Below are 71,707 nucleotides of genomic sequence, written 5' to 3'. Positions count from 1 at the left end.
CATGGACGCTACAGGGGATGAAAAGTCCAGCTTGGTGCTTGCCTTCTCTCTGTCCTACTCTTCTCTCATGGCCCTGCTGATCTTTGCAGTGTTTGTGTGCAACGGCTCAGTGATTGTCAGCCTGTGCCAGATGCACCGGAGCCAGATGATGCGGCGTGGCTCGGTCGGGTCGGCGGGGAGGAGGAGGAGGATGAGCCTGGCCTGGTTTGTACAGGGGGAAGAAGAGGTGGACCATCTGGTGCTGCTGGCAGTCATCACCGTCATCTTCGTGGTCTGCTCCCTGCCACTCACTGTGAGTTCATTTTTGGCATTCCCTTGTGTTTGTGTGTCTCACAGAATGAAATCCATTTTTTGTTTTTACAGTCCCTCTCACTCTTTCTGTGACTTTTACAACACATTTTGTGGATCCTAGTCGGCAATTATTTTGCAGATTTCACCTCTGAATCATGATATGTCAGCATGCTATGAATGTTATGTACAGTGGAAAAAAGTAAAGACCGGACAACCTATTGTGACATTTATTGAAATCAAGAGGAGTCAAAGAAGGTTTATTCTGAAACGGGAACAGAAAGAAGGAGTGAAGGTATTGTTCCCCTTTAACACGAGTCCTTGGCTGGACGTATGTCTCAAAGCTGACAGTGACGGGTAGTTTCAAGCATGGAGATTAGTTTTTTTTAGAATTTATGATGTATACTACTTCCCCTCACTCTCTAATCATTATGTACATAGAAAGCTCAGCTGCCATGGCGACTGTTGCTCAGGTATGTGTTTGCATGTACTGTTGGAGTTTCCACGAATAAAAGGTGTGCCTTAAAGTGCAGCCCTCCTCACATAAAGCATGTTGGCTGTGTGTGCATGCACTAAGCTCCGCACTAAGCTCCATATCCTGTTGGAGAGGAGTGCGCCAACCCTGCCAACCCTGCCAACCCTGCCAACCCTGGAGGACTGGTCCGACACTGCCTTTCCCAGAGGGCAACGCTCCATTTAGAGGAGGTTGCGCTTTCCCGTCTGTGCCCATAAACATCAGCCAGAGGTTCTGATGTCACTGACGTTTGGGAAATAAATATCTGCGTTGCATTACAAAGGCATCCCTACTTTCACATGTTGTAAACCTTGTTAACAGCGGTGATCTGAAGATCAGGTAGTTTACAGGAATCAGTAAAAAGGTTTTCACGTTCCGTTCTTTGCCATTTACTCATCGTCTGCATCCGAATGGGTTGTGGTAAGACTTGGTTTGACTAACCTACAGTGCATGCAGCTGCATTTGCCAGGAGTTGTCAAAGAGAGGGCCCTGGGGAATGAAAATGATGACGTTACGCACACTCAACACTATGAGTCAGACTTCAGGGAACAAAAATCCCAACTTCAACACTTGCAATTTATGTAATGTAATTTAGCTGTAATTGTGGGTCGTTTCATATTAGAAAACTTGCAGCTTCGCCATGTTACCTCAATTCTTTCACTTTTCCTTCTAAAATAAATTGTTGTTCTCTGAATAGATTGGAGGACTTTCACAACCCTAATTTTAGATGTACTCCTCAATATTCATATGTTAATCATCCCTACCAAACAATCTAGAGTTACAAGCATTCACTAGTATGTTACTCTGAATAATTCAAGACCCCGTTATTTAGCTGTTAGTGATTCATGTATCATTCTCAGCAGACATTTCTGTTTTGTGTTAGCTTGCCTGCCAATGAGCATGTTCATCATTGTGGTTGTAACTGATACATGTGATACATTGGTGATAAAGCGAGTGCACCACAGCAGACTTAACAAGTTTCTAAAAAGTTGCAGCTTCATGATTCACATCAGTTTCTGTGGCCTGAAGCTCGCCGGGCAGTGGTGAAAAAGTCTTATTGTTTACTATGAGGAGAATATAGTCAAGCACATATTTAGTTGATGCTTACAGCACTGACACAGTTCTGACGTTTGTTCCTTCACTTGCACAAGTATTCAAGCTGCATGCAATCATTATTCCTCCACGTGTTACATGTGTTTCCATGAAGTCTTAATTTGCTCAAAGCGCTTTCATGTATCTGATAACACCTTGAAGAATGATGTTTTTGAAGCTTTGATGGCATCAGCAGCGACTGCACGCTGTGGGTGAGATTGAAAACTGATGCTGGAAACCCAATGCTTCCTTTTCTCATTGTAAGTTTGGCATGTGAATAGACTAAATAAAAACTTGTCAAATCAGAAACATTCATTATTTTCTGTGTTCTTAGCCACACGGGAGTGTGCTTTAGCACAAAAACAAATGAGGCAGTATTTGCTCTGTGCGTTACAGAGGTGTGACCCTGAATCTTATCTATTATTCAGGAGGCAAAACACATTTACTGATCAAGGAAGTGGTAAAAGATGACCAGATGTGTGGGAATTTCTCAGAAAATGCTCAATCTTTATTTGATGATGGTGGGTGACGTATTGTATACGTTATCTGTTGGCTCTGTATATTTGATCTGTTTGCTGTTACCTTAAAATAGCTTCCCACGCTGGTCACACTACAACACTGCCATATGTTATATATCACCTAACTGATTTTAACACACAGTTCACACATTGAGCAATTAAAGTAGACAGCTGAAGGATAAAAGGTGCCATTAATCTATACAACTTAATGAACATTATCATTGCAGCTGTTCTGTGAAAGAACAGTTTATTGGTACTGATGCAAAAAACATGAGGAACATCTTGGTCTGTTCTAGGAAGCAGAATTGATATGTTAATGTCATGTTTTGCCATTTGCAGTATATGGCCACTGCTTGTTAAACATTTTAAAAATACAAATAAAAAAACCTTCACTAGCTGTAGAACGGTTGTTTTGGGGGGATTTTAGGGTCAGTATTTCATACACCTTGACAGGTTTCCCTCTAAAATGGAAATCCACAGGTCTTGTTGTCCTCCTCTTTGGTTTGTCTTCCTCAGTTAATTGTTCAGAGCTGTCTCCTTCAGGGGAGATGTACAGACTGATATAACCTGCACAGTTCCTATGGGAACCACAGAAGCAGCCCAGGGTTAATATGTTGATATAGTCAATACCAGGATCAATAACGTGCTGCACTCATATCACAAGCTTTGTGCAAGATTGTACATATTTTTAACTGTACATTAGAGAATGACATAGTTCACAATGCAAAATAAATCTAGCCTCAATAACCCCATGGCATGTTTTGTTTTTAGGTGACTGTAACTTTAATCCAGAGCTGCACTCTGGGATGGATTTGAATCACTGACGCTTTGTGTAATGAAAGGGTTTCCATTCCAATCCAAAGATCCATAAACTGAATTATATTTAATTGCGCTGTTGAAAGTGTTATAGTTTTAAAAATAGTAGCTGTAATGGATTATTTACACTAAGTGTTCATAGATCCTATGATCATGAAATTGAAGTCAAGAAAAATACTGGACTAGAGGTCAGGAAGTTGTAAACCCTGTGGAGTTGTTTATAAACAAGTTTATTCATTTCATTTCATTTCAAACCTTTATTTAGACCAGGGGTGGGGAACCTCCGGCCCCCGGGCCGTATACGGCCCGCGAGACCATTTGGTGTGGCCCTCGAGGTAATTTATAAACACACGCAAAAAAAAATTAAAGAAATCTAGACCGCAAAATAATTAGACAAGTGAGTGCCTGTTTTTCCTGGCCAAGGTCAGGGTCCTTGAACACAACACAAGCCAACGTGTCATCACCATGTTCACCTGGTATTCTTTCACACACACATACGGGTTTTGGGCCGAGGGCGACACCGTACTTCCGGTATCAACCATTTCACACGAGGTGCATACAGAATATCATAGTCGATTGCCTTAATCAATATAGTCAACTCTAAAATACCACATATATGCATTGGCATGATAATATTATTGTGACAAGTGGGGTATTCACCTGGTGTTTCCAGAAGATAGACGTAGATGCAGCCAAAATCGACCGAAGGCCACTTTTGAGGGTCGTAATTCCATACATTGTACATCCAACAACCCACACAGCTCTAGTTTACGCTGGTAACGACCTAGAGCACACCCCTCAAGTCCAGATATGTAATCCGAAGACATGCAGCGATTTCTTCGGTCGTTAATTCAGAAAAAAAACCTAGTGCGCTCTGCCTGGCTACATCAGCTAGCTGTTTATACTAGCATTGCCAGGATATTAGCACCTCCAGAAAAATGGCGTCTTTATAAAAAAATATATGGCGCGCGTTGCATTGTGGGTAGCTGTGACGTCACTGTGTGTGAAAGAATATGTCTCGTCTGACGGGTGTAGTTCGGGGAGCACCAGAACGCAGCTCCGCTCCGGCACTTCCAAAAATTGCAGTACCCATAAGGAGCCGTACACATGCTGCAGTTTTTGCGTGGCTGTGTCTTAGTTGTAAGCCCAGTGGCGATCTGTCATACTGATCATACAGTCAATAACTTTGTTGTTATTAGCATCTGGTTAGCTAGCTATGCTAACGAATATAAGAAGCTTTTTCTACAACCAGTGAGGTAAAGGGACATCTTTATATGATCATTATAGTTATAAAAAAATAAGAGAATAAAGTAAACAGGTATAAAATACTATATGACAGTAAAAAAAGTTGTTATTAATAAACAAGAATACAGTTTAAAAGGAGAGTGATTTGTAAAATATCCATAAAGAAAAAGAAAATCTGCTTACAGTTATGTTTCATCTGGATGTTGAGAGATGTATCCATAGATCTAATGTTGCTCTCAAAGTGCACCAGATTGATGCTTTTAACTTCAACATTTAAAAACAAATCTTCCCGGGGGAGCATGCCCCCGGACCCTAGAGGAGGTTAGGTCCCCCCCACTTAAATCATGTTCACATGGATAGGAAACTAAATACATTTGCACACATCTTGCGAGTCATGGTAAGATATCTGGATTAAGAGGTTGCTTTTTCTTTGCACAGCATGAAAGAAAGGTGAAATGAGTGGGCTGTGATTTTAGTATTTTTAAGCAGAGGTCAATCATTTGTACGGCCCTCGGAGGATGTTGAAAACATTGAAATGGCCCTTGAGAGGAAAAAGGTTCCTCACCCCTGATTTAGACAGATAAATCCCATTGAGATCATTGATCTCTTTTTCAAGGGAGACCTGCTCAAGTAGTTCCACATGAAACATAAAAACTAGGGCCGGGACTTTAACGCGTTAATTAAGATTAATTAATTACACAAAAATTAACGCGTTAAAAAAATTAACGCATTTTAATCGCACTTATTTTTGCACCGCGGAACATTTCTCACTGGATGAGTTTCAGGCGTACCGATTATACTGGAGCACCAACTAACGTTCATGACTTCAGACAACAACAAACCACAGTGAACAACAGTGGGAAATGTTGTTTTAAAAAACGGACGGATGGAAGCGTCGATAAGAGCAGGGTTGTGTGCAAATTATGCAAAAAGGAATTCGCATATCACCGCAGCACATCAAGCCTCAAGTATCACCTCAATGCAAAACATATAGCAGCTAGCGTGGACGTTAGCCTCTTTTATCGCGTTCACACCAAAAAGAGCCGGTACTAAAATTAGTTCATGAGAACCTTTTTACCCCCACGAAAGTCCCTGCTAGAGAGCAGAGAGCTGCGAGAGAGCAGGGACTTTCGTACGGCTCTCTTGTGAGAAAAGAGCTATATTTCTGATTGGCTGGGCGGATTGCAAACCACGCCCCGTAAAACTCCCAAAAGTTTTGTGAAGCCGCCATTTTATTATCCTCGCATTAGCATTATTAGCATTAGCATTAGCCCAGCGCAGAAACGCAGAGAGACTAACTTATGGCAACACAAAATAAAACATGGGAGCGGTGGAGATGAGGAGGTGTCGGCGTTCTGGCGATTTACTCGGAAGGCTTCAGTAGAAGCTGCTGGGACTCCCAGCAGCTTCTACTGAAGCCTTCCCCAACTCCGGGGACTTCCGGCCGGGGACTTTGGGCGGCAGTATACGCCGTGAAGTGGTTTGCGGCCTGCCAGTAAACCCAAAGCAGAAGAAGAAGAAGTGACGTCAGCGGCTTCATTTGCCTAATCCTCCCCCAGGTTCAAAGAGTTCTCATGAACTAAGTTCTCATGAACCTTTGTGGGAAAAGTACTGCGGTGTGAATGCGCCTAATGGTGTACTAAAATCCATGTGAAAAAAATTGCTTCTCACTGTTCTTAGGTCAAATATTTATATGTGATTAAAAATGCGATTAATTTCGATTAATTAATTACAAAGCCTCTAATTAATTAGATTACTTTTTTTAATCGGGTCCCGGCCCTAATAAAAACATAAATAGAACAACAAAAGGACATCATACAGCATCATTTACATAATTATCCACATAAACAGGTACCCATAGCTTCCGATTGAGTAGCATCCAACCGAGCTTTAAAAACATTTAGTGGCACCAGATTGTTCAGTTTCCATTTAATTTGCAGACTATTCCAAGACAGAGGAGCTGCGCATCTAAAAGCTGTCTTCCCTAAGACAGTCCTAGCAGTTGGCACATTTAATAAAACCACAGCATTCGATCTCAGGCAGTAGCCACTTACAATTTTCCGTGAGATCAGGGAGCAGATATAAGATGGAAGTTTGCCTAACATGGCTTTGTATATAAAAATGTACCAGTGACTGAGCCTCCGTACAGTTAGTGAAAGCAAACCAGCCCTTGCATACAGGGTACAGTGATGGGTTAATGCTTTACAATTTGTCACAAATCTCAGTGCACTATGATACGCAGTATCTAACTTGACCAGGCAATTGGCAGGTGCATTCATATACATCAAATCACCATAGTCCAGCACAGGTAAAAAGGTCACAGTGACTAGCCTTTTCCTGGCCTCAAGCGAGAAACAGGACTTGTTCCTGTAGAAGAAACCTAGCCTAACCCTCAGCTTTTTAAGCAGGTTATTGACATGAAGTTTAAAAGTGAGACAATCATCAAGCCAGATACCAAGGTATTTGTAACAGGTAACCACTTCAAGTTTTATTCCTTGCGTAGTTACAATATCTAAAACAGGCTCTGGTGTCTTTTTAGCTTTAGAAAAGAGCATTACCTTGGTTTTCTCAACATTTAAAAGAAGCTTTAGTTCAGAGAGCTGAGTCTGAATAATGTTAAAAACATCCTGTAATTTAACACCAGCCTCCTTAATGGAGGGACCTGCACAGTACAACACGGTATCATCCGCATAAAAATGTAAAGTAGCTTCATCCACATTTTCACCTAAACTGTTGATATATATGGAGAATAAAAGTGGACCTAAAACAGAACCTTGGGGAACACCATTAGCAATGTTTAACCACTCAGAAGACAGCCCATCAAAGTGAACACATTGGGACCTTTCAGAGAGGTAGTTCACAAACCACCCTACTGCATGGCTGGACATGCCTATACTGGCTAGCCTCTGCTTTAAAATGCGATGATCGACGGTGTCAAACGCTTTTGAAAGGTCAATAAATAGAGCTGCACAACTCTGCTTATTATCTAAAATACTCGCCACATGATTCACCACTTTCATTGTGGCAGTGATGGTGCTATGTTGTTTTCTGAAGCCTGACTGATGTTTAGACAGGATGTAATTTGTACATAAAAACACCTTTACCTGTTCACTCACTAAGCGTTCAAGAACCTTAGCCAGAACTGACAACTTAGAGATTGGCCTATAGTTATTTAATAAGGTGGCCTCCCCTCCTTTTAGCAAAGGCAGGACATACGCTGACTTCCACAATTTTGGAATTGTGTTAGTGCTGAGGGAGAGGTTAAAAAGAGTAGTGAGAGGTGGAGCAATAAAATCTGCAGCTATCTTTAAAAAGAAAGGTTCTACGTTGTCCGGGCCAGCCGGTTTCTTAGGATCTAACTTGGTTAAAGCTTCACGAACAACATCAACAGTAAAAGGGGTAAAACTAAAAGGGTTTTCCAACACAGGTTTTTCAGAGTCACATACTGTAGTGTTCACAGAAGCAGAGTTAGTGACAGAATCAAAAAGAGAACCACAGGACACAAAATGCTCATTAAAGCAATTTAGCATAGTAGCCCTGTCCGATATAGTGCCAGATGCTGTGGTAATGCACGGAGGTAGCTCATTACGGATATCACCGGTGGATAACGATTTAATGGCTTTCCAAAATTTTACAGGATTATTCAGATTCTTTGTGGTTACTGACAGATAGTACTTTGATTTAGCACTTTTGACATGTGAAGTGAAGCTATTTCTTAGCTGCCTAAAACGCAGCCATTCTACCTCTGAGCCTGATTTCCTAGCCTCTGCCCAGGCCTTGTTTCTCTCATGAAGAAGACTGGACAGATTAGCAGAAAACCAAGGATTGTCTCGTCCCTTTACTCTAAATTTACGCAGGGGTGCATGTCTATCAATGATCTCCATAAAACCAAGATAAAAATAAGACCATGCGGTTTCTACATCAGCACACGGATCGATTTTATCCCAATCAAATAGATCATGCACACAACCCTGCTCCACAAAATGTTTTTTGTCTCTCTTAATGATAATGCGAGGTTTAACCTTTTGGACCTTAGTGTCCCTAATTGTGGCTACAACAAAGGTTTTTAAAATTCTCTGACACTGCAGTTAACCAGTCCCAGTTAAAATCTCCAAGTAGCACTATTTCCTTGTAGTCTAGTTGTGATAAAATATTTGCTAGTGAAGACAAGGAGTCTTTGACAGCTGAGGGGGGTCTGTAACAGCCCACCACCATGACCTGTTGACCCTTTGCCACTTCTATATTTATGGCTAAAAATTCAAATTGCTTACTGATCGATTTGGAAACTAATGTGGTTACACTGAACTTATTCTTAACATAAATGGCAACACCACCACCTTTATTAGGCCGGTCGGTACGATACACATTACAACCATTTAAGGCAATGTTAGAGGCCAAAATAGATTTGTTTAGCCATGTTTCTGATAAAACAATGACGTCAGCGTCAGTTGAGCTCGCCCAGATACGGACAAAATCTAGTTTACCTAACAGACTGCGCACATTCAAGTGGATGAAACCCAACCCAGACCTAGCTTTAAAATCAGCAGGAGTAGCGATCTGACTACTACTGGGCGGACCAGGGTTAGGTTGTACATTTCCTGACAGTAATAACAACAACAAAAACAGGCATCTTTTCCTCTTAAACGACACACATACATTGTCATCTAATTTAGAAACACCGGAAAAGTATGCGAGAGTGTGATTTGAGCTTAAGAAGCAGTCCTGAAGAACCATCATCGCAGGAAAACAAAAAAGACAAACATATTTTGTCGAGCAGATTGTCTGTGACAAGGCAACCGGTAATTGTTTGAGTAACACATCCGAACCTTTGCAGGGGATGCCCACTGCGGGTGGCAGAACAGACCTGAATCCAGTAGACTCCTCAGAATGACTAGAGATCTTCTCATAGTCCAAAACAGTTAACAGGCACAGCAGAATCCCGATATGGGCCATTTTCCCAGACCAGCACACAGTATCCGCGATGTTCCTGGAGCAAAATCAGCACAGCAGCAAAGGACAGGCGAAAACAGCAATGTGGAAGTGCTCCGGTCCCTCCGTGGTATCCCCGGGGTGAAAGCAGGCCTCTGCAACAGCAGAACCAGGACAGGTGGAAAGCAGGCCCCAGCGGTGGTAAAATCCTCCTCCGTACAGCAGCACACGCCCGGTGGAAGCAGGCCAAGCCCGAAGCGTGGATCCACTCCGTCTCTCCGCGACGACTCCGGGGTAAAAACCTCTCCAGTACAGCCGTATTCTACAGGTGGGAGCAGGCCTCCGTAGATCGCAGATCGCAGAATCGCAGGCAGCAACAGGTGGAGCCGCTCCGTCTCTTCGCGACGAGCAGGCCTCCGTAAATCGCAGTTCGCATGCAGCAACAGGTGGAGCCGCTCCGTCTCTTCGCGACGTCTCCGGAGGAAAAACACCTCAGTACAGCCGTACTCGACAGGTGGGAGTAGGCCTCGGCAGATCGCAGACAACTAAAACTACTACTTGTATAAGCAGGGATGGCTAAAAGTTTGTAAGCAGGAGAGCTAGATGCTAACAGATGCCAGATGCTAACAGGTAGAAAGCCTATTTTGCATGCACTGTTTCTCACCAAAATTAAACTATTAAGGAGATGATTTTAGGAAAGAGCTCAACTCACATGATTTACATTCAAGTTTGCATTCCAGAAATCTTCATCTTTGCTTGTGTTGGCAGTTTTACATTTATTGGCACATTACCAACATCAAGATCTATCACAAAGCCTAAAACCAAAGTATTTAAATCTGAGGATTTTCTTCCCACTTGGTTAACTACAGTACATGTCCCTCTATCTTTCCCCTGTGGCTTCCAAATAAAGACTAACATGCTAAGAAATAAATTCTCAAGGGCTACACAAGCACAGTTCTTCGATATAAAAAAAATACCTCATCACTTCCAATAGCTCTGAGCAAAATGAGCCAGAGGGCAGATTGTCAGTAAAAAAATGAATAACAGCTCTGACACATTTATAGACACCGGGCATCATGCCTCATACATCTTAAATCAGGTCTGTCTGACAGTCAGTAAGAGGCAACATCTTCTTTTGCTTAAAGCCACAAAAACATACAATGTTTCACCTTTTCAGGGGCTCTGAGACTAAACATTGATTAAGGAACCAGTTAATAGTTATAGATCATGAATAATATTATGTATAAGCTAGGAGAGAGCCTGCTCTTAAATAAACAATAAGACAAACGTGGTTTAGCCGCATGACTCAGACCATAAGCATACAGCTACCTGCTAGGGATGCCAGAAACTGACCATGATCAAAATCGAAAATCGGCGAATAATAATCGATTATTCGACGACGCGCCCCCCCCCCCCCCCTGCGGGAGAGGAAAAAAAGGGCTGCTGTTAACGTCAGTCTGTACAACGGAATTGCGTCAAAACTACGCCAACCGGTTGCGGAGGGAGACTCCCCCCTTTCACTGGAGAACTGCGCTAAAACAGTTGATCACAACGTTCACACTCTGTGGTCACGAAGTACTCCACTTGCGTTTGAAGTAGTTCCACGAGGAACTCTTCTTTCCTTTGTTCATCTTTAGTTGTGTTCTCACTCCAATAAATCAATCGCACGTGTGACGGAGAGGGGGGGGGGGGGGGGGCGGGGTCGGTGTGTAGCAGCGTAGCCAGCAGCCTGCGCTGCTGGCTTCCTCCAAGTTTACAGTAAAACAAACTGGTGGTGTGACCAATGGCCATTTACAATTATTAATAATATTACTATTATTAGCATTAGTCTATATATTTTTTAAACTAAGCCAGGAAAAAAACAAAAACATAAATAATAATTAAAAAATATATAATTAAAATCGAATTTTAAAAATAATTTTCGATTATGGAGACTGTAACGAATATTCGAATAATCGCTGGCATCCCTACTACCTGCCAATAGTTTATAAACAGCCAGGATATCTTAAGTCCTTCGACAGGCCTGCTCAAAGCCGGATTTAAAGGCCACTGAAAATATGCAGAATGAGAGGTATCAACTACCCACATCCAACTGGATCCAGATTTAGTGAATCAGTATGAATGAAAAGGGGAATTCCTCAAATCCAAACACATCCTAGATGCCTGACAGCTGATATCCCTGTAATGCCTCCCAGAGGTGCTGTTACATGAGTCTACTTGTGCATCAACACAAAATGTGGAAAACATTGGTTGAGGTATTTGTGACGACAGCACAGTGTACCCTGACCTTTGAGGTGCCGGAAGTATGCATCAGGCATGGGAGAGGTACCGTCAGATATATAAGACGTACATGCTGTAATATGTGTGAGTCGAAATAAGAACTGGTTTTGTTCTCGAGAAACTCCAGGTGCTGCTGTGAGATAAATACCATTGTGAGCTTCATCCAGGTTTCCGTGAGGAATGATGATTCTCCGCAATAAGCAGCTGGCTTTAAACAAACAATGAGGATTCCCTTCCTTAGTGGATGAACGCTTTATCCTCTATTCAACCTACACACAACACACACACACACACACACACACACACACACACACACACACACACACACACACACTTAATATGTACGCACACAAATACTCCTATTACAGCAGTCTGAAGGCTGCAGGCTCACTAAGCCTTCCCTTCGTTACTATTCTGGTTTGTTGTATGTTGTCACACGCAGGAGGAACTGAACAACAAATGACAGCAATGAAGGTCCTCAAGGTAACGAGGTGTAGATATTGAACCCATTTAGTGTTTCGTTAAAGTGTGTTGCAGCTGAAGAACATGGCCTCAGGCTTTAGTCAGACAATAAGAGGTGCTGAACAACATTATGAAGGCTGTGAATGACGAAAAGTGTGTAAAGACGGATTTAGAGAGCAGATTCAAGATTGCACGTTTGAACTCAATCCCCTGAAGTAAACTTTATTTTTTATAGCAGAGATTTTGACCAAAACCTGTATTCAGTGTATACATATTGTTATTCTGAAGTGGATCAGCAGCTATTTGCTAAATGTTGGCTGTTGTGTGCAGGGAAGGTAAGGTATTTTGTGCTGAAAACAGGTGCCTGCTGTCACTGGAACAATGCTGATGAAAATGAGAGTGAATTAAAAAAGTTGCAGGCTAGAAAAAACTAAACAATGAGCAGAGAGAAACAAAAATTCTTCGTAGAGGTAATAGTTGTCTGTGAATTTGTCATTGGGTTGGACAACTTTCACATAGAATCCATCTTGTGTGAACAATATTTAGTGTAAATCGTATTTCTTTCCTCCGTATCCCCTCTATTTTCTTTCTTTTGTTCTAGTTTGAGTTTCCCTATTTATGTCATCATAATGCGTCACAACTTCACGGTTAACCCTGTGGGGAAATCTTTGCGGATTTGAAATCAATGCAATGTTGCAATGAATATCCTGTTTGGGTCTTTAGGGCTTTGTGCACAATATATTCGTATTCCTTGTCCCTTAAATGATCTTTATCTACGTCCAATCAGACTGCTTGCCACATATTTTCTCTGCAGCTACGAATTGAAAACATTACTTTGGTGGGATGCAAAGCGGGAAAGTATTATCAAATTCATTTGTTTCACGGTACTGCTGATTTGCAATCACTGCATAAATTTGTGAAATGACAGGCTCTTCATTAACATATTGTAGTGACCCTGTATAGGGTGCTGAGTGTGTCACTCAAGCATCCCCCATCTCTCTGCCAATCACAGAGCTGCACAGTGATGCTGGTCTGGGTGCGGGCCTGTGGTTGGGGGAGCAGACGGGGGAGGGCGGGGACGTTGTGACGTTGACCCTATATATGGGTGTGAGTTGGGGTGTAGAGTGTGTGTGAGGATAAACCTGCAACCTAACATGTAACCGGTGTCTGTGCGAACAAAGGAGTGAATAAACCCCAATAACTTGAAGCCTGTTTCCGACTCCCTTTGTAGAACGCTACAATATTGTATAAGGAGTCCTTGATCGATCCTGTGTGTGTTTATGGATAATTTACATCATCACTGTTGGACATACTGCCTGTATTATTTCATATATATTGAATAATAATACCCACTGCAACCAAAATTGGGCAAAAAGTTATTTGATATGCATTCACAGTTTGACATTAATTTAAGTTGTTTTTATTATTTGTGATGGTTTCATTGTGCAGATATTCTTCACAAGTCATGACTGCTCTTTTATTACAACATTACAACCCTAAACGGTGTCTGTATTTTATGGGGGTCAGTGGAGAGATCTCTTTGTAAAAACACTAGTGCAGAATCACACTAAGCTGTGTGCATCTGGCTGTATACATATGACAGATGGTTAAAGGTGGTGGTGGCATAAAACGTGCGTACATTCTATGTTGATTTTACGTGAAACAGTATTGATTTTGGCAAATGTGATTAGTCGTTGGCCTAGCTTGCTTCTTCAGGAGATGAAGAGTGGTCAGCCAAAAATAATTCTTCTTCTCACATCGACTGCTGCCTTCAGACTGATTTGTTTAACAAGAGACATGAAGAGACATGTAGGACGTCTTCCTTAAAAGGCTGCCATTTCATCATCAGCTTCTCTTTTAAGACCTGAGGTTATGTTTGCCCCATGTTACATGAAATTATATGTATTTAGTTTGTTCTTGGAGACGTTAATCAATAGCTCACACGCAATATTTAGTGGTTCTTGCCATGTGTGTCTACAGTTATTTGTCTATCCATCAGCACCTTCATTGTTCCCACAGCATTGTGTGAGATGTGTTCCACACCCAAGTGTAGAGTTTCTCAACCTCAGGGTTGGGACCTCTTGTGGGTTCACTTGATATGCGTAGACTGATACTGACTCTCCATTGCTGCAGAAGTTTCCCTTACACCCAGTATATTTATTAAATACTTTTATAATAAAACAAGTTTCTCTCATGGTTTTAAAAAGATGCTGGATCCAAAAAAAGTAAAAGAGGAAGGCAGGTATAACAAAAAGCAAACTTTTAATTAAATAAAGCTGATATAAAAACAGGACGACCAGACAAGGCGAAACAAAACAACACAAATAAAGAAACACTGACACTCAAGAGCAACAACAAGAGACAACAAGAGCGGGAACACAGGCAGGATATCGGAGAAAACAAACCGGTACAAAGACGATGAACTGACCGGGAACACTAGGGAATACTTATATACAAGAAAAATCACAAAGACAAGACACAGGTGGAGAAACACAAGGGCGGGAAGTAATACAAGACACTAGGAGAAAGGCATTTACAAATAAAACGGGAAACCAAAACTAAGATCATGACAGTTTCAGGCCTACACTGAAAAATACATTTGGAGAATCATGCTTTTGAAAACTTAATATATGAGTATGCCATTCTAAAATTGAACATGGCTATGTTGGAGATAAATGAGCAGACACACTGAAGCGACGCATGCTTGTAAAAGTGTGTTATAGAGTAATGTGTCTTTTCCCTCACCAAACATATTTGGATAACAGGCCAAGAAAACACACCAACAACAGCCCAAATTGTTCGGGGACAGGGGAAGCTGATCTAAGCTGCTATCATCAGCTAGGAATGCCCTTTCGGACACATATGATTTATTATTATTATTATTAATATGAAGACATTTTTTGTTTTTTTGTTGAATATACAAATATTACCATGAATGTGGATAAATACTGTATTATAACAATACGGTATTCTGTTTTTCACATTTGTTATTTGTTATTTTTTAATCTGTTTGAAATAAAGACTGAAAGAAAGAAAGAAAGAAAAGCCTGCTTCCAATGCTTTGACATTGCTCTTTGCTAATAAATAAGCAAGAAGTGAATAAAGAGTTTGATATTTAAGTCAGAACAAATCCTGGTATCTTTCCAACCAGGAACCGGATCAAAAACGGAGTTAGGTAATTGAAACCATCCCTGGTGATGGTTTAGTAACAACATCTTCTTCAAAATGTTGGGAGAACAAAAGGATTCTTGTTTCATACTCCAACTCTCCAACAGTGCCAGGATATGTATGGCCTAATAAAACTTGGCTGAGCAGCAGGAGGGAAATACAATACAACAAACGATACACCCTTGCATCAAACGAAGCAGAATCTGCTCATCTGTTGCTGTGCCCAGGGACTTGGGATGATGGAACACGTCGGTATCCAACAGATATTATAAATGACTGAAACCAACAGTTTAGGGTCACGCACTTCAGATAATCTCAAACATTTATCATGAGAAGAAAAAACAAGAATTCTCCCTTGTGATTTCTTGCATCATATTAAATATGAAATACTTCAGTCCAGTCATATACTTACCCTTTTCTTGTTCCATGGAGTTCATTTCAGAGGTTATGATTCATAAAGTGTTTGCGTTTAAAAACACATTAGATGACCAGTCTTGCCGTGCTGGGTGTTAACTTTTCTATCACAGCTTATAAATAATGATGATTCCCATGTGACAACACAAAATGAATCGTTCATCTTTCAATTATTGATTATTTCTATCAAAACACTCACTTCTTTTCAATTCTGGGAACAGGCGATATAATGTATTATTTGTGGTCTTCCTAAGATGTTATTGTGCTGTGTATGAAACGAGTTATATCTTCAGAGAGCGTCTGAGCTCTTTGACAACTGGGACTAAACAAATCCAACAAGATAATTGCAACCAGGCGGCCAGGAAAGAATCTATGGTTTGGGATTTAAAGGCCCAGTGAACTCTAGCTGTTGTTTACAAGTGCACAGAAACTGAAAATATGTGGTGGGAATAAAATCCCCCCCACTCTCCTCTACTCCCTGAGAGTCCCTCGATGTCCTAAAAATACCTCCAAAAGTCTTGTGTGTAACAAAAGCTTTAGGATTGACTTTGTGTAATGATGCTGATAAATGGTAAGATTTTAATATGCGCAGCCCAGTTATGAAACTAGTTCATGTTTAGAAAGAAAATAAGTTAATGAGAATAAGTGGGTTGATGCATACCAAGCATTTAAAAATAGATTTGACATAATTGCTTATTCATTTTGAAAAAGATCCTGTTACCCTCCCAACACACACATGCTCCCAGCATCCCAGCCAGTAGGAAAAACTCCCGGTTTGATGTTGACAGAGGGGATTGCTGCGTACCAACTGTCCAGACTGACAGATAATTAATATAACAAATAAGTTAGCAAACATTCTCAGGATAATTAAAGATCAAAGTAAACACACAAGCACAGCTGAATGTGTGCTACCTGACAGTACTCACACTCATTCACACCACACCGTTTTCCTAAATTGATATGTGGTTGTCTGTAATTCACCTTAGCAGCATGAAGAGGAAGTGCGTTTGTTGACCAAAGTCTGAATTATGCAAATCTGCACTGCGAAATGTGTTTTAGTTGTATAAGTAAGCAATAGCTCACGACAGGCCGTGGTATATGCTCATTATATCACAGCTAAGGGGCGTGGTTCGCCCCGACGCGAAGCAGGCAGTTTGCTTTTCAGCCCAACTGTATACTGTTTTTCTCAGGCGCGGAGGGATACTGACTTGTTGTGAAAAGTAATTTACAATTCTACCCGTGGTATACGCTCAGTATATCACGGCTAAGAACCAATCAGATTGCTTGATTTGACTTGTCCGTTTTATAAAGTGACATTATACGCCATTATGCAGCAGGTGGTGTTTTAAAGCGCTGGCATTACTGCAGCCTCATTCAGGTCATCATCTGATTAATGCTGTAATCTTCCTGTCTTTAAACCAAAACAGTGTAATAATGATGTTGTTTTTTCAATTCATTTAGGTTTAATGAAGTATATCATGTTATGTTTGTACAAAGTCCAAAAAACACCTACAGAGTTTGTGTGTTTGAGACATGACAGATTAATTTGGCTTTAGTTTGTTGTCAGAGTCAATATTGGGGAAGTCATAAAACTGCAGGCCGGCAGTGCTTGTCAAGACTTGTAACTCTTTTGTGTGTGTGGTTTGTTTGTCCTGTTACAGTCTGTAGTTACCTTGCTTAAATGCCAAATAAAATTATCTAGAATATCACAAACCCTAATATTGTTATAGTTATTGTCAGATAAGCTGAAATCTGTAACTTTCATTTAAGATTTGAAGTAGTTAACAGTATGTTTTTGTTAGATAAGAAATGTGGCATACAATTTAATATTTCAATTGTGGGTGAAAATAGTACCATCGTTTTTAAACAACATCATTATTTCAAGTGAATGTTGTTCAATGACTATCATGCCCTACTTTTGGCAAATGAGATGATGAAGTGTACAAGGGAATGAGAAAGGATGGATGAAAGCGGGTCTTATCGTCAAACAAAACACAAGTCAACAATAATCTCACAAATTGAAGTTTTAATTTCCAGAACACGACAAAAAAGACTCCTCTTGGCATTAACATCTCTCAAAAGACAATCAGCTAATCACAATAGTATGCTGTTATCAACAAGCAAACATCAGCCGTATGAAATACAGTAAAGGCGGCATTGGGCTCTTACACTTGAGTCGCTCTTCTGTTGCAACAGCTTTAAGGTTTTACAACATGTCAAATTCAGTCTTATCATATATTGACACATCAACATGGCACTTTGTATTTCACTCTGCCCAAGTTTGAAATTGGGGTTTCTTCTCTCACAGTTGTTTCACTTCCTCTGTGGTGTTATATCATGCATGTTTTGTCAGCATTTCCTTCAGCAGCACCACAAACTCTGTGTCTCTCACGCCACACAGTTTGAACTCACAGTGACCATTTTAGTTTGCACTTAATTCTTCAGCTAACATCACTGGTGATCATTATAGATTATGTAAACATGAAGGCCGTTTCATCTTTTTTTAATACTTATTCTTCACAAACTGTGGAAGAGAAGAAAGCATTTAACACAAAATATTGATAGCAGAAGGTCGTTGTGTGCTTGCATGTAAAACTTGTATTAACTCGCTCAGTGATCACTTCTTCTTCTTCCCAATAGCTGTCTGAATTGAGTGACAAAGAAGCGCCTGTTCTCTTGAATAGTTTTCGTATGCTTTACCTCTTGCCCAATGCTGGTAAAGGTGTATTGGCTGCAGGTAACTCACTGCAGCCTTGTGCAGAGTAGAGTGACTCACTACTGGAGGTTCAGACAGCACTTGTCTGAAGACAAACACAATCTGACTTTACTACCTCACGTTGCTGCAACTCATTAACATTTGATGTTTTCTTGCTCCAGAAACAGAACACATTTACATTTCATTTTTTCATGTAATCGTTTATTTGAATAGGGACAATGCACATTAATGAACACTTAAGACACATAATGCTTCAAGTGTAAATATGCCGGATTTTAGCTTTGAGCTCATTTTCATCCGTAGTCCCTGACATACAACATATAAGAACATGACATTTATAAACATGGCAACAAATAAATACATGATATGCAAAAAGATCAAGAGCAGCACACACAAGTATTTACCACATGGCAGTACAATGTAGCAGCAACGACATATAAAGTGCAAGAGATGATATAAGAGCTACATAAAGTGCAAGAGGAGTATTAAAGTTCATTTAGCTGTGATTGCACATTGTCTGTTTGTTTCTCAACCATTCTTTGAGTTGACCTTTAAAGGTATTGAGAGTGGGACAATCCCGTATGTGACTCCTTTGAGTTGATGCTTCTTAAGTGAATAACATAATGCTGACAACTTCCACTTCTATGTTCTGGCCACTAGAGATTTGTTTTAAGTGTTGTGTAGATCACTAAACAAAGCCTGTAGAGCAGGGATGGGCAACTTGGATGGTGGTGGGGGCCACATAATGTATGTACTGGCCACCAGGGGGCCGCAGATTCACTTGGAACACACACACAAATTCCATGTATTGTATGTAATTCTAAACAAATTAAGTCTGACATCTTCATTGACATTTTACAATCTTTCAGGGAACATCCTCTAATAAGCTCACTAAACAAATATCAGTTCACAGAAATTGTATTTAATTTTCACAAGTGGCATGTTTGTATTGAACAGGTTATTTAACAGTGGAATAAAACTATTTTAAAACTATTGGAAAGCATGGAACATGTGTGTGCATCAAGATTAAACATTAAGATGACATGAAGTCATGACCACTAACCCAGACATTAGTTGTCTAACTTGAACCTAGCTAAGACACTTGTAGCCTATCTCTGCTGACGCACAATAAGGGGAATGTCAACACAGACACCTGTCAACCCGCACTCTGCTGTTCCTCAGCGCCGCTGAAATTATGATTTTTATTTAAAAAAAAAAAAAAATTGTAAAGCACTTTGAATTGCCTTGTGTTGAAAAGTGCTATTTAAATAAACTTTCCTTGCCTATAGTAATCATAGATAACACGGCAGTTTTCATCTGATTTTAGAATATTAAACTTGTTTCGTCAAATGTATATGATAAATGCAACTTTTAAGCTTGTAAAGGCATAATTACAAGCGGTAACTTAACGTCACAGCAGGCATAACAACAGCCGGTGTTTCTTGTGAGGGTTTCCCGGGATTATTTTTGCGGTATTTGGCTGCCAAACGAAATCATGTAACTAGGAGTCTAGTGGACGGTATCAGTACTACAAGTACATAAATAACAAACATTTGTTTTCTTTTTTATTAATTACGTTGTTTATAAATTAATCTGAGGGCCACAAAAAGAGGAGGTGGGGGCTGCATGGGGCCCCCGGGCCGCCATTTGCCCATCCCTGCTGTAGAGAAATCAACATGAGGGACCTAATGATGACATTCACCACCGGATGCATTTTAACACACTTGTAGGGCTGCTCGATTATGGCAAAAATCAAAATCTCGATTATTTGGGTCAATAATTGATATCACGATTATTAAAAACGATTATCCATTTACTTTGAAAACATCCATTTATTGAAAAGAAAAATGTGAACAGTATGTTTTTAACAGTTGATTACCCTGAACTTTAAGTATAATTCAACTGAAAAACCAATACAAATAATAATAAAAATAAATAAATTAAAAAAAATTATCGTTTTATTTAGATTATGTTGTTTTCAAAATCGTTGCAAGCCAAAATCCTAATTGCGATTCAAATACGATTAATTGAGCAGCCATACACACTTGCATCACACCCAGTGCTTGAATTGGAATAAAAAGGGTGCCAGTAGGCCTACTCTAAATCAGCAACTGTTTCAAGTCAATTTATTTATACATAGTATATCCTATAATGCTGGTGGGTTTGTCTCTTTACTGTATATTTTAGAAAGGCTCACTGTACTTAAACAAAATGACTTGTGGCATCTGAGATTAGAGGGGGTGCAGGGGTAAAGTGCTATTTTTATAAGTGGGGAGTGGATCTAACACAATATTTTTTTTAAATATTGAAGTTTAATGCATCAATCTGGTGCACTTTGAGAGCAAAATTAAGAGATCTATGGATACATCTCTCAACATCCATATGAAACAGAACTGTAAACAGATTTTCTATTTCTTTATGGATATTTTACAAATCACTCCCCTTTTAAACTCTATTCTTGTTTTACTGTCATATAGTATTTCATTTTTAGTGAGTTACTCAGATGAGTACCAGGAGACAGCGTTTGGTACTCTGGTACAATTATGGTGAAGGCATCTGAGTTAGATGTATTTGAACCGAAATGTCTACATGCATAGCAGAATATGGCATCTTTTTTACAGCAAATTCCAGCCAATCTCTGTTTTTAAACCATGAGCTGCAAAATGAGCGCCTTACCTCACTGTACAGGCGAGTTGGGAACTTGTTTAAATATACCTGGGCAGGCTCTGTTTTGTCGAGTTCCTCTGGCACTTGCGGGCCGCCGAGGGGTGGCGGTGTTTGGGGCAACGAAGACTACTGCTCCGGGGGCGAGGCAGACAAAGCGGTGGCGGCACCTCATGACGCATCTACTGAGTACTGAGTACCGCTGTACCGGCACCGTGCCGATACTCGGTAAGAAGTAACGGTACCAGATGGGTAACAATCAGAAGTCCTGGTACTGCATACCGGTGTGTACCGGCCCAATTCAAGCACTGATTACACCCACTCCTTTTTCCTCTCTGTATCTTCATCTGTATCTCAGACCACACTAACCACCGCCTCACTAACTTCCTTCCTGCTCAATTGTGGAGCAGTGTATTTCCCCTTCAGTGTAGAAACATGCATTACATTAAAGCACCTTATGACTCATCACCAGACAGTTTATCATCGTTTCCTTCAGGAGGTAAATCTGGTAAAAGGTCAGTGTGGTCGTTCAGCCCGGGGCAAATGTATTGATTTCATTGGAGGAGCTTGGGGAGGTTTGAGGCTACTCATATGTTCTTGTGAAGCCTGGATCGATTTATTTGACATCACAGCGTCAAGCAGGAACAAATGACAGACAATCATGCAGTCAATGTGTGTGAAAACTCAATGAACAGTATCTTCAGTCTGAGGATGGAAAGTGACCTAGAGGTTAATGATAGGGCAGATGAAGAGTGGACAGACTGAAGTTAAATTAGGAGTAAGAACTCTTTGTGTCACCTCACTGGCTGTAAAACACGTGTGTTTCTCACACCTTCGGTAAACTGTGCTGCTGTGTCATACTGAACATTGATATCAGTCTCCTGTCTTTACATTGAGAACAAGGAGTCATTATTCTGTTAGGCCTCATAAAGACTTTAGGGCAGTTAGCCAGAATCTGTCCAAGTACATGTATGCCTGCCAGCCGCTTTCAAGTTTAACTATTAACACACTCTACTTGTTTAACCGATATATGAAAAGGACATTAACAACAACATTTTGAGCTTTCAGTATAGGTTTACATGATGTAACTATTTCCCTAACCCTATAATCATCAAGGATTACTGTGATATACACTACAAAGGCAAACATGTTGAATGAATGCACTTAAAAATGTATCAGTGAGGTGGACAGGAACTTAACAGATACAATACACATTACAATACAAGCTGTGTTTGAAGCTTGTTCCCCTGCCTCCACAATGAGATGTGTTGTTGCCTGTCCAAGAAACAAGCATGAGATCTTCTTATCCTAGACTGTCTGTAGGAAAGCAATTAAGCATGTTACCCAAAAATGTTGGATTACTCCTTTTAAAGTCTACTGTAGCACTGCACAATTTCTCTCTTTCTTTCTGGCTCATTGCTGTAAACGGTGCTCTCTGAAAGGCCTGTAATCTCTGCGCTGCCTCCTCTCATCCCCGTGTAATGATCCCGCAGTGAAACAGGATCAGGAAGAAGGGATTGGGAAGAGTCCTCCAGGACCATGAGATGGGAAATAATGGCTCATAGAGTGCAGGCATCCATTACGTGGTCTGCTTCCTGAAAGACACAGCGATCATCCGCCCCATTTAGCATCTTATGTGTCTCTGACAGGATGTTCCCATTTACACCAACAAGGTTCAGGTACTCAGTCAGCAGGATATCGTAAAGTTCAGGTACTCAGTCAGCAGGATATTGTAAAGTTCAGGTACTCAGTCAGCAGGATATCGTAAAGTAAAATAAAAAATCTTCACGCCTAAGATATCAATCTAGTTCACTTTGATATACAGTAGTAGTTGTAGAGATACATTCAGATTGCAGATTAGTGAATGGTGATAAATGTGGATGTTTTGTGCATCTGCCTGCAAATGTACTGTATGCATCTGTAAATACAGTACATGTGTGATTGTATCTATGATTTATGACTATGAGCTAGTCATTCTTTAGAAGCTTTAAGCATTGGCATCATTCTCTGTTCACCTAAATAATCCCCATGCACTCGGCTGCTGAGCACCGCTTCTGGGCTCTTCAACCACAGACTGATTCATTAATATGCTCCTGTTTAAGGAGAGCATGACATCTCATCAGTTTTGGCCCCACAGCCTGCAGTCCTTTGAAGAGGACGGCTTGTGATTTGTGGCCCTCTCTGCAGCGCTTGAGGTCTGTGGAGAGGACCATAAGAGGCAGGGTGGCATGCGGGAACAGAAGCAATGCTGAAGGTGAAATGTGGAGGGAGACAACAAGGGCAAGGAATGGCAGAGCAAATGAAGATGCATGTCTGTTTGAAATGTTTCTGTAACATCACATGATGAATAAAGTGTACGATAACTCCTAGTTGAGCGCTACAGGCATTTGTCATCGTGTTTGTTAGTGTGTTTAGTGCCAGTAGGCCTAAGATGCATTTTTACTTCAAGTATTATTTCAAATAACAAGTTGTTGCTAGCGCGAGGTCTGTTTCTGTGATAGTTAGTTAATCTGAGTTTTTAAGGTAAAAAAAAGGACATTATTTCACTTTTTAACGTTTTTAAACATGAGCATCCATGTGTGAGAACTACCTCTTGCATTCTGCTGATGTCATTGCAAACAGATATAACAAATAATATACAAATATTAGGTTTAGACTAGCTAGAAGTTAATAAAAACTAGTGATCGACCAAATAATCTGTCTGCCAATAAATGCGTCACATTTATGCCATTTGAAATAATAGGCATGTCTATTTTAACAAGGCCCATTGGTGTTTTTTTAAAATACAATTTTACTTTGCCAAGAACAGAGAAGGTCACAACACGGACATTGTTTTTTGTTTCTTGTTTTAAAGTTCAGTTTTTTAAATACATTTACATTAATATAGTTGATACACTTTTATTTAAAATACAGTAAGTACAGTGGAGACAGGGTGGCTATGTTAAATTAATGTTCATCTAGGTTTAGCAATTCTATGTCTGATTTGATAATATTATTACTTTTGTATTTATTGTTTTATCCAATGCAGAAGAAAATCCCCTAAAACAACACAATAAAAACAAGAACAATATTTCTGCATTATATATATCAGCTATTTCCCCCCCCCCCCCCCCTCTCTATTCATATTGGCCTCAGCCAATTCAAAGACCAATATGGCTTGAACTCTACTATAAACCTAAGATAACTAAATGTAGTAATGGATTTATTAATAGATGCAACCTAATGTGCTTTACATTATTCATTACGCAACTTGGGCATATTGTGATTATAATCCATAAAACGTTTTTGCTTCATGTCTTAAGCCTCTGCATTCAGTGAGAATTCAACAACAATCCTGACGACATTGGTTGTGCAATTCAAGAAATTTGACATTGCCTCCTGAAACCTTGAATACTTCCTGAAACAGCCAAGAACATCTGTCTGTTGTTAGGTTCAAATGTGGACTCTTACCACTTCTGACACAAATAAGATGACGATGGTGTTCCAGGGTGTGGGTTTTTAGTTATTATACCACTGATCTCAACCCTTGCTTAGAAGAGTCACAACATAATTGCTGTTGTTTTGGGGTTTGCCGGCCTCTTCTTCCTTCTCTGTCTTTCTCATGGATGTAGATCAATATGTGAGCGACCACATCCGTGTGAGGTAATCCACTAAATAAGCATGGAGAGGACAGAGTAAGCCCTGTGCCTGCTTGATCCCTGTTGGCCTGTCTCTGGTCTTGCTCCCTGTGGCCCTTCTCACTTTAGATTATTAGTTATCAGTCCAGGCCCTAGCAACAGGGAAACATTTACACCAATGTATTAAAGCACTCAATCAGCACAGGCCATTCATTAGACCACTGTTTGTTGGATATTTCATGGAGGAAATTGAGAATTGTTGATAGAGAAGAGGAGCGAGGTGACAATGATGCTTCCTGAGCCAGCTGCTGTTTCTCTCTCGGCAGGATGAATAATCAGCCAGCTGCTGCTGTCTGGGCTGCCTCCCTGCTGACTGTCATACCTTAAAGGTCAATACAGGAAGGAGTTGTGGTTTTCTTATTACAGGAGCATTGTCTGCTGCTGGATGCAGGACACTTTGTACGTCTCAAAATTGAAGTGCTCACACCCAACTTGTTGTTTGAAGAGAGAGAGAGAGATAGACATTAATGTTTGGTATAGCCTAGTACAGGGGTGGCCAACCCGCGGCTCTCGAGCCGCATGCGGCTCTTTGCCTAGTTTCATGCGGCTCTTCAGTTCATATCGAATTTTATATGTGTGAGTTTGGGGGAGAGACACTGACTCCTGACTAGTGTTGCACGGTGTACCAATACTTGAAAGGTACCGCAATACCCTGTCGTTAATAACGTTACGATTCCTCCGTTTCATTAGTATCGGTACTTTAAGAATGACGGAGAAAAGTACTCCGGTGAGAAAGCGCTGTTTTAATAAGAGCCGTGTGTATTCAGCGCTCTGCTTCCACTCCCTGCACTGCAGCCGTGCCTGCAGTCCCGCCCCTCTCAAGCACGCTCTAAGTCCCTCCCCTCTCTCGTGCACGCGCTAGCTGCCAGAGCATGTGAGAAAACGAGAAGCATGGCTGCAAGTGGGAGTGCAACTGCCGCTGCGCCTCGGCCTGTCTGTAAGACATGTATTAATTTGATTTAATACGAATTCTTGTCATTTCTTTTATTTATTGTTCTCATTGTTTAAAAGTTTGTGTTATGGTTATGGTTCTGGTGTGAAATAAAGCACAATAATTACATTTAAGACTGTTTCCCTTTTTTTAAGAAAAGTATCGAAAAATAATCGGAATCGCAATTCTTGACTTGGTATCGAAACCAAAATGTTGGTACCGTGACAACACTACTCCTCAGAGTTAAACCTGATATTTAGTAGGTCTGTTAAGTATCGAATGCTGATAATTCTGACGTAATTTGGCCGGTCAAAGTTGTTTGGGCACGGATAAAATCGCTCCGTTACTTTGGTCCCGTGTTACTTTCGTCCCGGCTCTCCCTACGTGTGTGTGGTGTCAGGTGTCAGTATGAGAGGATGACAGCGCGTCTAATTTTGATGTGGCCCAAGAGCCAATCACAATAATACCTGCGATGCAGTGAACCAATCACCTTTATGGGGGGGGGAACCTATCGTTGATTAAACATTATCCAGTGTTTCCCCTACCATTGTCTTGGAGGGGTGTTGCACCCCGCCAACGGAGCCCCGCGACCCCCCCTGAAATTCAAGGTGTTTAAAAAATATATATAATTTTTTTTTAAAAATATATTATATAGCACCAAATTGCAAATAATCTATAACTACTGTCACTTTTCACATTGAACATGAGCTCTTTTATTAAATAAACTAAACGCTTTCATTTGAAGTTGTGAGTTTAGTGTTTTTGACCCTAAGAAACACTGATGCATTAATCAATAACAATAATCCACAGCTCCTCTCTCTGCTCCAGAGGATTTAAAAAATATATATCCCAATGCCACAAAAATGCATTAGTGACGTTGTTGAAATCTTGTCTCCAGAAAACAAAAAACTGAAACAAGCGGTATCAGTGACTGTGTGTTTGATGTGGCTCTTTGCAGTAACATAGACCAAATGTGGCTCTTAACCTCTGACTGGTTGGCCAGCCCTGGCCTAGTATAACAAGAAGAACCACAGCTTTGCCTGTCACTAACAACAAAGTAATGTGCTCTCATCTGGTTTTAATATCAAAGTGCAGAAAACACCATCATGTTGTTACAGAGGCTTGATGTAGGTTTGTTTCTATTGGGACCCAACCAGCAAATCAAGTGTTTAATCAGTTGGGCTGACGGTTACCAAAGCTCTTGTTTAGCACTTAGAGCATTTCTTGTAAATCCCACAACTATTGTTCTGGTTTGCTTGTTATGGGAAGCATACAGTACCCAAAACACTAAAGAAAACCGGCTCCAAGTGTGCCGACACCCAGATATAATGCTCATCTTGTTCTGTAAATTAAATAAACATGGTTCAGAGTTATTTATAATCTAAACAACGAGTCTTAAAAAGAAAAAGAGTCGAAGCTAGTGTCCAGACAAATTACTAATGATCATTTACAGGAGAAATACAACCAAAATATCTAAGCTGATCATAAAGAGATTTTTTTAGAGTAATACAGAAAGTTGGACAGGTGGGTAGGGATAAGAGAAGTAAAAGACATAAAGCCCAGTGTTTGAGGAAGTATTCACATCTTAACTTAACTAAAAGAACATATAATGTCATAGAGTTTCGAAGATAAAGTATTAGGAATAATGTTCTTAAAGTACTAGGTGTAGTACCCAATGCAGAACAATCTAAAATAAAAACATAAAAAGCTTTACAATTATTCAAAATCCAAAGGTAAATTGTGTATAGATGAGATTTAATGATCTCTTACTCAGCTAAATTATTAATTGTCTTTCTTTAAGCTGTTCATGAAAAATATGTCGGTTAGTTTAACCTAACAAAACATCAGGGACAGAAAACCAGCGTTTCTCTTGCTTCCGTGTAGGGGACTCAACTCTCTAATATTTTAAATGTTTTTTATTTTTAAGTAACCTCCACCCTCTTTTTCTTCAGATTGCAGGCTTCATCAACGCCATTCACCCATTTTGTGGCGACACAGAGAACCTGACAGCCTTCCGCTTCTACGCCCTGAACCCCATCGTGGATCCCTGGGTCTTCATCATCTGCCGCAAGTCTGTGTTTCGCCACCTTGGCTCTCTTCTGAGCTGCCGCTTCAGCAAAAGAGCGGTGAAGACGACGGCAAACTGCGCTCTTTCTTTACCACTTGACAATCACATACAGCGCAACCCCCCAGATGTGACAGATCCACAGACACTACTCCGGTTTACCTCTGTGACCCCACAGATGACCTCTCAACTGGAGGCAAGAGGCTTTTACGTCTCGTAAAACATGTTGAAATGAAACATTTGCAAACAGGATTCCTGCCCTCACCATTTAAAGGCACACAATGTTGACAAATCTTTGTCCATGAACTAACTTTGGAAAAACAATTGCACAAGTCTTAAACTTCCATTGACTCATGGAAACTGTTTCAAAGTATCATGGAGAGATGTCCCATTAACAAGCAGCACTGTAACATAGCACTAAGGACCACATTAAACCATGACATATATATCAGGGTTGCCAACTCTCACGCATCTGGCGTGTGACACACGCTTTCACTCTCAATCTCACGCTCTCACGCTGCCCAAACTATTCTCACGCCAAAAAACAAGAATACCGAAGACTAGAAACGGTTTTGAAAACTGTTGTGACGTAGTGATCGTCTTCTCAATAGAACATCTTTGATAATGTCTTCTGGTCAATCAGAATCAAGATAACTGCGTGGTGTTGTTGCAGGAAGTCCCGACGGAGAATACTTTTGCTGTAGTACATCTCTATACGTCGATACAACATTACCTGTTGATAGAAATCAACACGTAATGAAATAAGACCCCACGGTTTGATGATTGATAGGTGTGTGGGCTGTCTTTCATTTTGACACACAGAACAATGGGGGCTATCCACCCTTATCCACAATGTAAAGTAATTCACAGCCTCTTCCCTCTTCTCTCTGTGAGGAGCAGCAGGTTCAGCTTTCAGAACAAAGTAACAAAAAACTAAAATGGCATTAATTTTTTTAAATATGTCGTGTAGTAATAGATGTATTTATTTTTCTTCTCAAGAGAGTACCAGAATGTGTATTTTATGTTAGTATTTCAAAAAATCTCCTGGGGGAAAATCCCCCCAGACCCCCCTGCAGGCGTTGGGCTTTCAGCATCTCAACTCTTTCACCTGTGGAGAAATTGCAGAATTGGCTCCAGGTCGCCCTTTTTATTTACTACAAGACAAATGTGCCTTTTTATTTCATACAGTTCAATTTGGATTGAGACAGGGAAATAATCTAAACCTCACGCGTGGCGTTTCACAAGGGGAGCGTGTATGTAATTACATTGCAAATACTGACTTGAGCCCCACCACTGTATGGGTTAGCCCTACCATAGATCACCCAACAAAAATACTCTCTCGCAACTGCCGACCCATATTGCGCAAGCGCAGATCTAAGAACCAGTAGAAATGATAATGTATAGGCCTCTCACGATAATTAATTTTGTTGGATACATTTTCCCGGAAATTATTGCGATAAACGATAATATTGTCGGCACCGTTGTATGACCATTTTAGACCACTGACATAATGATAATATATAATAATAATTCAAGTACATCCTTTCCAACTGCTAGTCACATCCTCATGTAAATGGCAATTTATCGAGTTCATTTTTATTTATCGTACGATAAGTCAATTAATCGCTTATCAGGCACACAATAAAACAGTGGAAACAAACATGTGTTTGACTTTCATTAGTGAATGAAACTTTGTGCCCTTTATCTGTGTCCAATATTGTGTATTTGTATATATTGTATATCCTATATATATGCTAAGGTCCCGCTGCTGACACGATAGCAGTCATTTCGTGCGCATATGTGTAATTAAACCCATGATATTAAAATCTCACTCCAGCCAGGTACCCAAAGTTGGCAAACCTGATATATATGTATATATAAATATTTACTATAAATTCAGAATATAGGTCATCAGTTAATTGCTATATCGGTAAACAATATGCATGAATGTATACTGTCTTCTTTTTCTCTCAGCCTTTTCTTTATGACGGCCGGGTAACTCTACTAATGGACATCTACAGCATCTATGACATGAGAAGCAAGTCACGCTCAACATGTGAATCCATTTCAGAAAAAGTTGTCATTTGGTTCCCCTGACAAGGTGCAGTGTAAATATTATTATAATTAATGGAGAGTAGTTAATCATGTCACAAGCCTAAAAGTCTACAGCCATGTCAGCAGTCATTTTAAGGCTTCACTTTTGCAGAGCTGTGCTTTGAGCTAAATGCTAACGTCAGCATGCTGATGCTATGGTTACCCTTTCAGTTTGTCATGTTTCCTTGTTAACATTAGCTAATAGCACTGAACACAATGTACAGTACAGCTGAGGTTTAGGAATATCATAACTTCTTTAGTGTTTTGTTATAAAGTGAAAAGTTAAGGAGTTGGCACCAGTGCGTGAACATCAGGGTGTCATTCAGCAAAAGGTCAAGGGATCACCACAAGTCCTCAGGCTTCATCTTTTCAGGAACTTAAATGTGAATGATTTTATGGGAATTATGTTGCAATTCTTCTGTGTGTGAACCCACAGACTTACACTCTTGAGTGATACCGGGAGAAAAAAAAGTTGTTTTCTAGAGACAAATGTTGTATTTACATTGTACTGTTCCATGGGCACAGACTGATGGTACTTTAAAACATCTGAATGTGATATATATAATTGGAATGGATGTGAATCGTGTCTTTTTGATTGTTGTTATTTAAAAAAGTACAGTTATAAAAAAATAGCAAAGCACTCCTGAATTGCAATAAATTAGGAGCAAAACTTTTTTTAATTCAAACTAAGTTCTCTGCCTTTTTGAAAGTTTAGATCTAATGTTTGATAAAGAAATAAAACGACTACATTTTTGATTTCTCGAAACTACACCATAGAGTGCTGATGTAACCTGGTATCAATCAATCAATCAATGTTTATTTATATAGCCCAATATCACAAATGTTACATTTGTCTCAGTGGACTTCACAGTTTGTATAGAATATCAGTATGACAATAGTCCTTAGACCCTCACATCGTACAAGGAAAAACTTCCGGAGAAAACCCACAGTTTAAAGGGAAAAATGGGAGAAACCTCAGGGAGAGCAACAGAGGAGGGATCCCTCTCCCAGGACGGACAGACGTGCAATAGATGCCGAGTGTAAATTGAAAAGATAATACATTTGCAACATAGGTAGTCCAAATGTTTGGAAATGCATGTGTGTATAATAGGAAGATGAATCCACGAGGATATCCATCCAGGACTTATGATCCAGGACCACAGCCACGACTCAAGATCCAGGGCTAAATTCTATCCTGTGTTCTATAGGGAGCCAGTGTAAGGCAGCCAGAACAGGAGTAATGTGGTCCCTTTTCCTAACTCTGGTTGGTACACGAGCCGCAGCATTTTGAATCAGCTGAAGCGACTTGACTGACTTCTTGGTACAACCTGATAATAAGGAGTTACAATAATCCAGCCTTGAAGTAACAAATGCATGGACTAGTTTCTCTGCATCGTTTTGAGGCAAGATATGCCTGATCTTTGCAATGTTACGTAGATGGAAGTAGGCGGTCCTTGAAATTGATTATCAAAGCGTTACTAGTTCATTTTATTAAGACAATAATGATAAAAAGGACACTTTAGTCGCTCTAATAATTCCTATTCCTGCCTTTTCATTGTATTGCTAACACATATACTTCCTCCCCTTCTCTTTTGTGTCTCACTGATTTCTAAGCTACCTATGATGATTGCTTTTGAATGTTAAACTCTGCTGCTGCTTAACGCACTGTGAGAATGTGTTTTGTATTGTGACTTTAATGCTGTACTGTAACTGTATTTAAATGTATTTATGCCTTAATGTTGTGTTTTCTTACAATTGTGCCGGTTGTTATGGAAATAATTGTCATAGACGCCAAGATGTGACATACAGGACAAACCTTGATGTCTGTTTACCTTCTTTAAGGACACAGGCGGCTTAGCCAATAATGTTATTATTCCCATTCTGTGACCGGTCAATACTGGGATACAGATGGTCTGTGTTGTGGGTACACTGGGACACTTCCTTCTCTGTATTTGTGGACTCCAAGGTAAAATCTTCGAGGTCATAAGTGTCCGACGCAAGTAGCTCAGTGTTCCCACACTGTTTAGGCTATCTTCTCAAATATGTTGTTTACTCTCTGCGAAACCAGTTAGATGGGCTGGCAAGAGAGAGGCTCTCCAGAATTGACGTGGCAACTCTACCGTGAAGTCAGAACCTCTGACTCTTGGACTTGTGATGTGAATCCTCCGGCCGTTAACTCCAAATAAACCACCAGTGTTTGACATCAAAGCTACTGCTCCTACCGTGTCTCCTTCCTGAGTCGGTGACTCCCACTGCATAGCTACACAGAAGTTTCCTCTACACCGGTTTGGTGGAGTGCAAAGCTACTGGGATACTAGACATGAGGTATTTTTGTATTTTCTGGCTGTGTTGCACATATCATGTTTGCTTAGTCATTTGAAACGTAGTCATGCATGACCTGAGGAAAGAAAGACACGTTACCACTTGAGTTGTACATTAATTCGTATTTAAATGAAATTATAAATTTAAGAAAAAAATTCAAATGGTGTTTGTTATGCGTATCACACTTTGTTTGCGTGGAATAATATATTGATATAAGGATAAACGGTCTCACAACGTATGTCTGTGTATGTTCCCAAAGAGAAATGTTTATGCTGATGTTGTGATGTCCAACAGTCTCTGCTCTGTATCTCAGCCCATGTGTAGTTCTTGACTGTCATAAGACCTGAGCATGTTTGCTTCCCAAATAAACAGAAGATGTTTGAGTTTGGACCATAATTTGTTTTTGTCTTGTTACAACCCCTTACATCAACCTTGACTCCTGGGGAACATTTACAGTATATAACGCGCAGTGTTCTGCTTGGTTGTCCGTAGTCATGTGGAAATGTCAAAAGCTTATTTTAGTGTTTAAAACAATCAAAAAGGAAGCGTCCGTAAGTAACATTTCAAGTTTCAGAATGAAAGAAAGTTAGTAGTCATGTAATTGATTGTTGACGGGATTGTGACATTTGGATTCCTGTTATACTTTGTTTTTATTTTAATTAAGAATAAATACATGTTTGTATTGACATGTGCACAAAAGGATGAGAAATATGAATCGTTTTTGCAAATTAGACCCCATTGTGACATCATATATTTTATGGGAGTGTTGAAGCTGTAAGTAAAATATGAGTCTGGACAAGGATGGTGGTTCTGACGGGATGAAGAGAACGCTTAAGATCTGGATTTGATAAGGAGTGGACTTCTGATGAGCTTATCATGGGCACACGGTTTGATGCCTGGAGGCCGATGGGGCGGAGGAGGGCAGCACCATGAATAGCTGAGAGCTGACAGCAGGAAGGAAAACAGATTAAAAGTATGACAACATAGAATTAAGTTGCTTAACTTGAAGAAAGAACCCGTATCAGCTGATTAAGGAACAGCAGGAGAGAGAGAAAGCATTTGAATGAATTAAGCTTAAAGATAGTCTTAGAACTTTGTTAGAAAAATATCACTTGTCACCAGCTTGAGCTTCAATATCAGGATACATGTATTTATTATCCTTGCAAGAATGGAAGTAGTCATCACATACAGAGCATATGGTACAACTAGTTCCCCGAATAGTGTCCTTCACTTGCTTATATACAAGAGAGGGTGATACACAGTCACAAGATGGATAATACTGGTTCAAAGCAGTATACACGTCAGAAATGATCATGCTCGTCATATGTCTATCTCCATGGAGTCTGAATCGTCATGTTAATCGTTGTCACATGGCTATCATATGCCTAAAACAGTGAGTCCTGACGCTCTTCTAGGTAATCATACATCCTGTTACGTACACAGCTACGTAGGGCCTTTGTTATCATGTGCTACTCTGATATTGGAAGAGTACATTCAGTATTTTCCCAACAAACTTATACTGAGCTTCATTTTTATGTTCACCACTTTAAGAGAAAATTGAGAGAGCATTGCTTTACAGAAACAGTTTTTGTGGGTGAAATAGTTTTGTGAATTAATAAAATCATGGAGTCCTGATTTGAAGAAAGCAGACTGGCATACTGTATTGAATGCACAAAACTGGAAATTGATGGATACTTTATTAAAAGTGAAAGGCTCTAAAAAAAAATTGAATGTTACATGCTTACAGATAGTCACCGCATGTAATTCAAAGTAATAGAAAGTGTTAATACTGACATAAATATTTACATTTTTAACTGTTGGCTTGTGTGGGAAATAAGGAGGGATCACACAAATAAAAATGACATGCGAAACATTAACAATCAATAAGAGCTGAATGATGACAGTATGATGTAAACAGTAACATTTGTATGTATTAATATTAGTTTTGTCATCTTTAGAAACATGACTGGCAAACAAAGACCTAAAAGTCTAATGTAAAAATGATATTAAAGCAGCAGAGTATTGGCTTGTACTTTAGCGCCACTATCTGGTTAACCAGTGAACACTTCCAAAACTGTCCCCAGGCAACCACTTGTCGGTGACAAAGATGATTAGGTTATATAAATCAAAGCAGAGTGTTTGATAAAATAAGATTCACATACAAGAGTAATCAGGATGTGGCTCCAATGTGGTTACTTTAATTAGCAGCTGAGTATGCGACTTATCACAACACCAATGCAGCCAAATTGGTTAACACAAGCCACATGTTCTGAAAAATGAATTCTTGGAAATTAACAATGACATTTAAGATTTCTTGTGTAACAAAACATATGCTTGCTTTTAAATCATGGGAAAGAATAGTAAACTTAAAACCCATCTCTTTCGACTCCACTTCGAGCGATATAATTACTAACAAAGAATTGCTAACATAGCACTTATATACTAATAAAGGACTGGATTATCTAAAGCCAGTTGAGTAGCACTTGTAATGTTTTGAAATGTAACATTTGTGATATTGGGCTATATAAATAAACATTGATTGATTGATTGATTTTGGCTCTATGAAACCTGATGTACTTATATGATTCTCTTTTCTTCAAGTTTGTATCTTGTTGGTCGAATGCACTTATTGTAAGTCGCTTTGGATAAAAGCGTCAGCTAAATGCAATGTAATGTAAAGTAAAACATCTGGAGTCCAGACTGTTTACATGTGTTTTCTTTGTGTGTAGAAACAGCCATAAATTACCTATCATTTTTTCCTTTCAGGCAAGACTAATTCTGCCTGGAAACCGATATACATAATGATGGAGAATTATTTTACTATTCATACTCAAATGTCGAGTTATTTAATCCAAACTTGCTTTTTTCATTTAAAAGTTATGAATACCTATATACAGTAAGACTGAACATATAATTTAGTTTTTTTAAACCATGCCTTCACACTTTCAACTAGTTTTCTGAACTCGTTTCTACTTGACTTACAGCTAAAAAGGTATGTTACAGTAAATAAAAAGATGCCTCGGGTATTCAACAATCAAAATAAGGGTCTACAGGACTAACGATCACGATCATCCCAACAAATAAAAGCCACATGGAACACAGAACCATTCTTTTATTTTGAGTGACCTCCGAGCACATGCATACAAAAATGACAAATCACAGTATCTAAATCGACACTTAAATGATTAAGAGAAGCTCTACGAGTAGCTTCCTGCCTCGAACAGCTTGATGACGATGGCTTCATGGGGCCGCAGCTCCAGCGCTTCCAGAGATGTCTCCCCCAAACGGTCCATTCGTGTGCTGCTCACAAACACTCCGGCTTTGGGCAGGCTTGGTGCCCAGGCTGGATCCAAGGGGCGAAGCCCAGGCCCGACGTTGAGCAAAATGAGGAAGTGGACACAGCCCCAGGAGCGCAAGAAGGCCAGGATCGGGGGAGATGGAGGAGAGGGCAGGGTGGAGTTGGAGGATGAGGAGCTGGAGGAAGAATTGAAGGGCAGGAAAGTGAAGCTGCCGAACTGAAGAGCTTCTTCTCTGGCTCTGGAGTGACTGAGGGAGGTGAAGAGAGCTACAGCCAAACGCCTGTTCTTCTCCTCCTTCTAAGGTAGGGATTGTAGGGACAGTTAATATAACATGCATACTAATGCTTTGTTTCTTTCACATAGATGACTCCAAAATACAGGTTTATCTAGAGGAACACAGTGCTTTGTTACTCACTGTAATGACGTCTAATGATATATTCGTGTCTCTATGTGACGAGTTGACTTTTAGAGACACACTCTGTGAAACAGAGAAGTACATTTGGTAATGGGAAATTATAAAATGTTAAACATATTGACTTAAAGTTTTTCCTGTGTCTTACCGGTGTTTGGTGGATGTCTTCGTCATATGAGACTGCAGGTGATCCTGGCAGAGTCATCATCAACACCAGCAGTAAATTCTTCAAATCACGGGAAGCTTTACCACCAACCTGCAGAAACACATTGTAGTTTTATAATAAGTCACCAAATCAAATACATTTAAAAATGATATAGTTTAATTTACTGTCCAGCTGGGCCAGAAGTCGTCTTCTTTTGTTTGCAGCTGTGTCTCTATGGCAGCAGCGACTTCCTCTGAAGACAGGAGGTGTTGTGAAGTTGGCAGAATTGACTTCAAGACTACATCCACCACTGTGACATTGCTATGGCTAGAGTTTTTTAGCAGAGGCAGAACGTCGCTCGTCTGTTTCACCACCACAATCCTGAAGAAACACACAGATGTGGTTTAAAGTTCATTTTCAAAACAAACAAACAAACACCTTTCAACATGTATAACAATACCTTTCCTCCTCCTCACTGCCAAACTCTTTGAAGACACCTTTCCACTCCAGCAGAGTCTGAAATGTTAAAAACATAGTTGGAGGAGGGGAGTTTGGGAAACTCTTCTTGTAACAATCAAAACAAGTGCGAGAGCATCACTTTACCTTTTCTGAATACGCTGCATCTGTGTCACAGATTTCAAAGCCTGCCACACCCTGTTCCAGCCAGAACCTCAGTGCATGCTGTGGAAAAAGTATTGCCATGTTTATAAGAAATCCAGCACTGAGAATTTAAAATGTTTACCAGCATGACAAGAGAGGAGGTTTTACATGGACGGTGCCTGAGACACCCGAGGTCTTGCTAGCATTTCCCGCTTCATCTCCAAGTCCCAACAGATCCACTTCACAGACGTTTAACAGCACCTTGAGACCTGTAGGGCCAATAAAAAGCAACATTTTGTCTACTGGTGCAGGCTGTTTGAAAAGAAAAAAGGCCCTTACCCACCTGCTTTGTTGCTCTCTGCTAGCAGATGCTGGATCTGAGGCAAAGTCCCAATCCTTTCACCAGTAGCATTGTTTGTGGGATACGCCTTCTTGTCAAACAGACCCTGCAGAATTAGAGCTCCTATACCCAAGGACTTGAGGTAAGGAAGTTCATCACACAGCGCTAGGGGGTTTAATGAAAGACAAAGATAAAATGTTTTATATGGGGTTTTTGGGATGTACCAGATGCAGATAGATTATGTAGGCTATTTGCGGATGCTTATCTGTACTAGACAACATTTCTTGAACACATTAAAATTGTTAAAATTAATTTAGCACTCTGACCCACTCAACCCTGTTACTGATATATCAGAATAAAGCATCTTCATTTCAAAGTTATCTTTCTTGCATTAGATATCCAAGTGTGTCCTTGCCTTGAAAGTAGCATTACATGCTACATCTAGCAATAATTCCTGAGGTTAAAACTCAAATTAGCATTGATTTTCAACCCTGTTACTATAATTAGAGTAACAGGGGTAATTCTTCATTGGAAAATATACATTTGATGCCTAGCTGGGCAAATCACTTTTTTTGATTGTTTATTATCTGTTTTTCCAAAATACATAAAAAAAATTATAAAATAAAAGGTTCATTTTTCAAAAATGTTGATGTCTAAATTGTCCTCCAATTCTGGAATGACCCTAGACGTCTCTGCGATAAATCAAAACTGTTTATTACATTTTAATACAATTTAATACCAATGCAGCTTTTTTATCTCCATACCAAGATTGTTGCACATTAATTATGATTTGGCTCACAATATTAATGCTGTGATGTCTAAAGAGTCCATGTGGGGAATAAATCAAGTAAATGTCCACACCAATTGAAAACATATCTTCAGCTTTCATGCGAATTATGACTGTTTGGCCTCAAACTTTTTTCTCAGTAATCAAGGAGTTTATTTGTTAAAATGTAAATTGGGGTGTGGTTTGAATGTTCCTATACTGTGTATGACAGCACTATGATTGCTAAAGAATATATGAATGACAAGCGCCCTGAAGTGTCAGAAGGTCCTGAATACAAAATCTACTTTAAGACCACTTACATTTTTAACATGAAACAATAAGTATTACAGCATAGAAAACGATATACATTATCTTGCGCATGTAATATGTTTAGCTTATATTCTTTATCCTCAACAGGTCAATCTGGCCCACAACAAGACACCATAAGTGTTACAATGAAAACGTTCTTACTGCTCTAGCTTTAATATTATGTTCATACTGAGATTGCTCACTGTAATGTTCACAGTAAGACACAAGCAACATCAAGTTTGTTGTTTGGATTTGCAATGAATTCCTCCAAATGGCCACTAGAAGGCAGCAAATCCAACTATTGTATTCCTCCAAATTGGCATTTCCTCACCATTGATGCCCCATGACCCCTCGGCCTGCTTCTCCAGGGTCAGCTCTGGCTCCACCTGGTAGAACAGGGACTTCTGCCACCACTTCAGCGGCGTTACAACCGGTCGGGGGCTCATGGTTATAATGGCGATGGCGATGGCGAGCATGGCTAACCAGGCCAGCCAGAACAGCAGCACCAGGTAACACCGCACCTTCTTCCAGCCCGGACCCCCGGCTGCCAGCTTCAGCTCCTCCTTGGAGAGGGGCTGCCACTGCTGGATGGGCTCTGGTTCGTCCTCCGGGATGAGCAGCGGGGCCGACTCCGAGCCGCCCACGGTGCTCGACAGCCCAGGGCCTGCCACGCTGCCATACCCGGTGTCTCCTGCGTTCAGAGGCATCCTTTCCGGCTACGGGTAGGTAACATATAGTTATATTAAAGGGTTTATTTGTGTGGTAATGCATACAGAGACTTAAGTTACAGCAGGCAGGAGTAGGCCCATGTTGCTGAGTTGAAGTTTTGTTTGGTGGTCTAACCTTACCTTATCAGTTTGCTCCAAGTGAAGAACAATGGCACTCTAGATATAAACTCAGGTGCTGCAGGATTCAAAGTTTCTACATTAAAGTCATTCCACAATCAGCAAGCTGCTCTGCCATGACCTGCACTCAACACCCCGCTGCTGCTGCTACTACCGGGTTTACACAGGTGTTTCCATTGATTCAATTAGCTGATTTGACTTGTTACAGGTCAGGTGACATACAGCGGTGAAGTTAGTTTTAGGTTGGATATTCAACAGACATCACTGTTGATATGGAAGCTATAGAAACAAACTGAATTGAATAAAGAGTGTTGTGTCATATTTGTCCAGTGTAATCCTAAAATCTGGTATGGACATGAAAGCAATTGAAACAAACTGAAATTGTATTTTTTGAGCATAGTTTTGACAAATGTGTTTGCATAGCCATAGAGGATTGACAATAACATTGTTTTTTTGTCATTCAAAGAGTTATTTGTTATTAATTGAAATGTAAGAGTAATAGCCTCACATGTGAGCTAACTGACCCCTGATTTCCAACAGTCTGTGAAACTGAGTAGGCTAGTTGATTATCTAACCTAAAAACTAACTTCACTGCCTTCATTGATATTACTACTGGTCCTTGAGCCAAACCAAAAGCAAATGTGCACATAAACACATCAAGAAAGTAATTTAAACACAACAAAAATGTCTTCTAATGCTGCTATACAAAACAACACAATGAAATGTTATTCTACTTATATTTACTTATATATATTTAGAGATGGTGAACAGAAAACAAGCGGTTTCTCCAATTTCCAAGAGATTTGCATGCTTAAAAATAATAGGTAGACTTAATTGTGTCTCTAGGGAGGTTAACTGCATATCTACTGTCATATTTTATTTGTATATATGCTGCTGTTTTTCATATAATTCTGACATCCCTTTGATCACATGAGAATTTGAATTAGTGAGACTGATTATCCTAACATCACATCATTTGCTAGTTGAGGAGCTGTCTTGTGGCCACTATAAAACAGCTGCTTTTATTCAGCATTGCTTTGGACTGAAATGCACCAGCTGGCCAGTTCATGTTCAACTTTCTGTGAAGCAACACCAACCACTTTGTGTCCATGTTGTTTATCTAAAAAAAACACCCAAACACATATCACAGTCATTACTCACATTGTCTGTTTGAAGTTTCAGGTTCTTTTTCTGCTTCTCCGACTCTTGTTCCTCTTTATCTTGATCCACGAGTGTTCCCAGTTGAGCAGCAGCGTCCTGAATACTTCACTGAACTTCCTTTTGGAGAGTGAGGAGGTGAGAAGCACACACACCAAAAAAGCACTCTGCTCTCTCAATTAATACAGAGGTGCTGAGCCTTACCACACCCTCCCAACACATTCTAAAGAACACATGACTGCCAAGCAGCGCCCCCTGAAGACCCTCATCTGGTAGTTTTGACCCTATTTTTAGTAGTATTACTACTGCAGACAGGCTTTTGGATGAGATTTATGTTTTCTTTACTGTATAGTTTTCGTCTGAATGGATTACACACTTTTATTAAGGTTTTAATGAAGATGATATACAAGCAAAGCCTTTGCCATAGAATGAGGGCTGTAAACTTTAATGATATATTATTATATATTTTATAATAATATATTTGAGACATATTTCTCTGTATGTGTAGAAAAACTGGGAAAAAAAAGTTTAATGGGCAACTGTTTTGATAATCCATCTGAATAATTTACTGGAAACAAATTTGCTGTTTCCAGTTTCCTAATCATGTTAAAAAAAAAATGGATAAATCAAAAAATCGCAACTCATATCATATCAATTTCAAATAATTAAGCAAACTATACTATCAGTGTGTTCTGTACAAATCAGTTTCCTGCAAGACATTCATTTCTAAATCACATGCTGTTGTCACCTATCACACCTCCTCTCTAAAGAGCCATAGGCGTCCACATTCAATGACTAATTTGTGCTAATTCCTGGAAACATCTCGTCTTCTTTACCCAAGTATTTCCCTCAACTCCCCCTCCATTCCCTATAGCTCCCTGCTGCGTTCTTTCTCCTTTTGTTTCTCTCCCTCTGGCTTTCTTCTCTTATAGCACACGTTAAGTTCTTGCTGTAACAAGTCATTGCTATTCATGTCACCCTTGCTCTCTGACAGCATTGTGCAAACTAATTATTTACTGAGAGATACTGCGTTCCATCACGAGAGTCTCTGATACACGTGTAGACCACATTTGAAGCACACGTTGAAAGGTGAAGCACGTGTGTGACCTGTAGCTATGAATAAGGAGTGCCAGATCCTTTGTTTGCATACAGTTTCAGCTGTATTATCAGTGTTTCCCCTAGGATGGAGTCATAGCAGCGGTGCTAAGGCAGTAACTAAAGACGGTATATAAATATTATACAAATAACACAATACAGTGGGTTTGATTACAATTTTACTTTAATTGACTGGATCACAAGTGCTCAAAAATCAGCTTAATTTAGTGCTCATCTAAAATTGACAAAATTGCTCAATTAAGCTGGTCTCCATGGCGATATTGAAGATGGTGATGATACTGTTTTCAGGGAAACGTCTTTAGTTTAAGTCTTCCTCTGATCCTTCGGTGTCCTGAAACGCAACACATAATGTTACTGACATTGAATAACTACATTGTAGAGTTCACTGTATTTTCCTTCGGGAAATACTTTTATTAAAAATCTAATCGCATGACTCAATGTTTAGCTTAGCATCTAAAGTTGTTTGAGTAATTCTAATTTCAAAGCATCAGATCCATATGTCCTACCATAGGCTCCTGGGATCTGACAGTCATGGCGTGTTTCTGATATGAAGAGATGATGCAGTCTCGCCTGGTAAGAGAGGAAGAGTGTTATTATGCCAAAAGGTGTTCTGTTCTATTAGCTTTTCTGTAGGACATAAAGTATTTTTTTTTAAATATGATTTTGGTGGGTGGGATAAGTTGCTCAGACTCACTTGCTGGTGATGCCTCCACCTGGTGGGAGCCCGGGAATCTCTTGGGCAGCCAGAAACTTGATCACATTCAAAAGGTCAGGTTCATCATCTTTGGACTTCATCATCTGGACTATTTCTGTGAAGGTAGGGAACATTATTCTTATTAATCAAGAAGCAACAGTTGTTTGAATTTGTTGTCTTCTTGTTGGAGTAGAGAAGCACCTTCCACTTTCATATCAATATGTTTCTCCAGCTCTGCCTCCTGCTGGAGTGCCTCCTCTGTCACCTTGGGGGCGCCAGGGAAGCAGACGATGATGATGCTCATGTTATCCAAGCTGCCCTGCAGAGGGAGACAGAAATATCAAAGAAGACTGACAGGAGGCAAGGTTTAAGTGTAAACAAAGTAAGCTATTATGTTATTGATGGTTTCTAGTTACTCTGCATTTAAAGAAACATATAAGAAGTATATAAGTTACACTTAGGGACTTGTATGTTAAACTGTGCAGGTCTAAGGGAGATCAATTGTGTTTTGGACAGTATATAATTCTCCAATGTTGTCACGGTTGAGAACTTATAGAGGATGTTTATATTGCTAATTTGCAATTGATTTTTAAGTCTAAAATAATATATTAAGTAGCCAGGCCATTATTAGCTTATTTCAAATGTATGATATTAGTGTAAACACCTACAAACTATTGATGAAGTGAACTAAGCCTGTTGCTTCTCACCTCAAAGGCATGACTAGTGAGGCTCAGTGTGTACTTGAACATGAATACTTTCAACAGTACTGTTCAGTAAGCCTTGCTGGGGGAAATAAATAGCAGGCCATCCCAGCCTGGATAAAGCCTCTGAGCTTGTGTGTACTGAGCGGTAACACTGAGCTCCCTTCTACAGACTCACACTCATTCTTAATCCGAGCCATGTTTAGCATTTCTTCCATCCTATCCCATGTCTTGGGATTCCGTAATACATCTATTTATAGACGGGCTAAGGGCTCGTCAGTGTTCAGATGAGCGGTTTACTAACAAGCATTAAGAGAAGTCTTCTTACATAAATCCATCATGTCACAGAGGCCATGCCCTCAGTGTACACCTGTACCCTGTGCCCACTTCTTAATGTAAATCTTCCCAATCATATTATTATCTGTTGTGTGTTGTGCTGAGTTTGGAGTAATGCTGAGCTAAGACTACAGCAATACTACTACTGTACTATAGCAGATTCAATTAATATATTGTATGGTCTAGTCTGCTTTTAGGAAACATGTATGAGACTGATGAGACCAGTATTAAAAACAATCCAAATTGAGTTAGAATATAGAACGCCTGTTCCGAAAAACACAAAATAAGATTCTTTACAGAAAATAAACAATTAACGAGAGGTTCCTAGAGTTGATTGACAAACGGCAATTAATTCACATGAAAGTTTGAGACAACAATTGTAGAAAGGCTTCATTCAGCCACAACCTGGATTAGGCTGGGCTATATAACCTCAATGAATATATGCAACCCAGTCTCATGGCATTTCGTGTTATAGTCACAAAATTAATCTATTGATTCGTGTTCACCAACACGATTTCCCCATTTTTTTCGGGTCTCACAGAACGATTTTAAAAGCAATGTAAATAATAACAAATTAGAAGGAAAAAAAGATTTAAAAAAATACAGATTTCAGTATTCTGACACAGAACGATTTTAGAAGCAATGTATTTCTATTGGTAGTATGTTTCGTGCCTGCACCAAATAATAACAAATTAGTAGGAAAAAAAGATTTAAAAAATACAGATTTCAGTATTCTGAGGCTCTGAGCCCCATTTCTTTTCCTCGCGGATGGCAAAAAAAGTCAGACCTTATACAATTTAAAATAAAAACAATAATCGTAGTTTGATATTGAGTAAGAACATGTTTTTATGAACCACACAGCTCCACAAAGACGTGGTGCAGGCACGAAACATACTACCAATATAAATACATTGCTTTTAAAATCGTTCTGTGTGACACGAAAAAAAGGAGAAAATCGTGTTGGTGAACACGAATCAATAGATTAAATGTATTTCGTGACTATAACACGAAATGCCGTGAGACTGGGTTGATATATGATGCTTACCAGCCTTTATATATATTTTTTATTAAATAGTTCCGTTTTTTTTTTCTATTTTAAAGCAATTCATATCCATTGGTGGAACTGACACACAAATATCAAATCAGAAGTTGGTGTTTTTGTACTAAGGTCAATCACTATTCTATCCCTCACATTCAATTTAAAACAATTTTTCCAATTTGTTTGACATTCCATTGATCATTCCTTCCTGATTCTGAATCTCTTATTCAATTTAAAATGGTTGAAGAATGAATTGTAAAAAATATTGTTTTGTATCATTAACCACTCACAGAGTTAACATGTTTCTGTCAGCATCACAACAAAGCCTTGTTGTTGCTCTACCTATTGTTCCCTGCACCTTGTCTGTATTCTTGATGAATGACGCCTCACCTTATAGAGACAGAGGTCAATGACTTGGCTGCAAATGTCCTTCAGGTCATTGTTCACCTGCAGACGGCTGTGCACAAAGGCACACAGTTCCTCGTTACCAATGGCGTCCCACACACCATCACATGCTAGAATCAGGAACTCGTCTTCGGGCGTCCTCTCCAGCTCGTACACTTCTGGCTCCGGAGACACTAGCTGCTCTGTCTGCGGCCTCCAGTCCACTTCCTTGAAGTTAAAATCCCCCAGAGCTCTGGAGACGGCCAGCGAGCCGTTGACTCTTTGCAGGGTCACGGAGCCTCCAGCGTTCTGGATGCGCTCCTTTTCTCTGGGGTTGAACGGCTTGTGGTCCTCTGTATAGAAGACCACCTGGCCTTTATGGCAGAGCAAGGTACGGGAGTCCCCACAGTTGATAAAGTAAATGTGGCGTGGTGAAGTCAGGACCACTGCTGCAGTGGAGCCACTGTGGTCCCAGTTGTCCTGGCGAGCCATTTTGTGCATGTGTCGATCAATTTCTAGGAAGCCTTCACGGATGCCCTCCTTCACCTGCTCAGGGTCCTCGTTGGCTTTGATCCCTCCTGTGGGAATTGAGGGGAAAACATTATGTTTAAAGGTTCACGCCATTCTGTATAGTTTGACGTGGCCATGTTGATTGTTGAGAGGCCAACACAGATGGACACATGTACAGTGTACACTAGGGGTCTTACTTGTGTTTGATTTGTGAAATTCCAGGCTCAAACATTTAAAAGTCAGTACTAAGACATCCCTGCCTGCAGAAGACACCATCTGTGTGGTTGTGCAATTATATAGTTGAGACAACTTTGCTGATTAAGTTTAAAATACAAATTGGAGAAGACAAATATTTTTCAACAAGAAGCCTAAAAAGAACATTTGGCGATAAAAGTTAGCAGTAATCATGGTACCTTATCTTCTCTAGTAACTAGTTCATCATTAGTTTGTGGCTCTAAAAGTATCAAACTTGACATCTTAACAAAGGTCAACAGCTCAGATTTGTTTTGATCTCTGAACTCACTACTTTATTTTTATTGTATCTGTGGCCCCCAAAAATATCAGAATATCAAGAATTATTTGAGAAGGTAAGAATGTTATTTCCTTTTGTATGTGATGTTCAAGGAAATGTCACCATTAAACCTAAGTTGTTATCCAACCCTTACCCTTTAAATAGTGCCATTGGAGGCTTAGTTTGTAACTCATTTTGAATAAACAGTAGCCTTCTTTGTAATGCAAGATATATTTTGAGAAGTTAATGCAGTTTTAAATGATAATGTAAGAATAAGTTAAAAAGTTTAAATAGCCAACTGTTTCTTCCTATTAGTTTATTACACAGGTCTTTTGATTCCGTGGTCCAAAGCGACTACAGTAAGTGCTCTGTATCAACAGCCACAGAACATTTGAGAAAGTATCCCCTTACTGAAAGCATTTTCTGTGCTACATCACAACTTGAATATTAAGAATCATTGCTCTCTACCTGTTGCCAGGATGTGTCCCAGCAGGTTCGTGGAGCAGTACTTTGCCACTGTGGTGCCTGCATGTCCATCAAAAACAGCAAAGTAACCCCACTCTGTCAGCTCTCCTTCCAGCTGGGGCTTGCAGGTGTGGGCATCCTCCATCTGGGACCTCCAGCCCTGCATGTTGGCCATAGCGTAGTTCATCCCCAACTTAGATCCCCCCTCTGACACATGCTTCTCCAAGATGGGTCGATCCAAGTATGGGCTAAGCATTGAGCCGTCTTCATCAAACCTGTCCTCATCCTCAGCGCCTGTTTCCTTGGGGCCCCCCTTTGAAGAAGAAGGTGACCATCTTCTCTGTCTCTTTGGCCAGCTGGCGGAGGAAGGAGGGCACCTCCACATTGCTCGCCCGCCGGGCCGTCCTCATCGCTCCACGGAGCCGGTGTTCAAGCTTCCTGCTCGGCTTGGCAGCAGTCCGTCTTTTCCGGGTGCCCCTCTTCCGGCCCTGTGTTTTCCGCAGCAGGTCCAGCTTAAAAAGTTATCCTTAATCACCGACACGCAGGTAAACAAATATTCACTTAAAAAAGAAATAATCCTGTTAAATAAAAAACTATGTTGTTTTTTTGTTTAAAATGATCAGGCCCATTTTTGCATCTCTTTGGATATGTTCTGAGACCATCAGGTGTCTTTTCCTCTCTCAGTTTCTATTCTCTATGTCTTCCCTGCTTCTCTTCTTAACCCGTTCTGTATCAGCTGTTCTATTGGCCTATCTATTTCTGTTGACTTATCCCTCTGCTCTACCCCTCCCCTCCCACTACCTCTCCCCCTCCCTCTGTCTTTATACCACTGCTGGATAATCACTTAGCCCTCAGCACAGGTGACCTGTGTCTGCACACATACATGGATTATGATCATGCTGTTTTACAACATCACAGAGAGGTCCCATTATCAGATTTGCATAGGGATTTTATGCCTGATACAAGATATACTTAATCCAAATAATTTCATTTTGATCATTTGTTTAGTGAGAAATAGTCTGAGTCAACAATACCAAACACTTGTTTCTATTACAAATGGAACTTACTGTGGGGAATGAAGAGTCAATTGTGTTAATACCTTTAAAAAAAAGCAGTGGTCAACAATAACAACCTTGTGTCAAGGTTTACTAGCTGTGCATGATCATATCACATGATCTTTTTGTGTCAGATGTTGACACACTTATACCTGAATCACTTCCTGTCCTGTTTGTGAATTTATCATCTAAATTGTCAGAGCATGACAGCTATGTGTCTTAGGCATATATCTGGAGCTCCTGACCTACATGTAGGCCGCTTGAGGTTTAATTGCGGAAAGCACTATATTGGTGAGACTGTCCTTCTACAGCACATGTGTCAAACTCGAGGCCCGGGGGCCAAATCAGGCCCTTGGTAGATTTAATTTCGGCCCGCAGGATAATTTTTAATTACTATTAGATCTGGCCCGCCGGTATATTGCACGCACACCTTCACTCCATCCTGAGGATTTCCTCAGCTCAGAGCCTGACCCCAAACATTGATGAACTTGCACCCAAGATGAGATGCCAAGTATCTGGCTTGAACTTGCATCACAGAGCAGCAAACTGAGATTAATGGATGTTTCCTTCTGCACTTTATTTCTTCAGACAACAGGGCATGTTTGGGTTTTCTTTGAGGGAAATTGTTTTTTTGAAGCTGTTGTTGGCCTGTGGAAAAATGTAATCATAAGAAATGACTCCGGAAAAGTTGCAGATAGAGCCATAAGAAATTAATGCAACTGATTATTTCATGTTTAATGTTGTTTTTATAGGCAATAATTTAAGCTTTGTTAGTTCCAGGTTTAATATGTGCAATAAGTTCATTTCAATATTTGCAATAAACATTGAACCAGTCCGGCCCTCGACTAGTACCCATTTTTTTATTTTGGCCCACGTATTTGAGTTTGACCCCCCCTGTTCTACAGCTTTAAATAGGACTGTACCTAATGTGATTCTTCAACATCAATCCAGCTAATAGTTTTGTCTGTGTCACATTTTACATGGGTAGCAAAGTAGAATGTGTTTGGCCATGTTTCCCTTGAAACCACTTAGCTACCGGTCAGACTATGTGAGGCTTTAACAACAAAACATTTTTTCTTTTCTTTCGAAAGTTATATTGTCTCACTTAAAATGTCTTACATGTTATTATTGCCTTTATGCATTCAAAACATTTAGTTATATTTAAATAAATGTATCTCATGTAATGTACTCATTTGCTACTCTAACCATTTCCGTTGCCCCCTTTCAAACAATGTGCATCGGTTACATCTACTAACTGCTGCCCCCTGCTTTTCACTATTGCAAAGACCTCACTTCCTCTTTTGCTGCAGTTAAGTGTGTACATTATTTATACTTCGAGTTTAATGATTAATTTAGGTTTGCTCATAAAGTTCATATTTGTATTTGTGTAAAATATTTCTCATATGAAAGTGAGTGTGATATATATTACCTAAATAAAGTAAATCTGATAAACCCTCTTTCTGGTAAGCTATGAACCTGCCTGGGGCTTCAGCCTACCCATCTACAAATGCATCTCTGAGTACATAAATATTGTACGTTATACATTATTAATGACCTGTTACTCCTTCTTTCAGACCCTCGTCCTATGAGATCCTAAGATGAAATCACATGACGAGGGGAGCGAGACACAGAAAAGCAATGAATGGGAGAGGACTGCCGGCTCACAATCCTCTCACTTTTGCTGTAGCGCACATTACTACAGCTGCAGTCATAAGGATGAGAGAGGGGATGGAGAGAGGAGGAGGAGGAGGAGAGAGGGGGGAGGCAGGGCGGGGCTGCTGAGTGATAGCAGAGTGAGGAAGCTGCTCAACGGACCGCCAAGAAACAGAGGGAGGAGGAGGAGGAAGAGAGAGAGTATTTCCACAGGAGGTGAGCGCCGGCTTCAGAGGAGGTGGGGGGGGGGGGGCTTCCAGACTGGATGGGCCCAGCGATGCCTTGATGGAGTATGGGCCAGGTTTTAGGATTCTCCCACTGCCGTGAGTCTGCTTTTGATCTGCTGTTTCCTTCTGTGTTTCCATGTGGGAGGTCTTTTCTATCTCACTCTACCTTTTTTTATATGTAGCCATTGTGTTTCAGCTCAGCATCTTCTCTTGCTAACAGCTGTAAGCATCGTATGTGTTAGCTCAGTCCCCTTCCTGCCTGCTCTCCATTCCTCTCTCCTACGTTTGGTTAACACATGGCTGAATTGATGGATGCAGTGCAGAGGGAGAGGTATTCTGTTGTCCTTGCATCCCTCTGATTTGTAGAGGTTTGTGTGGCTGTGTACGAGGAGGCTTTGCAAGTAGGCATCTGAATAATGCAAGTTATTTCTCCCCTAAAAGCTTCTGTTGTGTGCTTTTATGCCTGTGTTTTATTTCATATTTTTCCTCCAACAGTCACATGATTTTCAAGTGGTTTTATAAATAATTGCATGTGTTTAAGCATGCGCAGAAGAGAGTATGCTGCACACTTAGCTCCGCCTGGGTTGATTTATTAGCTAATGTCATGCTGGCTATCTAATGTAGTGAAGGCCGGTATTGCTGCCAGCTTGGCTCTGTAAGAAAATTAGTCTGTATTTACGGTTGTCTATGACATCTTAAATCACATAAAGCAGTTCACTGTTATTACTTGAAAGGACTCGAAACAATGTACTGAAATGTTTAGTTTATTTTTATTTCACATGAGTACACATACATTGCAGATTTGGAGAGGCCTATTAATCAGAAGAATGTAAGGGTTGTATTTAAAAGGTTAACTGTATGTAAAAGCAGCGACAACACATTTCTAACAATCTTTTTCTATGGCATGTTTATGTAAAATTGTGTCTGTGTTTTCTTCCAGAGGAATATGGCTCTGTGGCTTCCACTCCAGACTCAACACCTCCCTGCACCGATGGTATGAGGAACAAAATAATTCTGTCTCACAATGCTAACAAAAATTGAAAATCCCTGCTTTCTGAAGGCTTTTTTCTGAACGTTTTGATCACTGGTACATTTTTGGGGAGGAGAGATGTTTATGCACTTATCAAAGAGAGTTTCATTCACTTGAGATGTCTCACCTCCTTTTCTCCCATCAAATGACACACCTGGCTGCTTTTATCTGACACATCTATTCATTCAAAGCACTATCCTTGTATGCCTCTGGATTACAATACACACTATTATCAGCAGTCTCTACCTGTATAAGCTGTGGTTGGGGTGACCCTATTTTTTCTTATTCTTTCTCCATTCAGGCGGAAATGACGAGTCTGAGTTGTGCGAACTGCAGACAGCCAGGGACTGGTCTGACGATGAGGAGGGGGAAGATGATGACGAGGGTCTGCTTTCATCCTCGTCCATCTGGGGCACGCCGCGGCAGAACTCCTCCGAGCTGACTTTCTCTTACATCGCCATCGCCGAGGCCGAAGCCGTGGGAGCCTCGCGACACTTCCGACGCCGGTGCGCCTCTCGGGGGAGTCGCACTCCTTTGATCCGCACGGACACCCTGGAAACACTGTTGGACTCCCCAGATGTGGACTGGGACCCTCAAGGTTTCCTCGGGCGAGAGGAAGAAGAGGAGGCCTCAGAGAGGAGAGAGCAGGAGAGGGTGGAGCAGCACAGACTAACTGAGACCATTACAGTCCAGCCCATTCCCCAAAGTCTGGAGCCAGAAACTCAGGGGAGAGACGCAGGAATTCAAAGAGGAGAGTCTCCCAGCAGTCAGATTCAGATGGAACAAAGTCCTTCCCTCCTTCAGGGTAAGAAAGAGCAAATGGGTGTGTAGGCCATGTAGTGTCGAGTTGTGCTTTATTTTGTCTGCTAACCAAAAGTTTAAGTAGTGGTTTACAATGTTCAAATGTTGGTCCAACAGGTATCGGGTTTGTCTCAGTTAATTCAGAAGGACCTTCCCAGATCTAATGATGATGATTTGACTAATGAAACGTTTTCTAATCTATAATAATATATTCAGATGTATCTTGAAATGCCCAACCTAATTATTTTCAGCCTTTTCAGAGTAACATCATTTATGTGGGTAATTATTTTACTCTACAGCGTGTAGCCAGTAATGCAGACTAACATGCTACAAGTCTGCTAATTATTTTTGTTCCCACGATGCTATCCAGAATATTTTGTTAAAGAAAGGTTATAACTGGAAAAAGTGATATATGTTTTACCTCACAGCTAAAATGTTGCAGTCCAAATACTGTGTCTCACAGCTCAAGCTGAGCATGAGCTCATGTGCTGTGATGTCCTCCTGATGGTGACATCATCTTTTGTTTCCCGGCAGCCGCAGCCTCACAGACCCCCGAGTCAGAGTCACCCATCACCAGGGAAACCATTTCAGTCAAGCTGCTCACATCAATGCAACCCAGAGGCCCGGCATCTTCGACGCCAGCTGCCATTGGTCAAAACTCTCAGGAACAGCTGGTCAGCGATCACTGGTTTTCAGCTCTTAACCTATCAGAGGACTTTACCTATCAGAACACTATCATAGCAGGTACAACCCTCACATCTTTAAATAAGCTTACACCTTTATATATCCATGATTAATTCAACTTTAGTTAGACACATTTATGCATCTGTTAACAACCAAATAAATGGTAATGAATGATGTTTACTAAGTTTTAGATATCCTATAATTTATTTTATTTAAGAAGTTCCATCCATCCATCTTCTCCCGCTAATCCGTGGTCAGATATTTAAGAAGTTATGGTGCACATAGTGTAAACACTGTATTTAGTATGTGTTAATGATAAGAAAAAAATGTGTAAAAACAACATTATTTAAATAAATCGAAACACCAGAGATTTGCATATTTCTTCTATAAACATTATTTGGATGGCTTTTATAAAGTTTCAACTGATGATTTAAAATAACTTGATGAATAGTTAATAGATAGTTAGTAAAGCTTAACACATTGAATGTTAGTTCAATAGTACTTTGTAAATACTTACTAATTAGTTGCTGCTCCATCTATCTATGCCTATCTTTTATTTTATATTACACAAAGGATATGATAAAATACCATTGAAGCATCACTACAATATGAAAACATTATTCATTATCATTTCATTGTTTAGAAATAGAAATACCTATTAACTGTGGCTGTATTAACTATCAATTTACTGTTTATTAACGATGGTTATTAGAAATATCATGTTCTCACTGGTCTGACCATCGTCCTCACATCTCTTTGTCTTGGTCTCTGTTGTCAGCAAGGTCCTCTCTCTTTCACCCGTTAATCAATACTTTAAATAAGGGAAATATCAGATTTCGCTTTCAGCATGGACCGTAAAGAACAGGCTGACAAAGATAGCCTCCCCCCCCCCCTCCCCGGAAGTCCTGCCTGCTCATTGAGTCTCCATAGTTACACTCTCTGGGGATTTCAGGAATGATTCGCTAATTGCGGGGAAAGCATTTTTGGCATTGGTAGACTTTTTAGACAAGCACACCACCATCACTGATGCTATCATTTCCATGTTGATCACACACAAACACACACAGAGTAGGAGACAGGTGTGTGTGTGTGTGTGTGTGTGTGTGTGTGTGTGTGTGTGTGTGTGTGTGTGTGTGTGTGTGTGTGTGTGGTGTGGTGTGTGTGTGTGTGTGTGTGTGTGTGTGTGGTGTGTGTGTGGTGTGTGTGTGTGTGTGTGTGTGTGTGTGTGTGTGTGTGTGTGTGTGTGTGTGTGTGTGTGTGTGTGTGTGTGTGTGTGTGTGTGTGTGTGTGTGTGTGTCTTTATTTTGTGGGATATTGTTTGCACTTACGAGTGTTTGAGACAAAAGAAAAAGCAAGAAAGACAGAGTGCGAGATAAAATCCTGTTCTTAGTTTGGCGGCATTTTAAGTGGATAGTCGAGTAGAGCGCAGTCTTATTTTAGTGGATGTGGGGGGGGTTCAGTAAACCCTCAGACCGCTGATGAATGTGTGGCCGGGCTGATGACAGAGTTTAGGGTGTCCTGAATAAATAGCACACATGCATCTATTGGAGCATCATATCTCTTTTGGTTTTATTACTTGTTGTAGAGGTTGCATAACCTCAGTGTGTTTTCTGTCAATTTGAATGTCTCCATCAACATCATATCAAATATCTTTGCATTTTGTAACATTAAACACTTGAAAAGCTTTTAATTTGAAATGATACCCCACCCTACTTATTGGACTTTGCAACGAAATTGTTTATCTGCATACTAATGTCTCAATTTTCTATGCAAACCAATTAAGCGAGTAATTATTTCCTGAATCTGCAGATTAAAAGAACCATTTCATTGTCAGCAATTCTCTCTGATTATCAGGATATTTGTTGCCAAGCATTATACAATGAACAAGCTTTATTTCAGGAACATTCAGAACTCTTAACAAGAAAAAAGGACAGAACATCAAGCTCCTCATCCATTTATTATCAGTAGTGGTGACACAGAAAGGTTTGGCCTGGTGACATAACAGAAAATAACCCGGGTTCTCCTGTTTCAGGTGTTAGATGGCACATGAATACCAAACCCAACTCTATATAACTTTGTGTGAGTTCAAAGGAATACCTTCCATTCATTCTGCTTCAGAATCTACCTTTGCATAAAGGAATATGATCTAAGGATTTTGAGAGTTTTGTGTGATTGTGGTGAATCGTGTCTTAAGTGTGAAGCTCTTGGAGACGCGATGAGAGGTGGGCGGTGCTGCGAACTAGATTATTTTGGGCTGTCAGGCCTTTGGACTGCTGAGCGAGCAGGGGGTGGCCAAAAACAGCTCAGAGGGGAGAGGGGAGCCTAACGGGACATTGAGAGGGACAGAGGGTGTGAGAGGGAACACTGGAGCGGTAACTAAAATGGCCAGTAAAGGTGAGAACATACGATTGATGCAAAAAGAAGATTATTTGAGACACCTATGTAGACCATGTATCTGTTTGCTGCATTGAGCTGCAAATTGATGTGTTTAATTTTTAGAGAGAAGAGGGAAGGCAGTGGAAAGCTACAGAAGTGGAAAGGGGTGGAAACCACTGCTAGGTCTTAGACTGTTAAGCTTTGTGACTTTAGTGTAGAGTTGAGAAGGCGGACTATCAGGGGACTGACGGTGGGAATTGAGTGATTTCTCGCTCCTCTTTGATCATTTTACAAGCAGATTCTCTGGAGACGGCAGCGTCAGTCAGCTAGAGTTGTGTTTGCCTTTTAACTGATGAGCTGTACCTATCATGCATGGTAGTGCATGTATAATGAGTCTTGAATTATTCAAAAGAGCGACAGTCCTATTAATTTATGTAAAATGTCCTGTTGTGGTATGCTAGTTCATTTTGCCAGCTGGGTTACATTTTTGGCACAAGCAGCACTACAGTATGGAATTTATTGGACGGATGTGATTAAGCTGACAGAAACGGGATCGAATGCAATATATTTTAAGGTTCAAATCAAATGATGTCACACTGAGTTTACATAAAGTACATGTATACACAAGACATGTGATTTATGATGTTTTTGTTCAAATGGCTGATTTATTGATTTAATTGGTAATTCCTTAATTCAATCACTTCCTCATTGCTCCTTTTTTACAATATGTAACATGCATTATGTGTTGAAGAGAGTGTCCTTGCTGATTTCAGTCATTCGCTGTATTTTCATTTGCTGATATGATAATACAGCTGCACATAAGTATATTAATGTTTGCATAGTACAGGTTTAGTTTAGATTAGCTATTAATGGCAATAGAAGTAAGAGGAAGTCTGAAGTGAGGTCCTCTCTAAAGGTACCTAAAGGCTTATTGATCATACCCAGACAATAGCTAATTAGCATATATTATCTTAGCAAAGTTTAGCTTAGCTTTCTTTTAGCTTAGCTTTGCTTAGCTTAGCATAGCACAGCTGGCCTTGTTCAGTCCTAAGGGAACAATATATGGGCACCAGTGCTTCTTAAGCTCATTAATTATGTTTGATTAATCTGTTCTAAAACTTCTGAAAATGGCGACTGCAGGAAGTGTCTTCCATATGTCCTTTTTTAAGCGTTGACATTGTTCATTGATTTGATACTCTCTGCATTCCAGTGTTGGTCTATTTCAATTGTTCTTATTTAGTTAGACGCTCTGACACCAATGTGCTGAGCAAACCTGTCTCAGAATGACAGCAGCACAAACAAACCGGTGGACAGGTGTGTTTCAGTGGCATCATGGGTAATATAAATTGTGCTCAGTGATGCTTATGAGTTACCTATCTATTATATATATATTTTATAATGCAAAGGCTAAGCAATTCACTGAATGAAAAGCAAAAATAAATATTGAAGGTTAACTCGTTTGGGAATCATGGTCATTTAAAAGGGTTCAAAAGGTGATGTTATGTAAAGAGACACATTTGATGGTTGAAAGACTGTATCAAACAGTATATTCATTTTAATTAAATATCCTTTTGGTATTAATGAAACAAGGAGAATATTGTCATAGCAATAGATACCATTGTTATTACAGTATAAAGATAAAATAGCCACAAATTGAAGTTGTCCACTCCTCTAAAGCATGACTCTGTCTCCAAGGCAGCTGTTGCCGGGTGACAGAGAGGGACAGCAGCAGGGTGTGGAAAAGGGGCTGCTAACGGCTGATGTCTGTGGGCAGGTGCTGTGAAAGGCTGCTCTCTTCTCGACCGCTTGCTTCCCTCTTTCATCCGAGGGCTAAATTTAGCCGGAGCAGCAGCCTGACGTGTCCTAGTCGCTGCTCTGAGTGCTGAAAGCTGGAACTGCTCTCTGCTTCATGTCCCCCCTTTACAACACTCTTCCTTCTCTTCTCATTTCCTTCCCTACAGTATGTCAGAACCACTGTTTTCCTCTTCCTCTCCCTTGTTCCCAGAAAAATTAAAGACCTTTGTGGGGATAAAAGATGGAGGCTCCAGCCATATTGCTAGAAACCAGCTTGTTTAAGATGTTAAGACATTGGTCTGAGCATTTCTGCGACTTAATTCAGGGATTACTAGACTCTACTGAATCGCTTTTTTTATTCATTTAAATGTCCATCCATCCATCTTCTCCCGCTTATCCGTGGTCGGGTCGCGGGGGTAGCAGTTCCATTCATTTAAATGTAATTATTCAAAAACCAATGTCTGCATATCTGTCCTATAAGTCGTAACAGCCAACTGTACTTTAAAAAAAAGATTTTTCTACTCAATACTGTTTTATTTCATCATCTTCTACACTGTTCTCCATAAATTAATTAATTATTATTTTTATTCTGGTTTAATCTTTTCCTCCCTCTCCTCTCACCTTGTCTTTCAGTGATGGACGTGATCTACTGGAAGGACACGGAGCGGACAGGCATGATCCTGACAGGGATAGTGGTCGGCCTGCTGTCCTTGTTCCAGCTCAGCGTCATCTCTGTGCTCTCCACTGTCTCACTGGCTGTCATGTGCTTCACCATCTCAGTGCGCATCTACTACCAAGTCCTCTACATCCTCAACTGGGGAGATGGAGCGCACCCCTTCAAGTAAGATCATATGCTGTCATGTATTCTTTAAGGACACTGGATGTTTATCCCTCCTATTTTCTACAGCTTTCCTAAAAAAGGTCAAAATAGGGAAAAGATGCTTGACCCCATTCAGTCACCGTGCATAAATGCTTTCCAAAACAAGCCCCTGAGTCAATTTGGCCACACGCCTTCCACACATTTCTATTTTCTTTCTTTAAGTAAGCAATCCCCTGCCTTTTGAACTTCACATATAATTGACTGTGCTTCTATCAAATAATGTAATATTTTCTCCAATTATGGTTTTTAATAAAAAGCTGGCTCAAGTGCTTTCATTAAATATTGATACACCTTTTTCTATAAAAGGCGACTTTTAAAAATGGCTTTTGACTGCTGGTCACTGACTTGATTTATATTTGGGCTTGAGGGATAGGAGCTAAATAACTTGTACCACTGTGCCATTAAATATAACGATTTGATGATCAGTACAGGTAGTATCACATTTCTGTTTATTGCCAATACTTCTATCCTCCTCAGCTTCCTTTTTTCGCATCTCATGTCCTCTTCTTGTTTTATCTCAGGTCATATTTGGGCATGGACATCAGCCTCAGTGGAGAGGAGGCCGACCTCTACATGCAGAAAGCCATCGTGTTGGCTATGTCTGCTGTTGAATCTCTGAAGGGACTCCTTTTTGTTAAAAACCTCTTGGAGTCCATCAAGGTGAGCTTTAGCTAGCCAATTAAGTACATTTTCTGTGTGTGTGAGGACTGTTAAGTTGTTCTCTCTTAATGACCTGTCTATAGCTTTGCTTCTCCCTGTCTAGTTAACCTCTCCCCTTCATTAACCTAGTTCCCTCTCTGCACTCTTTAATTTCTCTCCATCATCAGTCATCTTCCTCCCTCCATCATCCCTGCACACATCACTGGAGATGACAGCATTGCCATGCCAACCGTCTCTCTCATTTTGCTAGCTCACAGTTGACAACCCAACTTCTAAATTAGGGCAGCATCACTGACGGCAACTGTCAGACGCAAAAAACATATCTTTTGATAATAATGTGGAAAGCAATTTGTCCCTTTGGAAAAAAAATCCTTTCAAATTATTATTATTAAATTGGTTCTGACAACCAAAAAAGGAAGCAGTCTGCTTTGCTCTTCTCATCTACGCTTTGTTTTCAGCCTCTGGGTATGTCTCTCTTGCCAGTAGAGCCGAAGCATTATTTTTAATATTTATCAAACCTGCATCAGTATCACCTGTCATCACCCAAAATATGTTACCACAGTTTTTTATAAATATACCTTTTTTACATATTTTTAAACAGTGATATAAGGATTTTAGGTTGAATCAAGGCTATAGATTGTAGTTGTCATTGTTCCATCTACAGCTCTTAATGTCGACATGATGAATTCGTCAAACGTAACTAAAAATTGGAAACTAACGCATCCTCCAAGTTAATGTGATGTCAAACTGCTGCACAAAATACCACTTTTGTATATTGGTAGTAATTCTAATACACACAACCTCTTCTCTTATATTGCTTTTCATTGGTGTAGAGTATACTGTATGTGGAGTATTACAGGACATTGTACATTTAAAGTTTTAATATATGACATGTAAAGAATATTTGCCTAAATCAAGAAGTGCACACACGTCATAAACCCATATATATATGAATATACTTACACACAGACACAGCAGTGTCATCATATCATCATCAGTATCAATAGAGACACCATCTCTTCACACTAATCCACATTGAAGGTCAGTACTAGTGTCAGATTTATGACCAGTGTACTGTATGTTCATTGGTATAGTGTGTCACGTATCACTGTAAAAATTTGATCTATTTAGTTGCCACTTTTGTAATGGAGATATTTATATAGCTCTTTGAACAGTTCTAAAAAAAGATACAAATTTGACAATTATTTAAATGTTTTTTTTCAGTTCACAGTGCAAGTGTAAACATTAAGAAAAGTTACATAATAAATGAATGCCACTTTGACAAAGTATTGTATATTTATTTAATATCTGAATTTATTTCAATCATACCTGAAATAATAATGGCATTTCGGTAATCAACAGCAGCAGTTTTTGACCAGACAGACTTAAACTATTTGCAGTAAATGTAAAGTGTAAATGGTTTAGCCCCCTAACCCTCCGAGTGTCAACTCTGACCTGGCCGGTATGGGACCTGGCAGACAGGAGGAGGTGCTCAGAGACGCCCGGCATCAGCTGGAGCCTCTTTCCATCTGAGACAGGGGTGTCCCATATCAGGGCAGCGCTGGATCCCTTACACTGAACCGTGACATGATGAGATATAAGGGGACACACAGAGAGCCATATTTGGAGTCCTGTACTCAGACTCTTTCCTTTCTTCAACAGAGAGAACATTTGAAGTGCATTATGCCATATTGCAGCATGATTTACTTTTTTCTGCAGACATCTTTGATGGGAGTTAAACTAACTGAGTAACTGCTCTTTCTCTTTGTCTTAGTTGCTGGTTCTGGTGTATCTTGTGACATACCTGGGAGAGCTGTCCAATGGCCTTACTCTGCTCATCATCAGTAAGAGATCTCACTACTGGAAATGTTAAATCTATTCAAATATAACTGTCTGATTTGATGTCAACTGATCTACTTTTCTCTGTTTTTCTGCAGGTGTAATCGCTGTCTTTTCTTTGCCACTTTTCTACAGACAACGCCAGGTAATAACCCTCTCAATTGGCCCCTTGTACTGTCATTTTAACTGGTCCTTTATTTTCATATTCATTTAAATAACTTAAACACTTCTGTTATTTAATTTATTTTCATATTCATTGAAATAACTTAAACACTTCTGTTATTTAATAGGAGCAGGTGGACAACGTCATTGCACAAATCCAGGGCAAAATTGACAACTTTAAGGACACGTGAGTATAGCTCCATCTTCTGGTGCAATATTGCCACCAACACTGGTATTTTGCTACTGAGTCAGTTTAGTGGTCTGTTGTAGTATCCACACTTGATGTTATTTACTGTATGTTTTCCGGATACTGCTAGTGTCAACTTAACGGTTTAAAACAAAACGGTTGTCTTTGTGTATATCACAGGGACATGTTTGATTAATGAGAACATCCTGTCACTCAGACAAGCTCATTGGAGCGCTGTTGGGTTTAATTTAATTTCCATATAATGTACAATCAACCAGTGTCAATAATTGTGCATTACAATTACAGTCAGATCGGAGCAATAATACATTGATTACAATAACAACAATTAAGCCATTCAATTTATATAACATATAATATATATATACAATACATAAGACAAACATGATGAGGTTTGCAACAGGGTTCATTTCATTTCATTTCAAACCTTTATTTAGACAGATAGGTCCCTTGAGATCACGGATCTCTTTTACAAGGGAGACCTGCATCAATTTAGTTCCACATGAAACATAAAAACAACATAAAAACAAACAATAGAGGACATCATATTTACCAGCACTTACAAACACCCATAGTGTCAGAAAGCATCTCGTGCAGACGTGCCTTAAAAACATTCAGAGAAATAAAATTGCTCAAATTCAATTTGGACTGTAGGCTGTTCCAAGCAAGTGGAGCTGCGCACATAAAAGCTGTCTTACCTAAAACAGTCCTTACCCTTGGTACATCTAACAAGACTACATCCTGCGATCTCAGACAATAGCTGCTTGCAACTTTCTGCTTTACCAGAGAACAGATGTAATACAGGAGTTTGCCCAACATAGCTTTATAAATAAAAGTGTTCCAGTGACTGAGCCTCCGTACAGAGAGTGATGGTAAACCTGCCTTGGTATACAGTGTACAGTGATGTGTAAGCGCTTTACAATTTGTGACAAATCTCAGAGCACTGTGATACGCAGCATCCAATTTGCTCAGGTAATTGGCAGGTGCATTCATGTACAACAAATCACCATAGTCCAGCACAGGTAAAAAGGTGACAGTGACTAGCCTTTTCCTGGCCTCAAGCGAGAAACAGGACTTGTTTCTGAAAAAGAACCCTAGCCTAACCCTTAGTTTTTTAAGCAGGTTATTGACATGAAGTTTAAAAGAGAGGCAATCATCAAACCAGATACCAAGGTATTTGTAACAGGCAACAACTTCAAGTTTTGTTCCTTGCGTAGTTACAATATCTAAAACAGGCTCTGGTGTCTTTTTTGCTTTTGAAAAGAGCATTACCTTGGTTTTATCCACATTTAAAAGAAGCTTTAATTCAGAGAGCTGAGTCTGAATAGTGTTAAAAACAGCCTGTAATTTAACAACAGCCTCTTTAATTGAGGGACCTGCACAATACATCACAGTATCATCCGCATAAAAATGTAAAGTAGCTTCATCCACATTATCACCTACGCTGTTAATATATGTGGAGAATAAAAGTGGTCCTAAAACAGAACCTTGGGGAACACCATTAGAAATGTTTAACCACTCAGAAGACAGTCCATCAAAATGAACACATTGGGACCTTTCAGAGAGGTAGTTTACAAACCACCCCACTGCATGGCTGGATATGCCTATACTGGCTAGCCTCTGCTTTAAAATGTGATGATCAACGGTGTCAAACGCTTTGGAAAGGTCAATAAACAGAGCTGCACAACTCTGCTTATTATCTAAAATACTAGTCATGTCATTCACCACTTTCATTGTCGCAGTGATGGTGCTGTGTTTCTTTCTGAATCCTGACTGATGTTTAGACAGGATATCATTTATACATAAAAATTCCTTTACTTGTTCACTCACAAGTTCACTCATACATGTGCATCAAGTGATGGTTAAGTGTACTTTTGGGCCTTTGCAGCAAATTAATGTGTAAGAATTCAAAACTGCAATGTTGGAAGGACAGGCCCCCAGTAACTATTTTCTATTTATCTCTCTCACAGTCTTTGTAGAATTGCCCATGGTGGTGGCCCTCCTCCTGACTCAACTCCTGGTGGCGCCAAACCCAAATCCCAGTAAACACTGATGGACAAGAACTTAAGGAAAAGCTCCCAGAGATACAGGATGTCACTCAGATGTCTTACCCTCAGAGCTCCAGAGACTGGGGAGGGGAGGCTACTTAAACGGACAATGATGAGGATCACGCATGGTACTTTATACTCTAGCTGTATCTAATTTATGGGGTTGGAGGTTGGGGTCGGGGTTTAAACGTAATCAAGGTGTGTGAATCTTGAATGGGACTCTTGCTGGTGACGTCGGAGATAAAAATATTCAATGACACAGCTTGATGTATGTGACCATGGTTGGAAATATTCACTGTTTTTAATATGTTAAAAATGACTCAAGAAGTGTCTTAGATGGTTGAGAGCTGTAGTCCAACTGAGGTACAATGACCAGGAATGGAAAGTTCCCACATCAGCAGCTACTCACCTAAGAAAAAGGGAAGTTGGTTGATAAGGTGAAAAACAGGGGTCATCATTATTCATGGCAGCATAAAACTGGCAATTAAAGATGCATGTGTCAGCACATGAACTTGTTCTGAATGCATAATCATTTTCATGACTGTTACTCTATGTTAATGTGTATGTGTTGTGTGTGTGTGTGTGTGTGTGTGTGTGTGTGTGTGTGTGTGTGTGTGTGTGTGTGTGTGAGTGAGAGAGTGAGAGAGAGAGTGTGAGTGTGTGTGTGTAATTCCTGACCTACATCTTAGTGAAATGAAAATGTTACCTACACGCAATTAAAGTCACATTTCTTCTTTATTTTTCAATACTTTCTGTTTCTTTTCACCCACATAGGCATTTACTTTATTCACATCATTAATTTGAGTTGTATTTTTTTCAGCTCACACCACTGAACATTTGTAACATAATATTTAGAGAAATAGAATCTTCTGCTACACGTTTAATAATTAAGATGTATCATAAATGGAAGGAAATGGCCTGACAGGATTTCATTTTAGGATCACATGATACAAAATGCAAGTATTTCAGATAGATATCTTCTCTGAACTCATAATGTAATTATTTGAAGCCTTTTGAAGTAATGTGGGAGTGAAATACAGCAGGTGCCTTGTAACAGCAGGTTATAGTGCATGATCTGATTCAAAGTACTTCAAACTTCTGACAACCGCTTACAGCGACTCCGCCTCCCACAACAAACCACTTCACCTGACCATTGCCTTCCGGAGAATGGTGTTTTGTACATGTACTGTACAATACTTGTGTAATGTGCACCATGACAAGGTATCTTATACAGAATTGTAAGTAGATCCGTTTTAGGAATAATAAAATTATTCAGGATACTCTGCAGCTTCACATTTTCCTTTAGCAGTTGCATTTAAACCTCATACCAAAATGTGTTTGTTGTTATGTACAGTGAACACGTGTTAACAGACATGATCAGCTAAACCTAAACATGAACACTTGTTGACATTTGCTTCTTAGTAGCTTCCTGCAGCAGTTTTCTGTAATAATACAAAATGAGATCAATCGTCTTGGATTTCTTCTGAAAAGAACACTCAAATTGTAGGCACTGACTTCCTTATTTATTTCACAGCCTGGCATTAATTAAGAAAATGTTAATTTAATGAGTTATTTCTTGTCAAGCTTAATTTAAAAATATATGTAGCTTGACAAGACTCACTTAGTCTAGACAACCACATAATTCACTTTTTAGATTTTGCTGAGTGGATGGGAGATAAATCCAAACAGGAAAGCAACTTCTGAACAGACAGAATCAGCCATAACATCCATTCTAGTAGTATACGGATGATTTTGTATTCCTGAATACAGTTTTAAAACAGGAACATTTAAGTTTTAATCTTGGTTTCAGTATGTATTTTATTCGATGTTAGAGAAGGGGACATACAACTCATAAAGATAGTATACTATCTAACCAAAATGACTTACTTTATGTATGATATTTATATGTATAGCTTCAGATAATTTTGGATGACCAGAAACTACACTAGGTGCAGGAATATGGGCCTACGACAGTAAATGCTACATTTTGTTGCAGCTTATTGTTTGTTACTGGTCCACGGTTTCTTAATGAATGTTGATCTTATAGACACATGTGATTTAAAGTTAGGGTTTTACATATGCACTTGTTTAAAAAGGGTCACTTTGGGCCTCTTAATTTGCTTGCCCTGTAAATATTCAGGCATGGTAGTTTCTGTCTCTTTCACACAACCACAAGGAGGCGACAAAAGTCAGGATATTACTTTAAGTGTTTTTCAAGTGTCCAGTGGGTCTGACAGCTTGCGAAAACTGGAGGACTCCAGCCACTGGACAGTTTTAAAAACTACCCAATCAGAGAAAGAGTTACATTTGAATTTTTCCATTCCTTATACAAGTATGATTTGATTGAGTTGTGTTTGGGTTTTTTTATCTTCTCCACTACATTTACAATTTGTATCCACTGGCTGTTACTTTTTATGCTCAGCTGGCCGCGAAATAAAGTAGGTCAGGTCAGGTGATAGATCTGAGTAGGTTTTATATTTCAGTACTTTATGTGTCATGTTCATAACGGACATAAAGGCTGTCCTCCTTGTCAGTGGTAGTGACAAGTCTGGACTTGTCTGCCCAGTTTCAAACTCAATGAGCTCATGGCAACACAGTAAGTTGGCTAAAAATAATGACACAATTGGTTGTGATGTGGACTATAAATTACCTTGTTAAAATAATATAAATGAAAGAATCACAAGTTAAACAATTTGATATAAATGACAATTCATCAAAGAGTCTAGTAAGCATATGTTTTTTTTAGAATAAACTTCTTTAATACAGACTTCTCAACCTGTCTGTTCAGCCCCCTGTTGGGAGGTAAAGAGGGTGGGATTAGTCAAGACCCGCCCTCTCATTGTAAACGGCTCGGTCCCAGGCTTCAGTCCTGATGCAGATCTGCCACTGTGGAGTTGGTCGCGCGCAGAACAGGAGCAGAGGTGTTACGCACGAGTCCATCTCGAGACTATAAACCTATGATAAACTCTTGTTAAGGAAGGGATTCTGTTCTCATGGTGGGTCCTTCATCTGCCCGTCGAAGAGCGCGGTGAAGTGCTGGCTGTTTTGATGTCACCTCCAACAATGGATTACGGACGGACCATGGCCCCTCCGGTACCCCCCCACAACCCCAACCAGAGCCGGCCAGGGGGGGAGCGGCTGCTGAAGTGCGTCCTGCTCGGAGACGGAGCTGTGGGCAAAACCAGTCTGGTGGTCAGCTACACAACGAATGGCTACCCAACCAGATACGTCCCTACTGCATTTGATGACTTCTCAGGTAAAAATGACTTTACAGCATGGTTTATGCATTAAGCCTTCAAAAGTGAGAACCAATCAATATAAACACATACTCTGCGAGATAGACTGTGCATTGGTATTTGAGCATATTGTCCAGTTATGATGATGAATTAAAGATATTGTTTTCCACTTAAGAAGTTAGTCGGCTAGTTTCCACTTGCCTGACTATCACTCAATTTCACCAGCTTTGCCTGTTTTGAGAGCACCCTTTCATTCTGCCATTCACCCTATTTTTCTATTTTTATGATAGATGATTTTTTTCTTTATCTAACTTTCCTCTTTGTTAATGCACGTTAGTTATCCTCCCTGAGATTGCCAGTTTTGCATTTGCCATGGTTCAACTTTCCAAGCTGTCTAACTTGTCCCAGCAGGCTTTGTTTACTGCAAACTGAGTGGAAATATCACCATTTTCCAAAGGGGAAACTTGTTTTAAACTGATCAGTGTTGACATTACACACACCTGTGACCTGTTGATAACCTTCATGATAACATTCTCAGACCGTCACTCCTGAGCTTTTCTTCAGAAACTCTGAAAACCTTACACTGTGGATGAAGTTGTCACTCCTACATATAATAATCAGAAAGTAGGCCTATTGATAACTGCACAATCACACATTTAGATGTAAGGAATTCATACTTGTGTCCTGTAACCATAACTGTTAGTTTAAATAAATGTTGCTATTAATCACTGACATATTACACTGACGAGCTGTAAAACTGACAACTTGGCCAACACACACCCTTTAAAACTCTTGTTGAGAATACACACCGCCCTCAGACGAGCGCTGGCTCAACCCTCCCGTACTGGACAGAGAGCATCTCCGGCTCAGGGGTTTTGGATTGCACAACTCTGCCTATTGTTGTCAGCCTTGACCCGTGAGCCCTCTGCTCCATACTGGAATAGGCACATCTGTTGCAGTGGCTCAGAGTCAGAGATTGTTTTTCGCCTAGGCCTGACAGAGAGTGATTGTGCAGTTGGGGCCCTTAATGGTGATGTCATTTCTTGGTGCCCTGGAATCAGAGCGTCCTCTTGAAAGCTGACTTCTGAGCAGTTACGCAATGCCACAGGTGGCACAGCGGAGCGAGAGGCTGCAATAGGGGACGATAAGAGGGAGTTTTAGTCCAAAAAATCAAAGGAGTATCATATGTCAGGGATTATACAAAATGATTACACAATGGCGGCTCCCTCTCACTTTCCTTTCTTTCTGTCCTCCTGCTCTTTCTCCTTGCCTTTGTAATGCTACCATGCCTGTCCTACTACACGAATCGTTCTAGCAAACTCTTTGATCAGGTGGTATGACCGACTATACACTCCAGGCGTATTGTAAATGTTTCCATGTGCCTGCTGCTTTGCATTGTGCTCACTCCTCTGAAAATAATAAATGGGCCTATAATGAAACTTTAAAATGACTCATCCACTTTTCCAATCTGGAAATAAGGCCTAATAGAAGAGAGTCCCTGAACAAACCCCCTATTAGTGGACCTTGGAATGGCCTCTATCAAAACACAGCGGAGAACAAAGCTCACAGAGTGGGTCCGAGCGACAGTAAAGTGTTATGGTCTCAACAGTAACTGGCAGGGTGGGTGGGCGAGACAGAGCAGGCCGTCTGTGAGCGGGAAACGCAGAGCAGGGGGTCTTTGTATTCTCAACTGGCAGGTTTTGTTTATTCCAAAGAATATTCTTGTGTGTGTGTGTGTGTGTGGCGCCTCACTGAAAAAAAGTAATGATGACAGCTGTGACTTATTATCTCTGTCTGTTTCTATGTCAACAGCTGTGGTACAGGTGGATGGAAACCCAGTGCGACTACAGTTATGTGACACTGCAGGACAGGTGAGTTTTGTTCAAACACATATTACATTACATATTTGGCACCCTGTCCATATCACAATGTAGCCTATGCCTCTCAATCTGTCAGGTTTTAGCCATATGCTAGTGGCGTGGCTCTTCATGGCCATATATCTGCAAAATGACTGACACTTTTTTCAGCATCATCTGAACGTTTAGTGCTGATCAGTAAATGTTTAAAGCATATTTCCATCAGCTAATCACCTTTTTCTAGCTTCTCACATGGAAGGATTTATTAGCTTTTCATGTTTTTATATTATTTTTGTGGGCTGCTGGTCCTATAAAATAAGCCATTTTACTATCACATCTTAAGCATTTATCTGTTCAAGCGTTTTTATAGTATTCTTTGACTGAATAATTAAATAGTTGACTTAAGTATTTAGCACGTAGTCTTTACATCACATGGGCCTCTCGCCTGCTACTTCAGGTAGCTCTTCTGTATAGAAAATGGCTAGATTCCTAAACTCTGCTGTCAATCTTCATCTAGAATGAAAATAACACCTCAATAGATAGGTATCCTGTATCTTATCGTGGTGCATTGACAGGGTGATGAAGGAGAGGGAAAAGCCTGAAGGTAGATGGATGAAAGTAAAACAACTCTGCTTTAAGGACATGGTGGGACAGTGAGCTTGCCAGGCAAAAGTTATTGGCTCATTATGATGTTGGTACTCAAGCGCAATCTTTGAAGGAACAGCTTGTGAAAGAGTGTGTTTTTTTCCCCTGGAGCATGGGTGGTTGTTTCATAATCCAACCAAAAGAACCCTACCCTGGGAGCAGCATATTTGACATTCACAAATGCTGTAAGGGCACTGCCAGTTCAACACACAATCACCTGCGCTGTAAAGTGGAACGAGGCATTTGAACAAGCCCCTAATGCGTCTAAAATCTAACTGCATGTTGAAAGCTGCAACCAGTGTAAAAACGGCACACATGCAGAAAGACGCACACATGCAGACAGGCTTGGGCAAATATGGGATGTTAAGTCAGCAAACTGTAACTGTATTTTGGCCATTTCATAAGAGGAGAGCTTGTGCCAAAAAAACAACAACAGAGGAATAACAGAGAGAGAGAGACACACAGACAGACATAGCCCAGACAGAAAGACAGAAACAGTCTAGAGGAAAATGATAACAGCTGCCGCCAAAGCTGATAAACAGAGCTGCTCTTTGCTCAGAGATGTTGATGTCTGTATGTTCTGTAGATGGACGTCATCAGATTGGAAAGTACAGCCAAAGTTTTTTGCGGGAAGTTGATAAGTTTCAACTGCATTTCGTTAAGCTTCGCATTCGGACTGTTTACTGATTGTTTGTGATGATATTGAGGTTGTGTGTGAAAATCTGGAGGTGACACAGAGCCTTGTTTAGGTAAAGAGGGATTAGTTGAAAGAGGAATTGACGTGAGCTGGAAAGGAGAGGGTTAAAGGGAAAGAAGGAGAGATTTGCGTCGAGTTTCTGCCAAACTTAATCTGTGTACTCAAGGGTGTGGGAGGCCCTTGTTAGTCAAAGCTGCGTGGCTCCAGAGTGTTAATTTAACAGATTCAGTCTAGTTGACATAAATGAGGGGGCAGGGCTTGTGTATGCTATGTATTAGCACAATATAAACACAAAATAGTCAGTTTATTTAATTGGTATTGGCACAATTGCCTTTCATGTGATGTTTTTCGTACTGAAAAGTATTGACCAGTAAAGAAATTACTAAATGTGCTATAGTGTGTGGTCAGTGTGAGTGAAGACGGGAATGGAAATGAGTCATCACACAGTATTTATTCACAGCTAAACGTTGATATTCAGTGGCCTGACATCACCACATTGCTAAATATTTATTTCTCTCTTCAATAGGATGAGTTTGACAAACTCCGCCACTTCTGCTACAGCCGGACAGACGCCCTGCTGCTCTGCTTCAGTGTGGTCAGCCCGGCGTCCTTTCAAAACGTCTGGGAGAAGTGGGTCCCCGAAATACGGCGCCGCTGCCCCCTCACACCCGTTCTTCTCGTCGGCACACAGTGCGACCTGCGGCAGGACGTCAAAGTGCTGATCGAGCTGTCCAGGCGGAGGGAGATGCCCGTGCTGGAGGAAGACGCCAGGGCACTGTCGGAAAAAATTGGGGCTGTAACGTACATTGAGTGCTCAGCGCTGACACAAAAGAATCTGAAGGAGGTATTTGATGCGGCCATCGCTGTCGGGCTGAGGCAGTCTGATAGGAGAGTGAGGAGGGAGAGGAAGGTCCGCAGCACGGCCGATAAGATGAAGATGCTTTCCAAGTCCTGGTGGAAGAAGTATGTCTGTGTCCAGTAGGGAGACGCTTCCTGTGACTCATGATAAAGCTGCTGACTTATTGGAGGGGACTGAGATTGATGCAAGGACTTTTTTTATGTTCACCTGGACGTCTTCACAGCTTGTTGGTGGATTGACTTTTATTCAATGGAGCAATAGCTCAACAGAGAGCTGTAAAGTCGTTGCAGGAAACATCCTGTTGTTGATGCCTAAAAGACAGATGGCTGTCTGCTACCCAGAGCCCGTGAACTGTTAAATATGACTGTGACCAGCATTCAACCAAAAATAATGGAGCTAATAAAGTTTTATGGCACATGAACTCTATATCATACTGGATGTGTCCAAAGGAAACGTGAGCTGACTTGGAGGGGAGGTGTCCAGACAGTGATGTTATGTACTAAAAGTATACTACTCGTATGAGTCTGATTCGATGCCCAAACGATGATATAATGATATATAATTGTCTATGTTCTACACTGTAATGCCTCCCCTAACACATGATTTATTTCACTGAACTCAGAACATGAAGTTAATGTAAACTAGCTTTAATCCCAAATCAAAGATTCAATCCATAATTATACTGTTGAGAGCCAAAGCCACTCCAGCACCTTGCTTCCTAAATTAAGGAGCAACTTCAGTTTGTGAAGAGTCACATGTGTAACTGATCCTGTTTATTTTTACTCATTTTCTTTTGGATTACAACCAAATTGTAAATTACTTTTGAATCTATGAGTTTCTTTGGGATTGTTGGTGTCCAGTTCAGCATAAACTACAAGTTAATGTAGGGATTTCTCTTCACCAGCTTGTGTCAGTGCCACATTTTGAATTGTTACTAAAGCAGTCACACTGTTAGTCGACAACACAGTTGGAGACGCTCTACACCTAATCATGTCTGATACAGTAGATTCAAGCACCAAACAGTATGAATAAACCCAATGTATATTGATTTATGCAATAACGCCTGTAGTGCTAAAATAAAAAAGTGTGTTAGTTTTTATAACTTTACCGTTACAAGTTTGCAGCAATAAGTTGGGTGGTGCCACTGTACATTGCACTTATAAAACACAGTCCAAACACATCACTGAAGTCTTGCCATGCAATGGCCTGTGGAGCAGTGGTGTACATTAGACTTGGAGCAGCACATGCACATGTGGTGCTTGAGATGTAGGATTACAGTGTCACTGAAACAGTGGCTGATCTGCATTTTCCCTGTACTACCCACCCGTTTGGATGATCACAGGGTCTTTCTTTGTCATTGCAGTCAGGGCCTTAAACAGATAATTATAATTCTTTCTCAGCCAGCATATTGGAGCTCTCTACTCTTTTGAAATTATACAGTAAATGAGGTGAAATCACCAAAGAGACTGATTATATGTTTGCTTCTTATTTTTCAGAAGCCTGTCATTCAGCTCTGTCTATTTATCTGTTCCTTCTGGGCCAATAACTGATCAGCAGATGTTTGAAATATTGTATGTCATTATGTATGTTACATAGTACTCATTTATGATGTTTGTAATGTCATCAGGATAAATCTGTGTGTACATAAGTGAGTCAGTCACGGCTGTGCTGTCCAACTCTAAATGGTACTTAACAGAATGAGTGTTCAGTTGATGTCTGAATGTTGGCATTAGAGCAGTTTGTTGAGCTGTATGAGCAGAACAAAATAAAATGTGAAATATTTAACCTGTTTTCACTGTTGACTCTTCTATGGAGATGTTATCTCCACTGGTACACTCAAGAGAAAATGACCTGATGATGTGTGTGGAGCAGTGTTTGTTGAACACTTGCTCTCTGGGGTCAAAGGTTATACGGTCATCAATAGGTGTTGAGACAGATTTCATGTTCTTTGTTTTTCAGTAAGACATTGCATTACAGAACATTACCTAAAAGGGAAGATGGACCTCGAACCCTAAATACAGATTTTCCCAACTATAATCGAGTTTAGTTAACTTTTGCAAAAAGTGTAACTGAAGTCTTAAAAAACACTTTCCACTGAAGACAAAAGTATCCAATGGAAAAAGTAATTGTCAATAAAAAAATGCATGTATAAGTACAATGTGACATCCCATGTTCACCTTTTTTAAACTTAGTTTTGTTTAGTATAGTCTACTTTATAGCATGGAACTATACCTACATAGTTTATTCATAGTATCCCCTAATGCAACATGAAAGGTGGTGGGAAATGTATTGATAAGACAGAAAAAATATGTAATATACAAAAGGCAGCTAGCTGCTGGATGTGTTTTAACCTGAGTAGCTTTTTTGCCATGTGATTGACCAAATACTCTTACTTACATACGTGTCTATACAGTGAGCAGTAAGTAAACAATGTCAGCCACAGCCAGTCTCTAAAATTGACTAAATACTACATTTTACAACGTTGGTAGAGAGGTAATTGTGACTTCAAAGATTTAGCCACAGAGGTTTTGTCGGCACGAAGACTTCTAACTATGCAGAATCCGATGATTATAATTGCTTGAAATAGGCTTTTCCTCCTATTCATAGCTACGTGTCTGCACCACAGTATGCAACAATGGGCAGAGAATGACAGTTATCTAGGTATCTTGTACTTGTTTAGAAGAGCTAATGATAGGGTTGGCAGCTAAAAGAGATTTTGTGTCGTCTGGCAGACTGCAGATGAGTCGGTCGTCAAGCCTCAGAGTGGCTGAAACTGAGTTACAAGGTTGCTCTAATTATGATAGTCAGGATGGCTCCACTTTCCAACAATATTTGAGCAGTAAACCCTATTGTTGTGTCCTAGTAAGGCAGCCATCTTTTGAAACGTCTTGTGGCTTTTGTGTTTGACTGTAATATCTACCTGTCTGCCAGACGTAGGCCTACAAATTATTGTCTGCGGTGGAAGTCTGAGCTGTCAATCATGAAATGATCATGAGTCATTTAGTAGTCACAGCTTCACGTTGGCAAAGCTTCTGGGTCAATCTGTTAGCTTCCAGTTCAGTCGAATGGAGCTGCTCATTTGCTCTCAGAGTTGAGCCTGGGCTGTAGTTTCTGTTGTGAGTTCAAAAAGTATATCTGCTGCTGATGGAAGACTGTACGAATACCGAGTTATTTA

The 71,707-nt window shown here is 40.1% G+C and overlaps 5 protein-coding genes across 8 annotated transcripts in view; 3 read left to right on the top strand and 2 right to left on the bottom strand.

The window, feature by feature from the left end:
- Positions 1–28,439, top strand: part of ptgir (prostaglandin I2 receptor) — a 29,538-nt gene extending 1,099 nt beyond the window's left edge. The window contains 3 exon segments of the mRNA XM_034225592.1: positions 1–292; positions 27,667–27,926; positions 27,928–28,439. The exon segment at positions 1–292 is cut by the window's left edge and continues 753 nt beyond it. Coding sequence (XP_034081483.1) covers positions 1–292; positions 27,667–27,926; positions 27,928–27,949 — 574 coding nt within the window. The 3' untranslated portion in view covers positions 27,950–28,439.
- Positions 28,440–35,292: 6,853 nt separating this feature from the next.
- Positions 35,293–40,207, bottom strand: LOC117552134 (4F2 cell-surface antigen heavy chain). Of its 2 annotated transcripts, none has more exons than XM_034225388.1 (10): positions 40,073–40,207; positions 38,398–38,782; positions 36,995–37,156; positions 36,820–36,920; positions 36,655–36,732; positions 36,512–36,567; positions 36,237–36,432; positions 36,055–36,162; positions 35,910–35,972; positions 35,293–35,791 (listed from the first exon to the last, which is right to left on the bottom strand). In XM_034225388.1, the coding sequence occupies exons 2-10, from the start codon at positions 38,771–38,773 to the stop codon at positions 35,393–35,395; spliced, it is 1,539 nt and encodes a 512-aa protein (XP_034081279.1). In that variant the 5' UTR covers positions 38,774–38,782; positions 40,073–40,207; the 3' UTR covers positions 35,293–35,392. The 2 variants fall into 2 exon arrangements, with proteins under 2 accessions (XP_034081279.1, XP_034081278.1); XM_034225387.1 differs by lacking the exon at positions 40,073–40,207 and adding an exon at positions 38,915–39,068.
- A 1,220-nt stretch (positions 40,208–41,427) lies between these two features.
- ppm1na (protein phosphatase, Mg2+/Mn2+ dependent, 1Na (putative)) lies at positions 41,428–46,235 on the bottom strand. The gene is given in 7 exon segments (XM_034225389.1): positions 41,428–41,516; positions 41,692–41,755; positions 41,880–41,994; positions 42,081–42,198; positions 44,346–44,917; positions 45,829–46,141; positions 46,143–46,235. Coding segments are annotated over 7 exon segments (1,308 nt in total). The 3' UTR covers positions 41,428–41,483.
- A 2,478-nt stretch (positions 46,236–48,713) lies between these two features.
- rtn2a (reticulon 2a) lies at positions 48,714–62,522 on the top strand. 3 transcript variants are annotated; one of them, XM_034225655.1, is made up of 10 exons: positions 48,714–48,856; positions 49,701–49,754; positions 50,092–50,595; positions 51,126–51,335; positions 56,079–56,286; positions 56,847–56,985; positions 58,760–58,829; positions 58,923–58,969; positions 59,115–59,173; positions 61,162–62,522. In XM_034225655.1, exons 1-10 carry the CDS (start codon positions 48,826–48,828, stop codon positions 61,235–61,237), a joined length of 1,398 nt encoding a protein of 465 aa, XP_034081546.1. In that variant the 5' UTR covers positions 48,714–48,825; the 3' UTR covers positions 61,238–62,522. The 3 variants fall into 3 exon arrangements, with proteins under 3 accessions (XP_034081546.1, XP_034081547.1, XP_034081548.1); XM_034225656.1 differs by lacking the exon at positions 48,714–48,856 and adding an exon at positions 49,058–49,091; XM_034225657.1 differs by lacking the exons at positions 48,714–48,856; positions 49,701–49,754; positions 50,092–50,595; positions 51,126–51,335 and adding an exon at positions 53,577–53,669.
- A 1,580-nt stretch (positions 62,523–64,102) lies between these two features.
- Positions 64,103–70,317, top strand: rhoub (ras homolog family member Ub). Its single transcript, XM_034225532.1, has 3 exons — positions 64,103–64,495; positions 66,288–66,346; positions 68,200–70,317. The coding sequence occupies exons 1-3, from the start codon at positions 64,288–64,290 to the stop codon at positions 68,653–68,655; spliced, it is 723 nt and encodes a 240-aa protein (XP_034081423.1). The 5' UTR covers positions 64,103–64,287; the 3' UTR covers positions 68,656–70,317.
- The last annotated feature ends 1,390 nt before the right edge of the window (positions 70,318–71,707 follow it).

The sequence above is a fragment of the Gymnodraco acuticeps genome, unplaced genomic scaffold (assembly GCF_902827175.1).
Source record: "Gymnodraco acuticeps unplaced genomic scaffold, fGymAcu1.1, whole genome shotgun sequence".
NCBI lineage: Eukaryota > Metazoa > Chordata > Actinopteri > Perciformes > Bathydraconidae > Gymnodraco > Gymnodraco acuticeps.
Note: the sequence above shows the minus strand (reverse complement) of the source record. Positions and strands in the feature narration are given on the sequence as shown.

What these genes read in the sequence shown, in the direction of transcription:
- LOC117552134 (XM_034225388.1), bottom strand. Translation starts at nt 38,773, where the DNA reads ATGCCTCTGAACGCAGGAGACACCGGGTATGGCAGCGTGGCAGGCCCT. An exon ending in ATGCAGCGTATTCAGAAAAG is followed by an intron (nt 36,568 to 36,654) that starts GTAAAGTGATGC and finishes TTAACATTTCAG; the next exon opens with ACTCTGCTGGAGTGGAAAGG. An exon ending in GGCAGTGAGGAGGAGGAAAG is followed by an intron (nt 36,433 to 36,511) that starts GTATTGTTATAC and finishes GTGTTTCTTCAG; the next exon opens with GATTGTGGTGGTGAAACAGA.
- rhoub (XM_034225532.1), top strand. Translation starts at nt 64,288, where the DNA reads ATGTCACCTCCAACAATGGATTACGGACGGACCATGGCCCCTCCGGTA. An exon ending in TGCATTTGATGACTTCTCAG is followed by an intron (nt 64,496 to 66,287) that starts GTAAAAATGACT and finishes CTATGTCAACAG; the next exon opens with CTGTGGTACAGGTGGATGGA. An exon ending in TATGTGACACTGCAGGACAG is followed by an intron (nt 66,347 to 68,199) that starts GTGAGTTTTGTT and finishes TCTCTTCAATAG; the next exon opens with GATGAGTTTGACAAACTCCG.
- rtn2a (XM_034225655.1), top strand. Translation starts at nt 48,826, where the DNA reads ATGGGCCAGGTTTTAGGATTCTCCCACTGCC. An exon ending in CCTTACTCTGCTCATCATCA is followed by an intron (nt 58,830 to 58,922) that starts GTAAGAGATCTC and finishes GTTTTTCTGCAG; the next exon opens with GTGTAATCGCTGTCTTTTCT. An exon ending in TTTTCTACAGACAACGCCAG is followed by an intron (nt 58,970 to 59,114) that starts GTAATAACCCTC and finishes GTTATTTAATAG; the next exon opens with GAGCAGGTGGACAACGTCAT.